The following is a 72,089-nucleotide window of genomic DNA, read 5'->3' on the forward strand; positions in this document are numbered from 1 at the left end:
GGCTTGGGAAGCATGATTCATGGTGCCAAGACATGGGCTGTGGGGTCTATGCTGGTAATGGGCTCAGTGGGCTCTCCCTTTTTTGAGTAATTTTTAAATTTCTTTCATTGATGTCTCATAGTTTTACATGTAGAGATCTTTCACCTCCTTGGCTAAATTTACTTCTAAGGATTTTATTTATTATTTTTATGCCATTGTAAATTGTATACTTGATTTCTTTTTCAGATAATTCACTCTTAGGGTATAGAAATACTACTGAGTTTTTAATGTTTTGTATCTTACAATATTACTGAATTTGTTTATAGTTCTAGTAGTTTTTTAGTGGTGTCTTCAGGGTTTTCTACATATAAGATTATGCCATCTGCAGAGACAATTTAACTTCTTCCTTTCTGCTTTAGATGACTTTTAATTACTTTTTCTTGCCTAATTGCTCTGGCTAGAACTTCTAGTACTATTTAAAATAGTAATAATGAGAGTGGGCATACTTGTCTTGTTTCTTATCTTAGAGACAAAGCTTTCAACTTTTCACTGTTGAGTATATTAGTCCTGGGTTTATGATATATAGCCTTTATTGTGTTCCTTCATTCCTTGCATACCTACATTTATTGAGAGTTTTTGTTATTAAAAATATTGAATTTTGTCAAATGCCCTTTCTGCATCTATTAAAATTATTTTTTGTCCTTCATTCAGTTAATATAGTATATCACATTTATTGATTTATGTATGTTGAACCATCCTTGCATTACAGTGATTAATTCTATTTGATTATGGTGAAGGATCCTTTCAATGTGCTGTTGAATTTGGTTTGCTAGCATCTTATTAATGATTTTTGCATCTCTATTCATCAGGGATATTGACGTGTAATTTTATTTTCTTATAGTTTCTATTAATGTCTTTCATATTAGGGTAATGCTGGCTTGTAAAATGAGTTGGGAAGTTTTTCCTTCTCTTTAATGTTTTGAAGAATTTTAGAAGGTTTGCTGTTAGTTCTTCTTTAAATATTTACTAGAAGTTAGCCATTAAATCATCAGGTCTTGGGCTTTTTTTGGTGAGTTTTTTTTTAATTACTAATATAATCTCCTTACTCATTATTGGTCTTCACAGATTTTCTGTTTCTTCTTGATTCATTCCTGGTAGGTTGTATGTTTCTAGGAATTTGTCCAATTTACATTTATATTTATTGATATGTCAGATTTGTTTGGATATAAATCTCACTTTTTATATTAGGCTTTCAATCATTAAAGTTGCTTTCTTTTGTAATCTTTTATAATAGAGTCCTTCTTATAATTTAGAAAATTTAAGAGCATTCTAGTTTTTCTACTATATTTTCTTATAACATTATATTTAAGATTAAACAATGTTTTTAAGTATCATTTAAAAATCAATGTTTACTGAGATGAAATGTTTTTATAATAAAAATATTTTAGAAATTCTACAATATTGGTTGTGCTTTCTCTTTACCGAGAGTTATTTAGAGAGTTTAAAATTTCTAGATGAAGAAATTTTTAAATTTTGGTTATTGATTTCTAGTTTTATTATATTGTAAGCCCAGAATGTTGTTTAAATAATTTTGACATAGAATTTAATACCTTTCTGAAATACGTACACAAGTTCTATATATTCTTGCAAAGAAGATATATTCTCTATTTTCTCACTGTTAATTTTTATATACAACATAACATTTACATTATTTATTATATTGCTTTTCATTCTTCTGTATACCTACTTATTCTTTAAAATGTACTTGACCTATTTTAAATAGAGAGTGGTATATTAAGTTTTACAATTTTTAGTAACCATTTCTCCATGAAACTCCCATAGCTTCTGCTTTATAAAATTGTCTGTTGTTTTGAGTCAGTTGCCATATGTTATTATAAGCCTTTGCATTACAAAGTGTTATTTGTCTTGTTTAATGCTTGTGGCCTGAATTCTACCTTGTCTGTTATGAAAATCTCAGAACCTGCTTCTTAATAGTTTGCTTTTGAATGGTATATCTTTTCCCATCACTTTGTTTTTAGCTTTAGCATGTTTCTTTATAAGTGTCACTTATATGTAGAATAGTTATATTTTGCTTTGAGAGCCTGTTTAAAAATCTTTGTTTTAAAGGTGAGTTAAGCCCACTTACAATTATTGATACGACTTATAAGTTTGGGTTCAATTGTCATATTATCTTATATTTTTTATATTTCTTTAACCAGGTTATTTTTGTTTTGTTTTCTTGCATTTAGACCATTTTAAACTTTAGTGGTTAACTTTATTCTAAAACTCTTTTCTGATATCTTTAGCCCTGTTTTCCTCAATTTGTTTTCCACTAATTTTTTATCAGCTTTAAATATTATTCTTTTACCTTCACCTATTATTGTGTGATAATTTTATTTTTAATCTATCTCTCTTCTCCACCCACTATAAAATGTGCCATTTCTATTTTTCAGAAAATAAAGCATTTTTCCATCCTTACCCTGAGCTTTGTTTTAGTCTTAGATATATAACTAAATATATTCAGCACTCATAATACATACTTTGAAGTTTCCCCAGTCATCTCTTAGTTGGATGAAGCTTATCCTCTTAAAGATTCTTTAGCAAAGACTTGTAAGTATAATATTCTAACTTCTGGCATGTTTAACACTGTTTTATATACACTGACACATAAAAGACAGCTTGACTAGGTAATATAATCCCTACTTCACAGCTGCCACAAATTATTTGAAAATTTTATTTATTTTCTTGCTTTTAAGTTCCATTTGAGAATTTGATGCCAGTTTCATTTCCTTTCCTTTTTAAATGTCTTGTTCATTTTCCTTGACAGACAAGAGATTTTCTGGCTGTTTATCTTTAAAGTCTAATAGTTTCATTATGCTATGTCTCAGAGTTCATTATGCTGAGGAAATTTTTCCAGGTACACGGTGGGAGATATGTGTGTGTATACATATATTTTATATATATGTGTGTGTGTGTGTGTATATATATATACACACTCACATATTTACATATATACACATAAGTGTGTATATATGTATATAGATGTGTGAGTGTATATATACATCTTAGAACTTATATTGGTAGTTGTGTGTGTATGTTCAGAGCTTTTTTATTTTGAAAAACTTTGAATTATATTTTAAATATTAGTTTTACATCATCTGTTTGTCTTCCTTGCCCGTTATTGATCTGCATGGTTTTTGAAGGATGTTTGGAGAAATTCAAATTAGAGTGCCTATATTTATGGGAATGAGAAATATATAGTGCAATGCACATTAAGATTACTGTAAAGATTCTAAAAAATTTATAAATTTATTTCAGTCAGAAATTACTGACTCATTGTATTCTATTAAATAAACTGAGCATTTGTTTTCATTTGAAATGTAAGAGCTGTGGTAACAAATTATAAAGCATTTGTTGGTCAGATTGTAGTCAACACAGATGACTCAAGTAGCCCAATTAGATGCATCTCTAGCATGGAATTGTTTTCCAGCTTTTCTGATTTGTTGAAAATCCAAGTGTATGTATTATTAATTATTCAGTTTCCCCATCCATTCAGATATAACATTATATTTACATAAATAGAACATGGAAGATGATTTCACAATGACTGTGAATTTAATAACTTATAAACTCACTAAAATAGCATCACTTCTAGGTTATCCCACCGCTTAATATGAACTGAATATTGGACTACCTAAATTGTTGGGAGATCAGTGGAGATAGTATCCATTTTCCTCATGGCTCTTTTTGGTGCCTGGATCAGACTTTCTCTTGGACCAACAGACTCTAACACCTCTTCTGGAATTGATTCCAACCGATGATGAGCTACATCTGGCCTGTGAAATGAAAATAGCAAAACCTTTGATTGAGTCCAAGTTAAGTGGATCTACATCATCTGCTCAGTCAACTTTTGCCAAGATGAATGATGCTGTGTCAGTGTTCCATAATCTCAGAGGTGGATTTCCCCTCTTAAAAACAAAGTGTTTTCCTTTATATAGGCAATGAAAGAAGAAGAAAAAAACCTGCTGTGTGTGAAAATGCATTTTGGCTCCTCTATATATTTGGAAACAAAAACCCTAAAATAACCCTATTTGAACCTTTTTTCTTTTTCTTGGATCCCTGCCATCCTAGCCCTTATCAAGTTGCACAAGGGGGCACTGTAGCTGTGAAAGTTCTGGAGAAGTGAGTTATTTTCTCCCTAGTATCTGAAGAGGCTTAACAGGAACAAGAATGTGATGGGAAAGGAGAGAATCAATAATTTTCAGAGACTATGTGTGTTTTCCAGTTGTTTTAAGTCCCAGCTTAGATTAGAAAATACTCCAAAAGGAACACAAATGGTCACAATAAGCAGAGGGAGAAAAGTGAGAACTTTGACGTCTATTTTACAGATTTGTCCCATTTCCCACATAGAAGAACGATAAACATAGAAAGGGAAATGAGCTGAAAATAGATGTTTTCTAAACGGAAAATCACCCAGCTATGGGGCTATAGTGGAAGCTGATGTTCAAATCCCAATGTCTAAGACCATTCATTCTAAGTCTATTTGATCTCCGTAGAAAGAGATCGAGGTTGGGAATTTTTATGTAAGAATTGCTAAAGCATTGCAGTAAGAGTGTTTGGTAATAATTTAATTGAATGTGTCATGGTGTCATGATAACTAGTATAACTTCTCTGCCCTTAGGTCTTGTCAACCTATGATGCAAATGAGGTCATGTTGACATTAATTTCCAAGTTCTGTTTGCTTGGTGGCCCCATCAGACTAACTGTGGGGCATTCATCTCTGTAGTTCTTCTAAATTATTTATGGGATATTGGGCATATCAACATCAATTCTAGTGCCAAGGCATAATCTAGATTTTACTTAATGGTATTGTATTCTTGTGCAGTTCTTTAAAAGCCTCTAAATGCATCTTTCTTTTCTCTTCCTACTCAATTAACTTTACCCTTATCTAGAATACAAGAGATTCTCAAGTTGTCTTGTAAAGACTGAGCTATCACAGTAACATTTAACTCTAAATAGCTCTTCTGTCTCTTGCATTAATTTAACTGAGCTCACTTGCATTCATTTTTTAATCCCCCTGTGTGCTACAATCAATTTTTTAGCAACACAGAAGTAAAAGAATACCTGAGAAGTCAATGGGCTGAGATGCAAAGGAAACTAGCTAATGTGTTGCAGGATGAAATTAAGCAGAGCTTGGAAAAATTAAAACATTGCCTTAAAATGTATATGTTATATGTACATATATAAACTATATGTACATATGTAAACATATGTACATATATAAACTATATGTACGTATTTAAACATATGTACATATATAAACTATATGTACAATGTAAACTATAAAACATGCTAAATTTATATATATTGTATAAATGTATTTTAAAAGTAATGATTAAGTTGAAGAAATATAAAATTTTCATTGCAAATTTTAAAAGCAGAATTCTCAATACAGAAAATATACTCAGTAATATGGAGGATAAACTTGAAAAGCTTTCTCAGAACTCAGCAGAAATGTTCAAAGAAATTTAAATGTTCCTTTCTGTCTTTTTATTTTTAATTTTACTTTAAGTTCCAGGATACATGTGCAGAACGTGCAGGTTTGTTACATAGGTATACATGTGCCGTGGTGATCTGCTGCACCTATTGACCTGTCCTCTAAGTTCCCTCCCCTCACCCTCCACCACACAACATGCCCCAGTGTGTATTGTTCCCCTCCCTATGTCCATATGTTCTCATTGTTCAACTCCCACTTATGAGTGAGAACATGTGGTGTTTGGTTTTCTGTTCCCATGTTAGTTTGCTGAGGATGATGGCTTCCAGCTTCATCCATGTCCCTGCAAAGGACGTGATCTCATTCCTTTTTATGGTTGCATAGTATTCCATAGTGTATATGTACCACAGTTTCTTTATCCAGTCTATCATTGGTGGGCATTTGGGTTGGTTCCATGACTTTGCTATTATAAATAGTGCTGCAATAAACATACATGTGCATGTATCTTTATAGTATAATGATTTATATTCCTTTGTGTATATACCAAGTAATGGGATTGCTGGGTCAAATGGTATTTCTGGTTCTAGATCCTTGAGGAATAGCCACACTGTCCTCCATAATGGTTCAACTAATTTACATTCCTACCAACAGTATAAAAGTGTTCCCATTTCTCCACAGCCTCACCATCTATTGTTTCTTGACTTTTTCATAATTGCCATTCTGACTGGTGTGCGATGGTGTCTATTGTGGTTTTGATTTGCATTTCTCTAATGATCAGTGATGATGAGCTTTTTTTATATGTTTGTTGGCCACGTAAATGTCTTCTTTTGAGAAATGTCTGTTCATATCCTTTGCCCACTTTTTGATGAGGTTGTTTTTTTCTTGTAAGTTTGTTTAAGTTCCTTGTAAATTCTGGGTATTTGACCTCTGTCAGAAAATTGCAAAATTTTTCTCCCATTCTGTAGGTTGTTTGTTCACTCGGATGATAGTTTGTTTTGCTGTGCAGAAGCTCTTTAGTTTAATTAGATGCCATTTGTCAATTTTGGCTTTTGTTGCAATTGCTTTTGGTGTTTTCATCATGAAGTCTTTGCCCATGCCTATGTCCTGAATGGTATTGCCTAGGTTTTCTTCTAGGGTTTTTATGGTTTTAGATTTTACATTTAAGTCTTTATTCCATTTTCAGTTAATTTTGTACAAGGTGTAACGAAGGGGTCCAGGGGAACTCTTATATACTATTGATGGGAATGTAGATTAGTACAGCCATTAAGTAAAAGAGTATGGAGGTTCCTCAAAAAATTAAAAATAGAGCTACCATATGATCCAGCAATCCCACTTTTGGATATATGTCCAAAGGAAATGAAATCAGTATGTCAAAGTGATTATCTGCACTCCCAAGTTTATTGCAGCACTAGTCACGATAGCCAAGATATCAAATCAACGTAGGTATCTTTCAATAAATGAATGGACAAAAAAAGTGTGGTGTGTATACACAAGGGAATACTATTCAGCCACAAAAAAGCATGAAATCTTGTCATTTGTGACAATGCGGATGAACCTAGAGGACACTGCTAAGTGAAATAAACCAAGCATGGAAGGACAAATACCACATGATATGACTCATGTGGAATCTAAAGAAGCTGATTTCATAAAAGTAGAGAGTACAACAGTGGTTACCAGAGGCTGGAGAAGGTAGTGAGGAAGAATGGGGAGGGGTTGGTTAACATGTTCAAAGTTACAGTTGGACAGGAGAAATAAGTTCTGGTGTTTATTGCACAGTAGGGTGACTATAATTAATAATGTATTGTATATTTCAAAATAGCTAGAAAAGAGAATCTTTAATGTCCTCATTACAAAGAGATGATAAACGAGGTGAGGATGTGCTAATTACCTTGATTTGATTATTATACAAGACATCACATCATAAACATGTATAATTGTGATTTGTCAATTAAAAACAAAATAAAATTTAAAAGAAGAAAATGATGGGACACTTTTTTTAATGTATAGGTTGTAGATTCAATATACAAATAATGTTTCTGAAGAAGGAAAGATGAACTAAATATCGCAATTATGGCATAATACTGAAAATGTTTTCTGAGCTAAAGGAAGACAAGAGTATGCACATTAAAAGTCCCCATCATGAAATTGGTAAAATTAATGAGAAACAACGTTTATCAAAATATTTCTTACCGAAATGTTAACAATGTAAAGAAAATAAAGATATTCCCTAAGCATTCAGCAAAACAGCTTACCTATAAAACAACCAAATCAGGTTAGCCTCAGATCTTAATTGTGGCTCATGTGTGGGAATAAAATCAGTTGATATTTACAAAGTGTTGATAAAGTTACTGAGTAAATCAAATGTACATATGTAGCAGCAAAGATATCAGACATGTAAGAGTTCATCAAATAAAAATCCATGTACTCTTCTAACAAATATTATATGAAGGTACCTGAAGGTACCCTCCAACTTACCCAAATATAAATAGATATTAAATAATAACAGTGGGGGAGTTATGGCAGGGTCGGGGAGAGTACCTGGGAACTGAATGTAAAAACAGTTAAACAAGTTGCATAAGTAATTATTGTCAATATGATATAAAGCTTAATATAAAAGTTAAACATATACTTAAAGAATGTAATATGTACTTTTTAAGAAAAATATATTCTGTTTTTTAATTCTCATATCTATAAGAACTTGGAAGTAAAGAAAATATAAATATAAATGTGTTTTAAAATATTAAAAATAATGTAGATTTAAATCAGAACTTATTTTTTACACATAAGAGAGTAACAAAGTAAAGATGAAAAAAGCCAAAGGAAAGAAACTGAACCAAACTAAAATGTGTAGTAAAACTGCTTAGAAGACAAATAAGGCATGTGCAAAAACTAAAACCAACAGTCACAGAACAATGTGACAAAAATAAAACCAAAGTGCCTGTTATTATAAAACATATAAATAGGCTATCTTCTTTTGTAAGGCACACAATTTATGTCGACTTCAAATGTTAGTATTTTTAAAAACTCTAAGTTTAGACTTATTTCTTTTGTGCTACAATTTCTAATATGTAAAATAAGAATTAAGAAGTATGTAAATCATGGAATTAGTTTCCAGGGCATAGCAAGTGCTCAGTAAAGTTTAGTTAGTATTTTCATCAATGATTATTATAATTATTATATATCTTTTATAAGATAATCACATAAAATGAGAACTAAATTACTTAAATTGTGTACTATTTTATACTTCAAGTACATAAACATACAGAATAGTGGTGAAAATATTTCTATTAGAGAGGCAGAATGGCTTGCTTTTGTGGTTTGTAGCTCTGCTCCCTGAAGCCCTAGGAGTTTTCACAGGGCTCACTCTGAGGCAACTATAGAGTTGAAAGACAAAAGGATATAGGAAAAAATGGCACAGAGCTTGACACCTTGTATAAGCAATAAATGCAAACAACAGCCATAAACAAACGGAAGCCTCCCCATTGACATAAAGTCTGAGAAATTGTAGAAATATGTTAATTGTCCTTTTGAAGATCAATTTTCTCATCTACAAAACAGGGTTAATATTACCTAGGGTGATTTTGTGGATTTTTCTATATGTTCAATGTAAAATACACAGTTCAATACAGGTATCTAATAGCTACTGATTTCCTGTCTAGCTCCCCTTCATCCAAGATTTAATGGCTGACTTTTGATAGTGGCCAGATTACATGCTTTGGATCGTCCTTCCTCAACCTGTTATTCATGTGCATCATTCCTGTATGCTCAAGAAATAATGCATTCATTTTTCCTAAACTAACAGGAACATTTCTGGCAAAATGAAATCACAAAAGCCTATCAATGCCAAGCACAAATGGCTGTTAGATCATCCACAGTTTGTGATAGTCTGCATCATCTATTGGCACCGAGGATTGGGAATTGACTCTTTGCATATTGTTGCCCAGTGCATACAAATTCTCTTTAGTTTTGAAGTGCTGTGTGCCAGTGGAGTTTCTAGGTACTCTGTTTTTCTAAATGCTCAAGCACACTTTGAAAGATTTTCATTGCATCTCATTTAATTGGTGAAAAAAAAAGTTCATATGCAAGTGTTTTTGCTGATCCTCAATATCCCTATACCAAAAAAAAAAAAAAAAAAAGTATGACACCAAGAACTGGGAAGTGAGAAGGCCCCTTTACCCTCTGACACTGGGAACACCTATTAATCTCCATCTAAAATTCTGTGTATTATGCATGTAGCAGGCTGCAATGATAAAAAAGATAAGAAAAGAAGAGAGATGGATATAAGGGAAAGATAAAAGAGGAATTTTACTATTTTTCCTAGTACTTCCCCTTTTTCCCCCCAAAGAAAATCTCACTGCTTCAGAGAAGAGATGCCAGTCCTAGTGTTCATTCACACATATATTTCAGCTTGGAGCAGCACGCTGGGACCAGCCATCCTTCCTACGTGCATGCGCCTATTTAAATACTGTCTTTTATTTTTGCAGTCCTTGTCCGAAACTGTACCGTTATTTTGCTGTTTATGCCTTTCTGAAGGAGAGACCTCAGTTTTACAGAAACCTTGATGTAAACCTCTCCATAAAGAGTTTGAGGGTTATTTGATTAATAAAATACATAAATAATATTAAAATTTAAGTGTGTATAAAATAGGAATATTGAGACTTTAAGAAAGACCCAGCAGTGCAGAAAAAGCAAAACCTAGAGTTAAAAGTGATGCTAACAGGTCTATATTGGTGTTTTAATTTGGACATTTCTTCATGGTATTTCTCTGTGAAGCCAAGATTAAAGATCCTTCATCATTTCTTCAGTAAGTTTCTGCTTTGCTTTTCAATTTGCTAATATGCTACTCTTTAGATTGAGTATTTAGCTACATGACACCAAACATACAGATGAAAACCAAAACATTCAGTCAATCATTCAGCAATTTGTTAATATACATTTGGCATCACTTAGAAAAGAGTAATTAAAAATTGTTAACTAGAATTTCCACCTTTATTTATATATTTGGCAATATTTAGGTATAGTCATCATGATAAGAAAAGCTTGGTCTGACTAGTCGCTTTTTTAAATTTGATATTTTATACTCTCTTAACAAAAGCTTTTTGTCCTGATGTGTTTATTTTTCCTGATTGTTAAATTACAAGCTTCATTTCCCTTTGACTGTTGAGCTTGAATATAAATGTTTTTCCATAAATGTTTTTGTTCTTCTCACTCTCACTTCAGCTTGCCTGGAGAAAAGACACAAATTATTTTCTAAAGACTTTATGACTTTATTTCTTACCTATTTTTATTTATTCTTATATAAAATGGATTAAAGTAATTTAAATTAATATAATACATATGAAATAAGACAGACCAAAATTTTACATTTCAATCAATATCAAAAGACATTAGAGAAAAACGAGAGAAATGAACCAGCTATCTAGGGTGAGTGAGTTACCATAATTTGGCACCAAGTTGCCTAAGAGTAAAAGATAAAAGCAATGACTGAGTTGAGGGTTAGAAGTTGGATGATATTGTCTGAAAAAGAAAAGAATCATACAAGTCCATTAGGGCAGTAGTACTCAACCTCTTGTTTTTCTTCCCTAACACCACCAAGGGCTTCAATACAATCTCCCCAGTAACTGTGCTTTGTTTACTATGGGGTCCATGTCTTCCCAGCCCACTGCAGGAAAAATGTTGCTTCAGAGAAAAGAGTTATCTGGATGCTCATTCTCTATGAAACTCATTGCATACATTTGTGTTGCCCAAGTATTTTTCCTTGCATTCTGATGATTTAACACAATATAGGGATACATTTTCAAGAAGCTAATACCTATCATGTGTCAAATATTTCCTCTGTGCCAGACCAGCTGAGCGTTTCCCATGCCTTGTCTCATTTCATTTCCACAATGTGCATGGAAGGAATTAGTCCCATCTTATAGGTGAAGAAACTAAGGTTTTGAAGAGATTGAGTAAGAGGTCCAAGATCACAAGTTAGAAGCTGGTAAAGGGCAGAGCTGGTGCCCAACACCTAGGTGGCTGGGTGTGCATAAGACCACCGTGTGTAACAATCTCCCAGGCTGTCACTCCAGAGATGCCGATGGTGTAGGTATAAGGTGGGGTCTTTGAGTCTGCATTTCATAGCCTCTCTGGTGATTCTTGCCAGTAGTGGAAGTAGGGCCAATACCTAAGCATATTTGCTCTCAAGCCCTTGCTCTTTCCCACTCTGGAAAGATCACTTTTCACCCAGATGGTCCCATAGTCATTTCAATGTGTTTCCTAAGGCAGATATGAGAAGCTTCCGTGTAGGCATTGTGTCTCTTACTGAGCTAAGATTTCTAAAAAATATTTGATAATAATAGAAGTAGTGCTCATTGTAAAGCTCTCAATACAGTAAACATTCTCAGTGTTTGCCTTTATTATATTCTCAGACAGCCCATCACTTAGGAACTAGTATTATATCTACTTCTCAGATTAGGAAGCTAGGGGAGAGCTAGAAGTTGGCTTCAGAGGCTACTGTCACTGGGAATCATTTGGCTGAAAAACAAATAGACTGTCAGGACTTTCTGGAACTGGTAAGCTTTCTTTTGGGGGTATGCTTAGCGATGCGGTGAAAACTACCAGAATGGACTACTAGACATTTGGACACAGTTGTTACGAAGGTGCTTCAAGGCTGAGTTGGAGAGGAACAAAGGGAAATATTTCAGCAGCCTGTAGAACACTGTCAACATTGAAACTTCTCCCTTGCTGCTTTGCATATTTTGTGAGTAGTTCACAGGTCAGCTACTACTTCAGTCTCCACCATGAAGGTTGTTTAAGAGGTGAAATAAAACACAATTTTCCCCAAGCTTGAAAAAGCCAAGAAAGGGAAATTTTTCTTAAGCAAAATCAAAATAGTCAATCTTAGGTTTTAATTTTCACTGAAACTTAGATAACTAATAAAATACATTACACCATTAAGTGGGTCACCAATGTGTATCCTATGCCAACTTTGCTGAAATTTTTCTCTGCGATTACCCCTTTCTTTTAGTCATATTCATGTCTTCATTCTGTCAACAGTCAACCTCTGGGTCTGTTAGAGCATGCCTCACATGGTTGCATTCCCAAACCAAGAAGGTGTCGGTATAAAACAAGAGCGCTATGAATGGTTCTTGAATTGTATGAAATGCCTGCAATACAACCTACCCCATGATAAAAATTATGCATGATACTGAAATGTGTATTCTCAGCTCTCCAGCTGCTTGCAGTCCACCTTGATCTTAAGCATTTTCATCAGGCAATGTTTTGGGATGTCAGATCCTCAATTTTCAAATGAAGTTTGATTGTGAGAATAAATGACTGGATAAAGGACTGCATTATTGATTCTATAACTGAGTTTGGTGACCTTCTAATTCAGAGGCTTGCAAACCCTTGTTTACTGACCAAAGTCTTTTTTTCAAACAAAATTTTACATGGAAATCCAAAACATTATTCAGCTAAATCTGGTTGGAAAGGTACACGGGAACAATTATTTCACTAGGTGTCTGAGGCACTTTACTGCTCAAGCCAAATTTCCTTATGTTACGGATGAGAATGGTGAGGCCAAAGGAGATTAAGAAAATTACTTCCCAAGGTTGCATTGCTAGTTAGGTACAGAGTTGAAATGGAATCTGCATATGTATTACTTCCCTATTCTGTCAGGACTCAGGCTAGCTAGGAAGACAGTAAAGTCCAAAACAAGCTTTGGTAAAAGCCTAAAGATATGGGCAAGTCACCAGAGGCAAGTACGAGTAAAATCTGGGAGTGTCATGGGTCATCAGCATGAAGAGGTCGAACTGATGAAGCGAATTACCCAGGACAGGAGCCTCATGTGTGATCTGAGATGAGAGCTGGCTGGGCTTGGAGACCTCACTAGCAGCTTAAGTATATGTGTGGGAGCCTCCTGAATAGTAATCACAGAGAACTGCCTTTAATGAAGGATGTAGTCCAGGTTCCAAGGGCAGCGTGCTAGTCTTAGAGTCATGTTAAGTCCAACATCCAACGCTGTTCAGATGGGCACGCCGCCGTGCCTGGCTAATGTTTTGTATTTTAGTAGAGACGGTGTTTCATTGTGTTGCCCAGGCTGGTCTCAAACTCCTGAACTCAGGCAATCTGCCCGCCTCGGCCTCCCAAAGTGCTAGGGTTACAAGTGTGAGCCACCTCGCCTGGCCTTCCTTTTGATCCTTATGTAGGAATCTAGTTTTGCAGTTTCTGCAAAGGGACAGCAGCCTCTGCTCTGTCCTCTTTCTAACATCTTTTCACTTGTATCCTTTTTAGCCTTTGACCTGGTATGCTGCTTCTAACTTGTATTCTATTTTTGCCTTTTTTCTTGTATCTTCCCTGCTTCTCATATGGCAAAAGAGGGTTAGTGTTTAGCCTTCTAAAATGCTCCCAATTTATCAATGCCTTCCTGGGTATTTTTTAGAATAAAGTTGATCTAAAAAATGTATTGGCAATTAAGGAATCTTGGCTTTTATTTAAATAATTAAAGACTAGCGCTTTCAGATGTTCCAATTCCAATCTTTTCTCAGCCTGTGACAGAGGTCTATTGAAGAAACTGTTCCTGATAAACTACTATTTGTTTAATAATAACTGTATTCAGGAGAAATCCAAGACTGCTCCAGAATCCCTGAAGGCTTTCCTTTCTGTAGTTGATTGAGTTGTCCTTCCAAATCAGGGTTAAGGCCACTGGCACAGGAATTTCAGAAAAAGAACATCTGTTTGCAGTATACCTGGCTGGTGGATGTATTCTGGAATTTAATGTCTACTGCTGCCAATCTCTTGACCTTTAAAAGAGAAACATTGATCCTAGGGAAGCTGAGGGGGCTTGTGGTTTAGCTTTAAGACTCCTCCCACCCCCCAAAAGATGAACCATTGATTATGGAATCTTATATACAATATATACGTTAAAGATTATAAAATGCAATCAGAGCTTCTGGAGGGACAGAGATGCCCTTAAGAAATTCTATAGGCATCTAGTCTCTTCATATGCAAAATGTATTTCCCATCTCTGTCCAACATCGATTTCTATTTTTTCATTTTTTCCTTGTTGGCTAAGGTGAGAAAGTCATATTCTCCTGTAACAAGTACCACCCTCCTTGGTGCATATATACAACCATTTGAACTCCTTGGCCTCTGCAAGCAACTGGCTGAATTTTTTTCTTATGTATTCAGACTAGCAGAGTATGGCATGAAGTACACCTATCCAAATTAGCCCACTGAAAATACAAACAGAGGTTCTAAATATTACATTCGATCATTTTCTCTGTAATTTGCTGTTCATACGAATGCTTTGCATATGTTGATTAAATATGCACTTTCCACTGCCCCAGGGAGTCAGAGCCCCTCACAGCAGACCAGTGTAATCTGGTCCCAGGAGACTGTAGCACTCCAGAGGGGCACTGTCACACGGACTACCTGCTTCAGCTTGTCTTAGCAACAATGATCGCCATATGTGAAGCTGCAGGAAAACAGATGCTGTTTTTCCATTTGTGAAATCAAGTTGTTGGAAAGTAGTCAGGTTTCCAATGTATGAAAGCTCATCTAATCAACCTACGGAGACAGTGTGAGCTTTCTCAGAAATATTTGACAACATTCCCTAGTATTGGTGACTAGAAACATATATGAAATCATAGTTCCAAAGTGATAATCCTTTTCCCATACTTGTGTTGATAATATCTGTTTTGATGGCTGGAAATGGAGTCCCTAATTTTCTTAAACAAAGGGAATATGTAACCTAGTTTTCAATTGCAAAAAGAGCTTCACAGCATGGTTTGTAGGTAAAGGGTAGGTTTACTGTAGTATCTTGTTTTATTACATCAGTCGTAAGTATCACAGATTGTTTCACCTTTTATGTACAGGAATAGGAATATGAGGCATTAACAATGATGACAATCCCCTTTTTATCAACTCAAAACTAAAATTTCCATAAGAGCCCAGCCTTAGTGTTCTGTGATCCATCCTACTTCACTCTTGGACTGTATCACAAGCCGTCATATTATGTGAAATTTGTGTAGCAAAATACTTTAGCTGCTTGTAAAACTCCTTTTTATTAATAAAATGTAACCAGCTCTCAGAGTCATTGCCAATAGTAAAGTATAGTTTGAAACCTGATTAGCTAGAATACATACCACACGATGTCAGAAAAAAAAAGAAATGGTGTGTGTCAATCACAAAATGTTAGAGCTCTATAGTAACTTACAAACCAGATCAACAGTGAGTATTAATTTATCTGCAATTACTACTATTTTAACTTTTTAATTTATAGAAATGTAGAAAAAACCTGAATGATTAATATTAAGTTTATATCTAAGGAACCTGGTTTCTAATTCTGTTTTCATCATTACTACCCAATTTTATTATAGCCTGATATTTAATTTTTCAATGAACTATAAGTAATAATGCATCAAAGTTTTCATAATACAAAATACAACAAGCTTTAAGAACTAAAAATCTGTAGAACCCCAAGGTATGAACAACCTCTCTTATTTCTCATTTATGAGTTAGTCCTGAACATCCCGTTACTCTAACACAAGCAATTCAACTCATTGTGCTTACCATGCTGAGATGACTAAGGAACCTAATGAAAGATGACTGTGTAATGGTAAAACTATTGTAGATGTAAAAATTGCTATTTGTTCAGAAGACGAAGACATTGTGCCTACTTAGAGTAATATAATTTAGTTAGTATTTTAGCTGGGTTTTGAAATGTGGAGATTCAACAAGATAGGGGTGTTTCCATAGGAAAGAAACAGGATAAGTAGGACAGGCATGATGGCAAGATAATGTAAGGCATTATTTACAAGGGGTGAGTAATTTTAAGATAATTTGGCCAGAGAAAGTCGAAGTTCAGTGAAGGAGAGTAAAAGAGTAAGACAGGAAAGTTAAAGCCAGATTATGAAGGTCCCAAGTTATGGTCTAAGGAGTACAGATGTGGCTCAGCAATGGAAAGACTTATTTGGCTTTTTGCATCTAAGAATGGCATTTTGCAGCTGAGAATCAGTGTCAGAGCTGTGCTTCATGCAGATTAACCTGGGGCTTCAACGTGCAGTGTATTTTGAGCCCAATATGGACTAGCACTGTGCTTGCATACTACTAAGAGGAATGGACTATGATAAAGAAACTTGCAGTCCATAAGGAAAAACCAGAAAAATGAAACAGTTATAAATAAGTGTCAGGATATAATTAAGCACTAAATTGTGTGATAACAACAATTGTCATTGAACTTTGTAGTCTACAAATCATTTATACAGTATTAAAATCAACCCCTCAATAAATACTGAATGAAAAATCAGCTCTTTGACGTAAATAGAAAATTTAAGGAACTGAGAGACTCAAAGTCACATAGGCATTATGTGTTGATTTGGGACTCAAAATCAGATCCATGACACCTTCTGCTTTGTGTAGACTGATATGAAGGACTTAAAGGGAAAAGACCTATCTTTGAGTTCTCTGTCTTTAGGTTCACTAAGTATTTAATAGTGATTATGCTAAACTATTAGCCCATAAATAATAGTTAAATATTTTTGTGAACAAACCATTCATAAAGTAAATATTTAACAGCCAGGGAATGTAACCACTAATAGATGTGACGACAGTCTCTGTCATCAGGATTTTAGGAACATCAAGTCAGCTGTTTCTCTAGTTCTCTAGGAAATTCTGAGCACCACCCAAAAGCCTTTGAATAAAGTGGCTTTCTGTTTAATTAGCTAAAACTGATTTTAGGTACTAAGATTCCGGACTGATGCATACAGTAATTTGATGTAAATAGTAAACAACAGCAAATGGATGTAATGAAGCCCTACACAGTTTCTGTACTTAGTCAGATATTGGTCTGAAGTTCTGGTAAGGATACACATCAGAGTCCTGGCTCATTACATATTATGTATCCCTGGACATGTTATTTAACCTCGATGAGCATATTTTATATCTATAAAACTGCAGTAGTATCTATCCCATCTACATTTATCAAGCAAGTAAATGCATACAAAATTTCACTGTCAAATATAAAGTGGTTCATGCTATAAAAGTGCAAGGTATGGCCAGGCGTAGTGGTTCACGTCTGTAATCCCAGCACTTTGGGAGGCCAAGGCAGGTGGATCACCTGAGGTCAGGAGTTTGAGACCAGCCTGGCCAACATGGCAAAACCCTTTCTTTACTAAAAATATAAAAATCAGCCGGGCATGGTGGTGCATGCCTGTAGTCCCAGCTACTTGGGAGGCTGAGGCAGGAGAATTGCTTGAACCCAGAGGCAGAGGTTGCAGTGAGCCAAGATTTTGCCACTGCATTCCAGCCTGGGCAACAGAGCAAGACTCTGTCTCAAAAAAAAAAAAGTGCAAGGTATTAGTTGTCCAGAGTATGATTAGTGTTTTGATGTCACATGACACAAATGGGTGAGAAATTAATAAATATATTATTTTGGATGCTATTCTAAGGAAAAAGTTCATCTATTCCTGATTTTTATATTCTGCTTGTCCTCTTTGGTATTCTCAGGACACAATAGCTTAATGGTATTTAAGCTATGGGGTAAAATTTCCCTCTTTATCTCCTAAAGAGGATCCAAAAACTACACAGTCATTCTGCTGTATGATGGAGAAACTGGTGGAGATTCTCCTATGAGCTTGAAACTCAATCATGGAAGAATATTAGAGGCTAGAGTATATTGTAAGGGGAGCAAGCAGCAGAAAAACTACAACTCAGCGACACTAGCCTTTGCCTCTCTGTTTCCAGCGTGTTGGAAGACAGGCCCATGAATTTTAGATATACCCGTGTGACAGCCAAGTTCATGACCACCCCACTCATGTCACGAAGGGAAGACACTTGCTTTCCTCTAGCAAATATTTGCAGTCTGTCTTCCTTCCTCAGGGTTACAACTTTCTGCTCTTCACTTTTGACAGATGCCCAGGATCATTACAATGGGAGCCACGTGTTGGAGGTGTTTCTGGCATACAGGGTCCAAGTTACACCATAGGCAAGTGACACTTGCAGTGGCTTTTGGCTGCACTGAGAAACTTGGAAACTAGGAATTCCAGTTGATTGGCAGCAGTGCTAAATTGTGCAAGCACCTGGTGTATGATATGACAGACGGGTATTTTATTGAGAGAAATAAAAAGACTTCAAACATTTTGGATCTGTAACTGGTGAATGGCAGTCACCTCAAGTCCCATGACACCCCACAAAGCTGCTTGCAGAGGCTAGATACCTGAGAGTTATTTTATGATCTATTCCTAAAGTGCTTATACATTTTAGTTCTGTTTATTTCAACAAATGGTAATTTGTTGAAATCATATCCTCAGGTCCCATCATGAAGTAGGACCTGATGATATGAAGAGAGTGCACAATCTTGTCCTCTTGGGCTTGACCATCTGGCAGATTGTCCTCTGTTGGTGAGAAAACTCCTCTGAGTGGGTCTGGCCTCTTCTACCAGTAGAGTAGAACACTTCCACTATCATACTTGTTTCATGCCATTTTCTCTACTTTTAAGTGTCTGCTTTTGTTTGTTTAATATGGAATGCAGTATATATTATAGCGATGAGTAGGTGCACACATAAGAACCCCTGCCAGGATTTCCCAAATGTTCTTGTTGTACTTTATTATTTTAAAGCAGTTGACAAAGGTTGATGCTTTCTTATCACCTGTATGCTGCTGTGGCGCCACTATAGTTCATATATGCTTTCCAACCATGCTGTTGCCTCTCTTAAGGAGGCTGGCTGGCTTGTTCGCTGCATTCCTAAAATTATTTGGCTTTTCTCTTGCTTTATTTTATGGTTGAGTGGCTTTGGGTAAATGTATTCTATATTTGCTTAGTTTGTTCAAGAGGAAGGGGATGCAATCCATTAGCAAATCCCATCAGATCTACCTTCAAAATATGTCCTGAATCTAACCACTTTTATTTCTTCTCTCCTTATTATACATTCTAAGCCACCATAATGTCTTACCTAGAAAACAGCAACAGTCTCTTACATTGTTCCCATTCCATGCTGGCGCTGTTACAGTCTATTCTCCACATAGCAGTCAGAGTGACGTTTGTAAAGCAGAAACCAATCCTGTCACTTCCCTGCCTTCAGTCCTTCAATGGCATCCCACCACAGAGTCAGACTGAAATGTAAAGGAGTCCATGAATTCTAAGAGGGTTGGTGTTAGGAAATGAGGAAAGACAGTTGACCTGGAGCCAGCTTTGAGTCATCTTCATGTCATCCCACTCAAGCCCTCTGATGCCCCGACTACTACTTAATTTACCAAAGTAAGTTCCTGTTCTGGAATTTTGAACCTACTGCTCCCTCTTCCTGGAACTCTCTTCTCCCAAAATTCGCAAGCTTTGCTTCTTTACTTCATTCTAATCTTCTCAGATATCACATCCTAGAGAGATCTTTCCCCATCCTCTGCCTAAATACCACCTTCCCATTGCCGCCACCCTTTAACCTCATATTCTATGATATTGCTTCATGGAACTTAAACCTGCCGGCCTTACAGAATCCTCTTACTACTGTTACCTCTACGAGAATGGAAGCTGGGTGAAGGCAGGGATATTGTCTTATTCACCATTGCCTAGAAGAGGGACTGACACCAAGAGCACCTCATAAATATTTACAGAACAAATAAATCATCATATTTTATCCTTACTAAAAATTGAGATATTCTTAAATTCAGTTAGCAAAAGAACCTGAGATTCACAAAGGGCTAAGTAATTTGCAGTTCAATATGGAACAGATGGAAAGCACAAATTCAGGGTCTTTGGATGTCAAAGGCCTTGCTCATTCCTCCATGTTTATTTATTTTTTATTCTTTCTTTTTGTGGAGACAGGGTCTTGCCATGTTGGTCTCAAACTCTTGGGCTCAAGCAGTCCTCCTGCCTTGGCCTCCCAAAGTGTTAGGATTCTGTGAGCCATTGGACCTGGTCCATTTCTTTTCATGTACACTCTTTGAGCTAGTTCTTTGGGTTAATAGTTTGGATATTTATTCAACACATTTAATTGAAGAATGGATTTTAAATGGATTTGAGAATAACATCTCTATCAATCAAATTTGATTTTATCATTTAAAATCTAAAGCAAATAAACTTTTACAAATCATCAGCATCTTTCATAGAATCTCTTCAGGAGCATGGGGTCAGGTGCGCTGTCCCAAAGCCCAGCCATCTCCTGAACTGCACATCGCTCAGTCTGTCCTGCCCTCACCAACCACTGCCCCATGCTGCTGCCCTAACCACAGTCTTGAGTCATAATTGGAAGTGGGTATTTTTAAGATAAAAACTGTACCTGGCAAATAAAGAAACATATTTGTTCTAAGTTTAATTAAGTAAGTCTGGGCAGCCTTTTTGCAATATGGAGATTAACTGTCAAATTTATGTTAATATGATCTCAGAGAATGAAGCTGCTATAAAAAGTTTCTTCCCTCACCCCTCTCTTTAGCTCCTCATGTTGCCTTACTGAAGTTTCCTTAAACTGGTAGTATCTTATTAAAATATCACCAGGTCAGTTCCACAAGAGCAAGGCACTGAAAAATATCTAACAAATTCAAAATGTTAGTTTTAAAGGCAATAGGACAAATAAGCTGAAATCCTATCCATTATACAGAGGAAAAATTGTCACAATGGTTGAGTTTTCAGTATTTCATTGGAATCATTCAATGCTAAGCTCTCCTTTATCTGATTAACACAGGATTATAAAGATCTTCTGAGCACTCTCAGTATAATACAAAGAGCCTTTCATTTCTTTGAATATCCACCCCCCCTGCTTTTTGTGTGTGTGAAAAAGATGTGCCACCCAATTTTTTTTTTTAATTTTGTGATTTAAGAAAAAAATGCTAACAGTTTGAATCATGAGTCCTGTTGTGGGGACTGAGTTAATTAAAAACCTGATGTATACATACAGCTGATCCTACTCACCCTAATGAAGAACATTAATTCTGGAGCATGTGTGGCTGCAGTCACATTGCTACAAATTACTGGACTCTTTCCTTTATCTGTTTCCAAGAAAGTCTCCCCCTGTTAGTTAGGAAAAAAGAAAAAATATGACGCCTTAGTTCTAGGCAGCATAAATTACACGCATCAATCAGAGGAAGCTTAAATTAAAATACACATTTGGCAAACAAATATGAATATGTTGATCTCATCTGTGAATCAAAATGATTTAGTGCCTGTGTTGACCCCCTACTGTTCAATATGAAGGTCACTGTGAGCAGCTTCTTTCTTATTGAGAAATGTTTTCTTGTCTTTTAAGGATGCAATTTTATATATGCCCTAATGTTCAACCTAACTAGTGATCCCTATGTAGAGAGACTGATTTATTTTATAAAGAAAATACAGGCTCATTTTTATTTATGTAATCCGAAACAGATAGCTAAATTAAAATGTGGGGGAAAAGTACCAGTGGTTTATGGTTCCTGGACTGAGGATCCTCCAATGTGTTCATGGTATTTTCTAATCTAGCAGGATACTATTTGTGAAATGGAATGCTACACCTTTTCAATATTGAGTGATCATAAATCGGTCTCTTCTCATCACCAGCTGCATGCATCTTTAGGGCAGGAATAACCTTGAGGGTGTCCATTACATGGTAAAACCTGAAGTAGAGATGATCTTGGGTCTTGGGTTGCCACGTCTTGAAAATATCTGTAGGAAAATCAGGTAGATTAAGTAAGAAAGTGATCTCCCTGGATTGAAATATATCTTATGTTATGGCATTTATTTTAAATATTTATGTTGTATTTTCTTGCTAAGATTTTATTCTTATTACAACAAACCAGTATAATGATTCTGTCTGTATTAATAGGAGGGATATGCAATGTATGCCTTTAATAGTTAGATTGCAACTCAGTACTGAGCATCCTCACAGCTAAATGGAAGAAGACAAATACATAAAACTGTATACAAGAGGAACATTTTAGTCTGCAAAAAAAAAAAAATCACTTGAGGAACTTGTTAAATTATAGATTTCCAGGCCTCATTTCTCAAAACTGGAATAAGGCATGGATCTGCGTTTCTCATGAGTTCTCTAGATATTTCTTATTAGATGTTACTCAGAACAAACTTTGAGAAAAATTGATAGAAAGATGAATGGGTGAAAAGACCAAATGGTATACAACTTCTTGGGTTTTCGCAGTTTCACAAAAGATTATATCAAGAGAGAAAATACAGAGGTGGTATGAGCCATTTGCGCATAAACTGTTACTTTAGACAACAGAAAGCAGAATTCTAGTTATTTATTTTTATTACTATTATTATTTATTCATTTATTTATTTTTTAGAGACAGGGCCTCCTTCTGCCACCCAAGCAGGTGTGTAGTGGTGTGGTGCAATCATAGCTCACTGTAGCCTCAAACTCCTTGGCTCAAGTTATCCTCCCACTTCAGCCTCCTGAGTTACTGGGATTACAGGCATGAGCCACTGAGTCTGGCAGAAAACAGAGTCCTAAGGGGATATATTATGACAGTTGTTTTACATTGAGGTTTTATTTTCTTTTTGGTGGGTCAGGGGAAGTATAGTTACAGAGAAGGAAGCTACCCCCAGAATAAGGCACTTTTTTGCTACAAGAGCCCAACATCCCAGATTTTTTAGTGAATTCCAATTTGAAGTATTCAGTCCCATTATCCCAATATCATGTGTACCGATTTTTGATCCAGGAAATATGGTTGCTGTGTTTCCTGGGTGAATACTCAAACTGTGGTTCATTACATTCTAGGGTTCTAATAAATGAGCATAGAAACTTCTGGAAGAAGACATCCACTGAGATAGGCTGAAAAAATGAGCATGGTGTTGTGCTATTTTGTAGGGTGTGGAAGAGCAACAGTTTTGTCTATTTCATTGTTTTTTATTTTTTTGACATGGAGCCTCGCTCTGTAGCCCAGGCTAGAGTGCAGTGGTGCAATCTTGGCTCACTACAACCTCTGCCTCCCGGGTCCTGGTTCAAGCAATTCTCCTGCCTCAGCCTCCCGAGTAGTAGGGATTGTGATTACAGGCACGTGCCACCATGCCCAGCTAATTTTTGTATTTTTAGTAGAGACAGGGTTTCAGCATCTTGGCCATGCTGGTCTAGAACTCCTGACCTTGTGATCTGCCTGCCTTGGCCTCCCAAAGTGCTGGGATTACAGGTGTGAGTCATCATATGAGGCAATTGAAAAACACTACAGTCTTCAGAAAGTAAAATGATGTATCAGAAAAGATGTTTGAGGAATATTATGTCTTAGCAGGGAAAAAAGACAAAGTCAATTTTATAGAGAGATCCATGTTGATTGTTAAGATGGCCAAGATGAATGGATTGGTTGTGCGGCAGTCTGTTCATTTGGCTCTGATAGGCACTGCCAAGAGTAACTTGGGTATAATTTTGCTCTGTGCTAATTAGAATTGGTCAACTGATGCTCTGATGAATTTCCTCCCCTAGATAGAACTTGAGGGAGTATACAACAACAAAGTAATTATCAGGGGCGCCAGTTATCCATAGGGGCATCTACAGTGGATCCAGGGATGTAGAACCTCGTCTCAACTTCTTAGAAATTTTTCTCCCCAACTAATGCAACCCCATTAAAAGTCCTCTTTTAGTGGGCACACAACCAATAGTGCATATGCTGATAGCATTTTCACATACAAATCTGATAGTTAGGCACGCCATTACCCAATTTACACATGCAAATGCAGTAATTGTGTTTACTGGGTGCTGGGGAAACCTGGCACACACCCAAAATGGAGGCCTTTTCAAAGCGTGGCCAACCCACCAAATTCCTCTTCCTCAGCAACTCATGGTGCTGTCTTACCTCTGCCTCTATTATACACAGTTCTGTGGGATTCTGGGAGGAAAGATACATGCTTTGTGAACTTCCCTGAATGACTAAAACTTTGTATCTCTGTTTGATTTGGACATGTTTTAGGTTCTCTTTTTCTCTGATTAATTAATGATAAGACTTTCTCTCCTTTGTAGTAATTCACCATTTTATTTCTGTGCTTTTTAAAAAATAAACTCTAATTAGAAAGTACAAATTCTGTCATTATGACTTATTCTAATCTACAACTTGAAATTAGAATGATTAGGAATTGGTGTAATAAGTGATTTGTGCTTTCAAAAGAATAGAGATTACAGTTTACAGCTATGTGCACATGAGTTTACCCCAAGATGCATTTGATTATTCTAATTTACTGAGCTGCTGCAGAAGCAGCCATTAACTATTTCCTGTTTCTCTGTTAATGTATTTCAAATATTCTGGGGCTACTTGACTACATAGGCAGTATAATGCAAGCAAAGAAATTTAATAAATAGAAATAGGATTGAGTATATTTACTTTGTTGTATTTCTCAGAGAGGAGAAGCCTAGGAGTCTGACATTGATCATGGAAAGATTTCTATATTAATCAATGGTAGCAGAAAAAGCAGTTAAGGAAATTTTATCAAAATCAAAGAAAGAAGGAATACTTTGAGAGGAAAAAGCACAGTTGAGATTTTACCAAAACCAAAGAAAGAAGGAATATTTTGAAAGAAAAAACCTGTAATTCAAAATTATAACTCTTATTTATTTATTCAGAATATTTATTGTGCTTACTGTTTTTGTTTGTTTGTTTGTTTGTTTTAGATGGAGTTTCACGCTTGTTGCCCAGGCTGGAGTGTAATGGCAGGATCTTGGCTTACTGCAACCTCTTCCTCTTGCCTCAGCCTCCCAAGTAGCTGGGATTACAGTTGCCCACCACCATCCCTGGCTAATTTTTTGGTATTTTTAGTAGAGAATGGGTTTCACCATGTTGGTCAGGCTGGTCTCAAACTCCTGACCTCAGGTGATCCACCCACCTCAGCCTCCCAAAGTGCTGGGATTATAGGCATTAGCCACTGTACTGTGTTCTTTTTATCTCCTCATTCTTGTCTCATCTCTGTAAACATTGTTTCATCTGCTGGCCCCTTAACTGATGGGATTCTCCAGAATCATCTACCATCTCTTCATGAGCAGCCTCATCTTCATCCTACCCTCCACATCTTTTTCTCCAGATTAGACTTCACTTCTAAGCTTCGAGTCCATGTTTACAGAGGTCTTGATACTCCTAATAGAATGCTCCACATGGACAGCAATCCAAATTTGGACGTATTATCTTCCACTTTGAATCTTCATCTCCTTCAGAATTCCCAAACACTTCCCCATACCTCATGCTAGAATCATTCTGAAGATCTTCTCTGTACCTTCAATCTGTGTATCCTGTTGGTCACTGAGTTCAGTAATGTGTACTGAAATTCAAAAATGGTTCATCTTGAATCTGTCCACTCAGTTCTCTTACCACTACCTGCCTGATCTCAAGCCATGATTTCTCTTCTGGATACTTGCAATAGTTTTGCAGTTGCCATCAGTCTCTCCCTTAGGCTGCTCTAGTCCCTCACTTTCTCACCAGGGTATCTTCCAAAGTGCAATCTGATTGTATACTGCCATACTTACAGGTCTTCAATGGCCCCCTACCATATGCACACTAGAGTCTAAATTCCACTATTTTCTTTTCCAGGCCAAGTTGCACCTGATTATTTTGTATCACTGAAAAATCTATTAACTTTCATACTATGATATCATTGCTCATGTCATTCCCTTCTATTATGTTCCTTCCTCTTTATTAGTGCTATCCTTCATTCTGTTACTTTTTATCTTCATCCTTCAAAGTCCACCTCAAATATCTCCTCATTTATGAAACTGTCACAGGCTCTTCTCCAGCAACAGAACAAACTGATTTCTTCTCTATAGTGATGCTGCTTTTTAATGTATTAATTACCTACCATTTAATATAACAAATGTTGACAAAAAGTTGTCTGTCGCCACACTGGTATGATATTATGATATAATGGGAAATATACATTTTGACTCTGCCTCTGGATTCTGGCACAAAGCTCCTCAAATTCTTCGAATTTTCTGAGCAAGAAGAGTGCTGGCTGCATCTTTTGTTTTCATATTTGATCTTTGACCTTGGTTTCTCACAGAGAACTTCCAAATCCCTTCATACGTTCTGGATGATAGGAGCATCTTTTGTTCTAATGAGGTGGCTCTTAATGGGCTACCGAGTGAGGACTGGTTACCAGAAAGACCAAGCCATGATCAGAAGTATGAAGTTTGAAAAGCTTCCAGATTGCTGAACATGTGGAGGGTGTCATTCCTGGAGAGGCCAGGAAGCTCCATGCCCCTTCCCTCGTACCTTGCACTATACATCTCTTCCATCTGGATGTTCATCTGTAGCATTTGTAATATCCTTTATAATAAACTGATAAACATAAGTAAAATGTTTCTCTAGTATGGTGGGCCATGCTAGATGCTAGCAAACTGTGTAACTCAAGGAGGAGTTTGTGGGAACCCCAGTTTATAGCTGGTTAGTTAGAAACAAAGGTTATAAGCTGGACCTTGTGACTAGCATCTGTCTTAGTCTGTTTTGTGCTACTATAACAGAATGCCACAAACTGGGCTATTGATAATTAATATAAATTTATTTCTCACAGTTCTGGAGGCTAGAAAGTCCAAGAGGCCCTGGTATGGGCCTCATGGCAGTAGATGGAAGGACAAAGAGAGGGCAAGAGAGAAAGATAAAAGGGAGCTGAACTCATCCTTTTATAAGGAGCCTACTCCTGTGAGGATAGCACTAATTCATTCATGAGGGCAGAACCTCATAATCTAATCATCTCCTCTCATTAGGCCCTACCTCCCAACACTGCCACCTGGGAATCAAGTTGCCAACACATGAAATTTGGGGTCAAACATTCAAACCATAGCAGCATTTGAAATGGGGCAAGATTTGAAACTGAGCCCTTACCTCATGGGATCTGACACTGTCTCCAGTCAGAATTGAGTTAAATTGCAGGACACCTAGCTGTTGTCAGAGAATTGCTTGGTGTGGGGACTCCACACATTTTGGTTACGATGTGTTCTGTGTTGAGCATTGAATATGTAGTAGGAGAGATCAGTTAGTTGGTTTTTCCTATTATACAACTGGATTATATACGTCTTAAATCAGGAACTGTATTTTATTGACCTAGTATCAATGCCCTCCAACCAAAGATCACCAAGAACACGTTCACAGTTAAGCTGGGGTTTTTGCTTATTGCAAGGATGAATGCACAGCATAGGGAAACTTGAGGCATGTTAAGGTGTTAGGAAAGACTAATTATATATAACATTTGTGGCTAGTTTTAAATATTTGAAAGTGCCTAACAGTTAGAATGAATATATGGGGTAGGCCAGGGTATACCAACCTGGTATAAGTGAGGATTAATTTTCATTTCTGATAAGCTAGCATTTGTGACAAGATTGTAGTGACTTCAGTAAGAGCCTTTAGTTTACATGAGGCCTAGTTCCAATTATTGTAAAACTGAAAAATTGGGATGAAATGATGTCAGAGAAGCTTAAGTATCAGAAGGGACCTGTAACAAAGAATCTATCCTTATGCTGTGTCATTCAAGAGCAGAAGCTGTTTAATCATTAATTAATAGTTAATAAATTTTGTTAGCAATAAGTCAAATTTAGAGCAGATCTATCAATTTAAAAAGCATGGAAGAAGATTATAAGAAGTTAAAAATAACATGACAAAAATAAGAGAGAAATTGAGAAAAATTTTAGTTATTAAATAGTTAATAGAGGATGTCAAAGTATAATAGGGAACATTAGTGATTGAGCAAAGATTAAAAAAGAAAGGGTGCCACAGAAACAGAAATTTAATGTTATTCTATTTCCCTGCATAGAAGCTATTTACTTTTGCACTCAGCAGCTTCTTAAAAAGTTTTGGATGAGGACTGTCTACTTATGTATGGAATTCCTAAGAATCCTCAGTTTAAGATCCGTTAGGATGTCCAATAGTCAGGAGTAAGTGATGTATGTCTTTAAGTTGGTAACTTAATGATCAACACCTTGGAGCTTCAGTGCTGTATTAGTTGCTAATAGTACCTGGTCATTTCCTTTTCATGAAGTCTCAAGGGTAGTTTTTCTCCAGTGCCTTCTTCAGAAAATCAAAATTCTAAGTTTCAGATCATGAAGAAACTAAACTGCTCAGGTGGATGTCATAGAAATGACACTCAGAGTTATTCATGTTAAAGCCTGAGGTATCGTATGAGTTCATTGCATTGTTAGTCATATCAGCTTGAAATAGGGTTCAATCAAGATGGAAAGTACTATTGACCCTCGAATAATGTGGGGATTAGTGACACTGACCCCTGCCGCCTCCCATGCAGTCAAAAATCTGCATATAACTTTTGACTCTCTAACAACTTAACTAGTAATAGCCTACTGTTTACCTTACCAATAATATAGTTAATTAACACACACTCCATATGTTATATGTGTTATATACTGTATTCTTACAATAAAGTAAGCTAGAGAAAAGAAAATGTTATTAGGAAAATCATAAAGAAGAGAAAATATATTTACTATTAATTAAGTGGAAATGGATCACCATAAAGGTCTTCATCCTTGTCATTTTCACATTAAGTAGGCTGAGGAGAAGGAGGAAGAGGAAGGGTTGATCTTGCTGTCTCAGGGATGGCAAAAGCAGAACAAGTTGAGGAGGTGGAAGGAAAGGCAGGAGAAACAGGCATACTTGGTGAAAATTTCCAGAAATTCATTGTAATTCCTGTCTTTTTTGCTTTTCCATTTCTCCAAAAATGTTTCTGTATGGTACCAATCTTCCTTTCATAGTTTGCTTTAGTCTCACCACCTGTATCATAGAAGGGTCCATGTTATAAAAAAGTTAGAAGCAATCTTGAATAATCAGAATCCTTCTGCCAGACTGTCTAATGTCAATTTATTTTCTGGCACTGCTTCCTCTATGTTTTCTTCCTCATGATCTGGCACTGGTTCAGAAACACTCATCTCCATCAAGTCATTTTCTGTTAGTTCCTCTGCTCTGGTGTTTATTAGTTCTTGAATTTCTCTTTACCACCACACCCACCCCTTTTGGTCATATCCAAAATCTCTTTCATGATTTTCTTGATTGGCTCTGTCATAAATCCTGTGAAGTCATGCACAACATGTGGACACAGTTTTCTTCAGCAGAAATATATTGTTTCAGGCTTAAAGACTCATGGCTTCTTCTATAACAATTATGGCCTCTTCAATGAAATAATCCTTCCAGACTTTCATAAAGTTCTATCAGGATTCTCTTTCACGGTGTTGGCAATTCTTTTCGTAGAGTACCATTTGTGATGAGCCTTAAAGGTCCTTATCATCCCCTAATCTAGAAGCTGAATTAGAGATGTGTTTAAGGGCAAGTAGACCACTTCGATGCCTTTGATGTTGAACTCATGGAGTTGTGGGTGTCCAGCAGCATTGTCCAATATGAAAATAACTTTAAAGGCAGTTTCTTACTGACAGGGTACTTCTAGACTTCAGGCACAAGTCATCAATGAAACAAATTAAAAGATGAAACCGATTCAAAGAGAGGGTTATCATTATTGAGACCTTCTTGTTGTACAAAAAGAGACTGGCAGCCGGTAATTATCTTTTCCCTTGAAGACTTGGGGGTTAATAGTTTTATAAATAAAGGAATTTATAAATAAAGGCCCAACTGCATTTGCACAAATCAGTAGAGTTAGCCTGTCCCTTCCTGCCTTAAATCCTCATGCTCACTTCTCTTTCTTACTAAGAAATATTCATGGTATTTTTTTTTCTAGAATAGAGCACTTTCATCTGCATTAAAACCTTGTTCAGTAAGATCTCCTTTCTCTTTGATGGTTTTTTTATTGACATCTGGAAACTTGTCTGCTGCTTCTTGGTCAGTAGAAGCTACTTCTCTTGTTATATTGACTTTAAAAAGCCAAACCTCTTTCTTAAATCGATCTAACCATCCTTTGCTGGCATTAAATCCCCCAGCTTTAGATGCTTTACCTTCCTTTTGCTTTAAGTTGTCATATAATGACTTCATTTTTCCTCAAATCATATTAGTCTATAGATAAACATATGCCTTTCTTATAGTAATTTTGCACCTAAATAAAAGCTGCATTTTCAAAATGAGATAAAATGCTATTTTTAAAAAAGTTCAAGAGTTTCACTGCATTTTTTGCTGGTGTATTCCCAGTGATGGCTTTATGAATTCCTTCCTTAAAAAAAATTGTAGTCCTTAGGCTGGATTTATTTATCTTGAAACAACAGTCAACCACAGCTGCAGACCTCAATCTATGAGACGTATCAAGTAATTCAATTTTTATTGTTATATTCTCTGCTTCATGAGAGCACTTCCAGTTGATATCACTAGTGGTACTTCATATGGGTTGCATGGTGTCGTTCAAGGTTAGAGTATTGCACTAAACACAGTACAAAATATGCAAGGAACTACAAGAGACCACATTTTACTATCATATGCCATTTGCTGGAGAGGTGAACTGCTCACTTGGAGATGATTGGCATCACATGATGTTTTATACAGATACTCACAACACTTGAGCTCATGGCAATAGGAGCAACAAGAAACAGAAAACAAATAAGAGGGAGTCAGCTTTATAAAAATGTGAAATTATTGCTGTAAAAAGTAATTCTATGACATGATTGTCTGTGTAGAAAATTCCAAAGAATCAACAACAAAAAGAACTCCTGAAACTAATAAGAAATTATAGCAAGGTTACAGGATAGAAGGTTAATATACAGTATATTTCCTCTAAGAGCAGAGAAAGTTTAGATGTAGAAAAACAGCCTGATATAAATACAAAAGATAGTGGCATTACAACTGATTTCGGTATAGCTTGGGCTTGTGACAATTTTATCAACACTTACTACTTAAAAGCCAGAATATACTAATCCCCAAAGTAAAAAATAAACACAAAACAAAAAAGAACAACAATAAAAAAACAGAGGAGAATATGTCCCCTCTGCGATCATTAAAAAGTCAGGAAACAGCAGGTGCTGGAGAGGATGTGGAGAAATAGGAAGAGTTTTACACCGTTGGTAGGACTGTAAACTAGTTCAACCATTGTGGAAGTCAGTGTGGTGATTCCTCAGGGATCTAGAACTAGAAATACCATTTGACCCAGTAATCCCATTACTGGGTATATACCCAAAGGATTATAAAACATGCTGCTATAAAGACACATGCACACGTATGTTTATTGCGGCACTATTCACAATAGCAAAGACTTGGAACCAACCCAAATGTCCAAAAATGATAGACTGGATTAAGAAAATGTGGCACATATACACCATGGAATACTGTGCAGGAATAAAAAATGATGAGTTCATGTCCTTTGTAGGGACATGGACGAAGTTGGAAACCATCATTCTCAGCAAACTTTCGCAATGACAAAAAACCAAACACCACATGTTCTCACTCATAGGTGGGAATTGAACAGTGAGAACGCATGGACACAGGAAGGGGAACATCACACTTTGGGGACTGTTGTGGGGTGGGGGAAGGGGGAAGGGATCGCATTAGGAGCATTAGGAGATATACCTAATCTTAAATGACAAGTTAATGGGTGCAGCACACCAACATGGCACATGTATACATATGTAACAAACCTGCAGGTTGTGCACATGTACCCTAAAACTTAAAGTATAATAAAAAATAAAAATGAAAAAATAAAATAAACAAAACAAAACAAAAAAGAATATGTCCCCTCTGTTAAATGAAGTAAACTCTTCATGAGAATTTTTTTTTTGCTTTTTGTTCTAATTTCAACTTAATCCTTTTTGTGTTAAAAACTCTCTAAAGTGGCCACTGAAATTTCAAACTGTCCCTAGTATTCCTTAGAGAAATATGTATAGCAATTATATTATTATGAGAAAACATGGAGGGAACAGGTGTTTGCCCTGGAAGAAACAGGAGTCTAGATTAAGAAGACCCCATCATAACCATCAGGACCAAGGATAAAGCTGTAATTGCTAAGGAAGCTGTAGTTATATATAATAGTTATGATAGAAATATATTCAATTATTTTGGAAGTTTGACATTTTTCCTGTTTTGTCTGTGTTGAGACATAACTTTGGTGTGTGCTTGTTTTTGTCTTGATCTATTATGGTTATAGAGTGGCTTTAATTGAAATTGGTGTTCTGTAAAATTGTTATGTTTAACTGGAGAACACCAAGGCCTAGCTATGAATGCCAGGCCAGCTCCTAGCAACACTGGAACCTAACTGATGGTACCCAGCATAAGCTAGACTAGGAGGTGGGTGGCTGCACACTCAAAACTGGCTTCCAACGGGACACAGACATCAAAACAAAGAAGAGGGTATGGTATGCAAACGAAGTTGAGGGGCAAGAAACCTAACTTAGGTGACATCTAGATCCCTTCTCAAATCTTTTGTCTTAGTCTGTTTGTGCTGTCTCTTACAAAGTGCCAGCAGCTGGGTAGCTTATTAACAACAGAAATTTATTTCTTACAATTCTGGAGACTGGGAAGAGCAAGATGTTGGCAGATTCAGTATCTGATGAGGGCCCGGTTCATAGATGGAGCCTTCTCTCTGTGTCCTCAGATGGTGGAAGGGCAAAGAGGTCTCTTTGTGGCCTCTTTTTTATTTTTGTATTTGTATTTTTATTTTTACTTGTTTGAGACGGAGTCTTGCTCTGTCGCCCAGGCTGGAGTGCAGTGGCGCGATCTCGGCTCACTGCAAGCTCCGCCTCCCGGGTTCACGCCTTTCTCCTGCCTCAGCCTCCTGAGTAGCTGGGACTACAGGTGCCCGCCACCACGCCCGGCTAATTTTTTGTATTTTTAGTAGAGATGGGGTTTCACCGTGTTAGCCAGGATCGTCTCGATCTCCTGACCTCGTGATCCGCCCGCTTCGGCCTCCCCAAGTGCTGGGATTACAGGCGTGAGCCACCGCACCTGGCCTGGGGCCTCTTTTATAAGGGCGTGAATCCCTTTGATGAGGACTCTACCCTTGTGACCTGATCACCTCCCAGAAGTCCTACGTCCTAATACTCCTCACCTTGGAGGTTAAGATTTCAACATATAAGCCGGGCACGGTGGCTCACGCCTGTAATCCCAGCACTTTGGGAGGCCGAAGTGGGTGCATCACTTGAGGTCAGGAGTTCAAGATCAGCCTGGCCAACATGGTGAAACCCTGTCTCTACTAAAACTACAAAAATTAGCTGGGCATGGTGGTGCATGCCTGTAATCCCAGCTACTCGGGAGGCTGAGGCAGGAGAATCACTTGAACCCGGGAGGTGGAGTTTGCAGTCAGCCGAGATAAGGCCATTGCACTCCAGTCTGGGCTACAGCGTGAGAGTCCATCTAAAAAATATATGTATATTTTAACATATACATTTTTGGGGAACACAAACATTCAGACTATAGCATCCTGAGAGAGACTTTTTCTTTCCCTGAAAATCTAGTCAAATTTCTTTTTGTGGATTATAACAATTGTGAAATTGACTATGCCTCCTTTTACAGTTTGACCTTCAGATAGCTCAGCCAGGTATGTCCCCCTAGTCTGTACTTCCTTTTCTAATTTATATTTTCCCTCCTTATTTTATCATTTATTTTACCATTTTATGGTATGTTTTTCTTCAAATCTTATGTGGAAGAAGGTACCCATAAAAAAACCGATCAACTAATTATAATTTTGTAAAAATCGCCTCCTCTTCATGTATGTAAGACATTAAATAGTGTAAAAGTAATAGATAATATAGGCACAGTGAGCAAAGATGTCACCATTTAAACATAAAATTGATTGGCAATGACTGGAAAACTCAACTCACTAAACTCTAAATTCAACCTTATAATTAATTGCAATTGTGAAATTATCTGGAAAATATTATTTAGAAAGAAGTTTGAAGAATGTTAGCTGCATTCACACATGTGAAATGCTTATTGCTGAGTGTGTAAAGTACTGTGCTTGGCATTTGAGACAGCAGGGTGTATTGGTCCCTTTTCATACTGCTATAAGGAACTGCCCAAGACTGGGTAATTTATAAAGAAAACAGGTTTAATTGAATCACAGTTCAGCATGGCTGGGGAGGTCTCAGGAAATTTACTATCTTGGCAAAAGATGAAGGGGAAGCAAGGCACTTCCTTCACAGGCGGCAGGAAGGAGAAGTGCTGAGCAAAGAAGAACGCCTTATAAAACCATCAGATCTCACAAGAACTCACTATCATGAAAACAGCATGGGGAAACTGTCCCCATGATTCAATTACCTCCACCTGATGTCTCCCTTGACATGTGGGGATTATGGGGATTACAATTCAAGATGAGATTTGGGTGGGGACACAAAGCCTAACCATATCACAGGGTTTCAAAAACTGAAGATTGAAACCCCTCCCTCAAAAGGTTTGCAGTCCACCTGGAAAACACCCACCATATTACTTTGGAGAATAATTGTGATTTGAAACCGACTTTGTTTTTGGTGGACTGTGTTTCAAATCAGTGTTAACTTTGCTCCTCCTGAGCAAGGCACAGGTCTTTCTCGGCAGTTAATGTAATACCTTGTACGTAGTGTGTGGTCATCAAACAGCTGTGGGTTGGATGTGGGGCAGACATCTCCTGCACTGACAGCTGAAGCTACAAAATGCTGAAGTTAGGTTCTTCTTTCTGTTTAAACATACTTGCTAAGAATTATTCACATCTTGTGAGACAACTTCAGGGCTTTCAACCCTATCTTCCTCTGAGAAATCCTAACTGAGAAGTAATTAAATAAATAGAATATTGCCAGCCACACAAATTCTGTGAAGACAGAGAAAGATTATTTTGTTCATTGAGCTCTAGCCTAGAGGGGCAACAATACGCTCACACCTTCTTACCAGCAGCAATAAGTTGGCAGCCTCAACCTATTATAATTCTCTTGGGTGGGTGCTGTCATACATTCAGTACTTGGATGTAAGTTTCTTCTGTGGAAATGTAACTGGAGAACTAAGCTGCTATATCGGACTCAAAATGTAGAGTTTTCCTTCAGAGACTTTAACTAGTTCATTTTCATTTTGATGAATACCTCAGGGAAAACTGAAGATAATAGAAAATAAGAAAATGAATTGTATTTTAAAAAATAACTACAATGGGACTCATACTGGTGGTGTAATTGCTTGGGGCTGATAGAATGAGACTGGCAGCATTATTTTTCTATCTTGAGACTGAGACATGATGTGCCATTGGGGCAATGAGAGACAGTAAATGAGGCTCACTAGAATTGAACAGGTTTGATAGACAACTATGGAGGTTCTACTAAGTGGCCAAAGAAAGTGTCCAAGGGATATAGCAAGCTCAGTCATAACTCAGGCAACAAGGAACATTGCAGTTTGTAGAAGTGGCAGCAAGGTCCCAACAAGGAAGTGTGGTCCATGAATGAGAATCAATAAGAGGCAGTCACCATCCAGATTCAACTGTGGAGCAGCAGTTCGAGTTACTCAATGAGTGCTCAAAGACAAATCCTGAACTGTTGAAGCAAAGGTGAGACTTAGAAGCAGGAACCAAAGCTGCAAGCCTTACCATTGGGTACATGTGGGTGGAGAAAGTTGGGACTGAAAAGGTGGTAAGAGGACCGCTGGTCAGCCCTGGGACCCTGGAGTACCTTGATTTGGTGGCTGCTCACTACTCTACCATGGGAGAGCTAAGGTTATGTGAATACAGTTCTTTGCACATCATGATTGCCTCTGGCAACTGGGCAGAGCTACACATTCTAATGGCAAGGCTAAGGCTTAGAAAATGAGATAGGGACTGAAATAATGTAATTCCTGTAGCTAGAATGCTACTCATCTATTTTAAAGGACCTCATATCCCGTGAATTCTACCTACTCCCTGCCACCCACACACAGCACCACAAGTCTTGTAAACAAAATGAGAAAACAGAATTACATTGTTATTCTTTAATATCTTCAGAGTTTGAAAATAATCTTTTGACAAATATCTCCTTGGAAACATATATTCTGAAGGAGTAGAGGTTGGTTTTTATATTTCTATGGCATTGATTTCTTCTTACAACATAAAAAGACCAAATAGCCGATAGAGATGATGGAGATTAGTTGCACTATGGAATCAACTGGTGTTAAGAATCAAGACCTCAGGTTTGAAATCCAGCTTCTCTGCTCATTTTGTGATGTTGAGTAGGTTACCCAATATTCAAATAAATAGTGACCAAATCACTAAGGTTAACAGAGTCAGGAGAAACATGAAATATAAGATTTAAGCATTGCATGTAGCTATAAGATGTTGGGTACAGTATGATGTATCCATAAACTGCAAAGTCCTGTTTAATGTACTAAATCTATGAAATTCAGATACAGTAACAAAGTATGCTATACTTGGTTTCTCTCTCTCTCTCTCTCTCTTTCTCTCTTTCTCTATGTCTCTCCTTTGTCTCTCTCTCTCCCTTCCTTCCTTCCTCTCTCTCTTTCTCTTTCTTTTCCTTCCTTCTTTCTTTCTTTCCGTCCTTCCTTCCCTTCCTTCCTTCCTTCCTTCCTTCCTTCCTTCTTTCTTTCTTTCTTTCTTTCTTTCTTTCTTTCTTTATTTCTTTCTTTCTTTCTTTCTTTCTTTCTTTCTTTCTTTCTTTCTTTCTTTCTCTCTTTCTTTCTCTCTTTCTTTCTTTTTCTCTTGACAAAGTCTTGCTCTGTCATCCAGGCTGAAGTGTAGTGGCATGATCATACTTCATTGCAGCCTTGACTTCCTGAGCTCAAGTGATCCTCCAACCTCAGCTTCCCAAGGAGCTGAGAATACAGGCACGTGCCACCACTCCTGGCTCAGTTTTAACTTTTTTTGGTGGAGACCGCGTCTTGCTATGTTGCTCAGGCTTGTCTTGAACTCCTGCCTCAAGCAATCCTCCTGCTTCTTCATCCCAAAGTGCTGGGATTACAGGTGTCAGCCACTGCCTCGCCCAGCTTATTTCTTAATGACTTAATTTATCATTAGCAATGAGCTAAAATATCAATCTTAGAGATGCTCTCTCCTTCATCACCAATTCACCATGATGCTGACTGGAAGAAACTCATATTTTGGTTTGAGGTAGATCCAGATTTGAAAATCTATCCTGCCTTTTCCTAACTATAAAAATCTGGACAAGAAATTGGATTTCTCTACACCTTAATTTTTTTTCCTGTTAAAGACAGAGTAAAATAGCTATCTCATAGGGTTGCTATAAAGATAAAAAATGATATCTGTATAATACCTAGCACACATAGTAGATGCTTAATAAATGTAATTATTATCAGGGAGAGAAAATAGGACAGAGTAGCAGAAGAAAATGAGATTAAGCCCTAGGTTAAATCCTGTCTTTTGCATTTAGGAGTTTGAAAAGGTTAAGCCACTGAACTTAAGAGTACTCATCCTAAAAATGGAAAGGCCAGGTGCAGTGCCTCACGGCTGTAATCCCAGTGCTCTAGGAGACAGAAGCAGAAAGGTTGCTTGAGGCCAGGAGTTTGGGGCTGCAGTGAGCTATGATCTCACTCATCACTGCACTCCAGCCTGTGTGACAGAGTGAGACCCTGTTTCAACAAAGAAAAAAAAAATAAAGATGATAATAGCCACCTTACAGCCTTTTTTATTTGTTCAAGCAATGCACCTGACATAATTTGTATCACTTAGTAGCCCTCGATAAATGATTATTAGCATTAACTTATTATTATATTAAGCTTCCCAATGGGAACCCCGGTAAAACATATTTAGTGACTTCCTATATTAAAAAATGTTTGCCTTATTTTACCTGCCTTATTTGACTTTATTTCTCAATTTGATTTCCTCACTTTATCCTGATTCCTACAGTTTAAATAAATGTCAAATGAACTATCAGTGAAAAAATTATATTAAAAAATAATGTTGAATCCAAATTGGAAATGTCTATTCAGTAAATTGGGTTAGGTAGGTAAGATTCTGGCTTCTCCTTGTTTGCCAAAAAAACAAACAAACAACAACAACAACAAAAAACAAGGTTGTATTTTGGCTTCAGAAAGCGAGATCCTGCAGTTAAGATAGGATAGAGATAGCCTTTAAAAGCTGAATGAAATAAATAGTCTTGTAAAGGAAAAAAAAAGGAATTTTTCATGAGTCCCTGGAAGCCAGCAAAAAAGCATCAGAGCTGTTGTTTTCAGTAATAACCATGATTACTTGGTTAAAATACCCTGTACGAGACACTTTCTGTGCTTTCAGTGCCTCTACAAGGAAAATTAAAACAGAACACACAGCATTGGGGCCAATATGTTTCCAAGGAAGTCAATTATTAATATAGTATTTAGTTTTTAATGAACTAAGCCTATGTATGTGGAGCGCCGCAAAGAGATCTCCATACCAGCAGAGAACAGGTGTTGGTATAAGCTTTACCCGTATGTTTACCAACTGATTAGCACCCATTAAAATGATAATAATCTAATAAAAATTACTTTACATCCAGTGAAAGTAGAAACTCCCCTGTGTGTTGGAAAATGATTTTATGCCCATTGCCGTGGCAAAAATAGGACTGAAGTAACAAGAATCCACACCGAAGGCACCCTGAATATTCTGAGTTTCTAGAGTGCAGACTTTTCCCTGTAAGCCTCCCTTTCTCCAAAAGGCTGTCCCAGGCAGTCAGGACAGTTTAGTTATTTTTGTAGCTTCCAGGGAAGGACAAACAGTCATCCACTCACCAACATCCTCTTTAGCATGAGGAAAAGAAATCAGATGCTTAGTAAACAATGCCGCTTTGTCTGCTGTGGGAGACTAGAAGCCTGGGTGAAGCCGTGGGTGTCCTTGGGAGCCATCCTGGACCTCAGTGGAGGAAACTGAGGAAATGCCAAGCCTTCCTTGAGCTGGCAGGTTCCTAGCAAATTCCTCATTCCAGGCTGCTCATAGCAAACACTGGGATGAATGTGAAGTCAGATGATTCCCATCTTCACAATTTTTACCACTTCTTATGACAGGCTCTACTCACTGTTTCAACTGAGCCTGGAAAACTTTCCTTTTGCTTTCCACCAAAAGCTGAGCCCAGAAAATTGTAAGAATGTGGTTACAATGTAGTGTAAAAATTGAAAACTAAAAGATCTTTGCATTGCAACCAGAACCAAATTCATCTAAGCTAACAGATTAAAGGTCCACTGTAGGAAATTTAGGCAAGTGGCCAAGTACAGGTTACAGCTCCCAGGTATTCACCCGCCTCATCTACCTGTGAGGTTTCCAGGTCCCTGTTTACTACACAATGGAGTGTATGCCTTAATTCTGACTGATTGCTTCCCAAAAGCCATGATGGAAACATAGCAGAAAGAATGAATTTTGGAGTTAGTAGTGAAGGTTTCCATTGTTTTATTTTAATAGTGATGGGCTCCATATTGATATTTGGGCTATAGAAATGAGGCACAGGGAGAAAAACCAGAGGATTTCTGGAAGTGAAGATTTGGTAGAAACGGTGAATGAGAGAGAGCAGCTCATTACTAATGCCAAATTCCTCCCTTTATGTATATGCCTTGCAATATTGAGGCTGCACAATATTTAATCGCTTTATACTTCTGATTAGCATAAGGGCAAAATGAGTTAAAGGCTGTTTTGGTAAATGAAAAGTTTCCTATTTAAAATAAAATGTCTACCCCTGGTTGGGGTAGAATAGGGTTCTTTGCAAAAGAAGGGTTTGTCAGGTATCAGATAAAGACAAAGAAGGGCAAGGTGAGCAGAATTCTTCTGTTGAACTATCTGGCTTCTCTGAGCTGCTACAAGAAACAGACATGAAGGAAGAAATCACAAGATTACCTGGGTCTCCAGGCAACCAAGTCATAACCTCCAGGCTAAACATTTTCTCAGAAAGGACTCAGCATAAATTTGCTCCATACTGTGCATGGACGTGTGCTGTACCAAAGTCACCATGCTGACAGAAAAGCATTGCTGTCATTTCTATGAAGAAAACTTTGAAACTTCATGGTTTTTCTTTGCCATGATTGGTGGCTTTTAACATTCAGTGAAAACCTCTTGTTCTAGCCAGTGGACTTGAAAATTGGTGCTTGGATTGGGAACCAAGAAGATATAAATCCCAAGACTGTAAATTGGCCACTTTTGGAAAACACACTTTATAAAGTATGACTAATGACTCTATTGTATTCACATTTCTTTATCTTTACCCGGAGGAGAGTGAGCTGCCACCAATTAACAGTTCTCAGAATGAAATGGAAGCTCCACCTGGCTTCAGAAAAGCAGCTGAGCAGGATTGGGGCAAATCTGGGGTGAATGGTTACAATAGCAGGAAATGCAATGTAAAATTAAATCCTATCTTTTCAGCATGCAACCAGTTCAAGTCTAAACTTTTATCTCCCATTTGTGACATTTTGGGAAAATTTATACAAATAAGGCTCCAAGAGGTCTATTTTTATTTGTTATCTGTCCAGTACCTTTAGGTGAAAATACAACCACAATAAAATCCCAACGTGAGCAATAAACCCTCAAATCTCATTAAAAATAGAATTTGCTTTTACCAAGGGATACGGCAGAGTGATGACTTCATTACTTTGTGAGAGGCCAGAGGATGGGTAAGGAAAGGGGTCACCTCAAGGGATTGTATCTGTCATCTAGGAGATCTTGAGTCCAGGGAGAGCCAGTGAGTCTGTGATCTTCCTCACCAGACCAGGTCTGCAAGTACAACACGGTAGGGCATACTTGACCGTCTGCTGCTGGCCCTTTATGCAAAACTAACCCACCCATAGGCTGTACTATGATTGGCTCGCAAAGGCACATACAAATTTGAACCCTGGGAACCAAGTAATTCCTCGAGGTCCCACCCCCCACTTCCCACTCCCCACTCCCCACCTCTGCCCCTGCCACAATGGCTTCTCACGTGTTATTACTTTCCATGGTCCATATTGCAAATTCGGTGGCCTGACTTACTAATGGCTGCCGGATTTCTTGACCTTCACAGTGTGGACACCACTTCTGACTTCTTAGAGCTTAACACTCCTGCCCAGCTTTTGCTCTTGTTGATATCTGTATTGGCGGTCTTTATAAGACAAGAAATTTTCCTTGATCCCTTTGCAGGCCTCACGACAGGGAAGCCTTGCTTACTCAGCCCACAGCTCTCAAACCATTGCAGGAGGAAGAGCACGCAGGTGAACAGGTGCAGGAGCCAGAGCAAGACATTTAGGCACCGACAGGAACAAAACTCTGCAGCCCTGTGGCAGTGTCTAAGGAGGTACCCGTGACTCCTGAAGCTCCAGACAGCATGTGTTACAGTGCTCTGTTAGCTTTGCTGTCCACTCACGGCTGAAGTGTTAAACAGCTCAGTGGGCCCTCTGCCTTTTCACGAGGGTAGAGGGTCAGTGTGACAGCCTTTAGCATCCACACCCATGGCATCCAAACTTCTGTTTGTCATCCAGGAAGAATCAGGTCACATAAACAAACTGAAGGGTGGTGAATATGGAGGATTTTATTGCCAATGAAAGTGGTTCTCATCAGGGCCATGGGTGGTTTTAGAAAAGGCAACATTTGAGCGGGAAAACGGGAATGTGTGTTCTCACTTTGGGCTGTGGCTCCAGGCTTGAGGGTGGGGCTTTGCCAGGGACCCGTCTTTCTCTGTCTAGAATTTCTGTGCCTCCTGCCCCTATCATTTGTAGTTTTAATTAAGTTCACCCAGCCGGGCGTGGTGGCTCATGCCTGTAATCCCAGCACTTTGGGAGGCCCAGGTGGGTGGATCACGAGGTCAGGAGATTGAGACCATCCTGGCTAACACGGTGAAACCCCGTCTCTACTAAAAATACAAAAAATTAGCTGGGCGTGGTGGCAGGTGCCTGTAGTCCCATCTACTCAGGAGGCTGAGGCAGGAGAATGGCGTGAAGCCGGGAGGCAGAGCTTGCAGTGAGCCAAGATTGCACCACTGCACTCCAGCCTGGACGACAGAGCGAGACTCTGTCTCAAAAATAAAATAAAATAAAATTTTAAAAAGTTCACCCTAGTTCAGCCTCAGGCCTCAGCCATTTCTGAAGTAGCAGAGTTGCACAGATATGACATAGATTTGCCTCCTGATGTAACCACAAGGTTTTGGGCAAGTTCTGGAGACCAGTTGGATAACATAGTGGCTATCATTAATGTTGAGTATCATACCTCCCATAATTTTGCTTCTAGAGGTGATGGAAGAGGGGCGCTTGACTCTCCAGGAAACCAAGTGTAATTGTAAAAAGCAAGAATTAAAGACACAGCCTCTTCTTTGACCGTGACAGTCAACTAGAACTGTCACTGGGATTAGCAGAGTATCATGACAGAGAGTTTTTTTGTTAGATGGGTCAAGCTGTTGTCACAATCCAAGTGAAACTTAGAAGTCAGCTGTCTCCTCAACTTGACTTGGGATAGGACTTTGTGACTCTATGCAATCTCCATAAAGAATTCACCACCCCACAAATCAATAGCAAACAATGTGAAATTATCTGAAGATTTTATCAGGGAGATCAGACATCCAACAGTAAATTATTTTAAAATGCTCATTGGGCATGTTTGTTTGCCAAAACTTTGTCTTCCTTGCTTGCCCTCACCAAAGTTTTCCTCTCTGTTCTTCCATGACAAGGAGGCTGGGCTCCCATCCTCCTCTATTTATGTTGCCATTACCAAGATCAATCCCACTTAGGAGGCAATGGTGAGTTATAAACAATAGCTGCAACAAAACAATTTGTGTTACATAAGAATAAAATTCTTAAGCAAGAGAGATGAGTATTTGCATATTCATGATACCACTTACTTCTCTCTCTAACCCTGAAATGCATGCATTATTCTCCACGACTGATAGAGAAGTAAATTCCAGAAAGCTTTAAAGTCAGTTCGTATAAAGAGGTGAGATACAACCCCAAATCACATGGCTCCAAGTCAGGGTTATTTCTGTGGAGTCAGGTACTCTTGGATGCTTAACATCTAAGGGGGAGGGGGGAAAGGGATTGTTAGCCCTTCATGATCATTTTAATCACAAAGAAGATAATACATTTTGACCAAAGTGAGTTTAGAGGCCTTGATTTGGTCCAGTTATCAGATTTCCTGAAAGGGTGTGTTCTGCAAAAAGAAATACCAAGACAAAGGAATTGAGAAACTCCTATCTAAGAAAGAAAATGAGACCGTCACACACGGTATTTTTCTACAATTTTCTTATCTTATTCAACTCATTTTGTTAACAGAGGATCTCTTTGACTGTGAAACAGAAGAAGAAAATCTTTCCTTAACAATAACTTACACGTGCCATGAAAGAGATGAAGCAGAAGATTAAGCAGGAAACCCAGCTACTTTACTGCCCTAAGGCATTACTCATTTTCCTGACACATTATGTTTTTAATTAAAATTACATGTCAGTTAATTAAAATGCTCACTCGGGCAATTTTTTCCCTTTTCTTGCATAGATTCCTTGTTACTCTTTTAGCTTTTTGGTAAAATTCAGTTTCATTTTAACTCTGTTGCCTTTATCAACTAAAACTTTAGCAGAGTCTGTATACTAAACTAATTTTTTGAAAAACCTAATTTGAGAAACTTATCCTTAAGCAACCAGGGAAAACAGAGGTAGCTAGGGGCAGAATCATTTCTTCTCTAGTTATTTAAGCAAAAATTATGCAATATAGACATGTTTATCCATCTACAGTCCATCATTCTGGAAAGGGTCATTGCTAGGGCAGCTATGGTTATATAACCTCACCTTTCCCTGACCACAGCTGGTTGATTAGCTGCTAGTAGGCATCCATCTAGTCCAACTTAGCAATTGATGGGCCAGTACCCCAAGAGAAAAAATCACTCTTGAAAATTCTGATATAGAGACACAGAGACTTTGGTTCCTGATAAGGTCTATACTGGATGAGTGAGGACAAATAAGGTGGAATTGGAGCCATGTGAGTTCATTTGCAAACAGAGGAAGTTTGTTGAAAGAAAGACCAGACAAGAAGAAACAGATGGTAGCAGCCCCATGACCTAGGAGAAAAACAGAGAAGACCTTCAGGGTCTTCCCATTCCCACTTCCTATGAAGCCCAGCTGAGTCCTTACTGTATCCCTAAGATGGCCTATTTTGTTTGTTTCTTTCATAAATTTATCTTTTCCAGAGTTAGCTAAAATGAATTTTTGACCCTTGTAAACAATGAGCTCTGATTAAAATACCTGTGCTTCAAAAATCCATGTCCCTATGCAGCCTGAAAGAGGCAATATTAAAAAGACAAGTCATAAAATGAATAGTAAGAAACTAACAATTGCAATTCAAGGATATATAGGCTAAAGCTACATCAGTGAAGTGAATTCCAAGAGGTGAAGAGTATTTTTTCCAACCGCATTAGAACTCCTCTATGAAGAGTTTGGGGAAAATCTTTATTTATTTATTTATTTTTTCATTTCAGGATTACATGTACATGTCCATTTCCAGTGATGTTTTAGTACCCCAAAAATGTGTTAATGCATATAAAAAAATGGTACCCTGAGCAGCTGCCTGGCTGACTCATATTTGTTCATTTTTCTCTGTTACCTGGATAAGGTCTGCCACATGTTTCCTTCCAGATCAGACTTCTAAAATACCAGTATTAGCCTAGATGGATGTGGTGCCCACCCAGGTTGGACTTTGTGCCATGGCTGGACAGCTCCTTGCCTGGGACCTGCAATCCATTAATCCTCTGAACTCTTGAACCTCCTTCGCTTCTTAAGTACCATGATCTATCATTATCCCATCCCAAATCTTTATGGCAAACCCATGGATCGGGGTGAAATCTATAGTACCTCATTCTTGCTTGCATTTGGACAGCATGTGACTGGTGGGAAACTTACAGTGACTCTGGCTGGTCTCCCTTTAAATTTATGATCATGAACCTCAAGTGCACCCAGAATGATGCCAGGCAGTCATGCCATTTCCCCTAGTCCATCCATTTTCTCATTGTAGCCCTAGAACTCCTTGATGAATCTGAATAAATTAGAGCTTTCTCTTCCTCTGCTCTTATTCCCTCTTTAATCAGTTCCAATCAGACGTTGGCCTCCACTCACTCCATCAAAACTTCTCTTACTAAGTCTCCAGTGGCTTTATGTTTCTAAAGCCAGTGGTCAGCATTTAGTACTCATATACTTCATTCATTGGCAGCAGTTAGCAGACTTGAGCATGTCTTTCTCTGTACATTTCCATCATTTAACTTCCAAGATATCGTTCTCTTTGTTTTGCTATCTCACCCAGTTCTTCTTCTTAGGCTCCTTTGTTGCTTATCTCTCTGACTTCTTAATGTTATGCTTCCCCAGGACTTGGCTCTTGTTCTTTTTCTCATATCTATCTACAGTCTCACCACTGGTGATATCATTGAACCTAATGGCTTTAAACATAATTTCTATGCAAATGACTCACAAATTTGTATCCTAAACTCAGACATCTTCTCTGAAATCCAGATCTCTATATTCACTTTCCTACTTATCTTTATTTGAATATCCATTAGGAACCTAATACTAAAATCTAAAACCCAACTCCTGGTATTTCTCCTATTAATTGGCTTTATCCATAGCCTTCTCTTATTGGGGGGCTACTCTATCTTTTCAGTTTTTCAGCCCAAAACCTGAGAGATAGCCAAGATTCCTCTTTATCTCACTTTCATGGTCAGAATCATTATTTTGTAAGATTCTGTGAAATTTACATTGAAAATATTTATCCAGAATCACCACTAATTGTTGTCTCTATTGCCACCACACTTTTCCAATGATCAGGATTACTTCAAGAACCTATAACTGGTTTCCCTGATTTCCTGTTTGTACTTCTACTATCCATTTAGAGTAGAGCAGCAAGAGTGCTTCTTTTAAAATGTAGGTCAAATTGTATCTGTCATCTACTAAAAGCCCTGCAATGCCTTCCTACTCTACTCAGAGTAGAAGCCAAAGTTTTTATAATGGCTGACTTGTTACACAGCTCATTCAGTTCTAGACACAGTGACCTCATTGCTGACCCTCCAAAACTCCAAGAACATTCCTCTTTTCCCACAGCTTTTCCCTTAGGTATCCGCATGGCTGATTCCCTTATCTCATTTAATTCATTGTTCAGAAGTCACATTTTTAACAAGGTCCACTCTAACCATCTATTTAAATTGTACTCTCCCATATCCTGATACCTTTTAACCTGCTCTCTCTGGTTTTCCATAGAGCTTATTATTTTCTAACATACTGCATAATTTACATCTTGTTATTTGTTCTGCTTTTATTCTATTGATTTTCTCCCTCATATGCAAATGTAATCTACATACAAAATTCAGAGGTTTTGTATGTTTTTTACATAAATATTTCCAAGCATCTAGAATAGTATGGCTGGCAAATCAGTATTTGTTGAATGGATGAATGAATATTTCTAGGTGGAGGAGGCAGATCACAGATTAGGGAGGAAGAGGTGACTTGAACTTGCTTGGAAGAGTAGGAGAGTTTTAAAAAACCCTGAATAAAGGTACTTTTAAATCTTCTTCCAAACATTAAGCTGTGACATGTATAAGGTAAGACTGCATGAAGCTAGAAAAAACAACAAACATCAGAAAAAACAACTACTTGAGACCTGTAAGCTAAAACACTATCTGAACATACACATGATTGTCTGACCAATTAGCCAAAAGACCTCCTTGAACACCAGGTGCACTCAGTAAAGACCCCACAAAAGTCATGCCTTAGCAGTAGAGTCAAATTAGTCCCAGAGTATAGGCTACTCTAGGCCTGCCTAAACAAAGCTTGAAAACCCTCCTTAAAAGACTAAGCTAATTTATAAGTAAATTCATTCCCTGTCAGAAAAAATAGCACTTTTTAAAGGAACATAACAGAATCCAGAAAACAAAAAGACAACATTTGAGGCCTTTTGTGGTTATATATGAGTTTTATAATTGTTTTTTCTATTTCTGTGAAAAACTGTCATTGGAATTCTGATTGGGATTGTGTTGAATCTGTAGAAAGCTTTGGGTGCACAGTATGAACATTTTAACAGTATTTTCCCAATTCACGAACACAGGGTATCTTTCCATTCATTGGGTCTTGCTCAATTTCTTTCATTAATGTTTTATAGTTTTTGGTGTACAGACTTTTACTTCTTGGTTAAATTTATTCCTAAGTATTTTATTATTTTTGATGGCTATTGTAAATAAGATTGTTCCTTGATTTCTTAAATTGATGATTATTGATGTAAAGAAATATATTTTTCTTTATTGATTTTTATATTTTGCCACTTTCCTGAACTTGAATTTTGTGGCGTTTTTAGGGTTTTCTACATATAGAATCATATTATCAGCAAACAGAGATACTTTTACTTCTTCCTTTATGATTTGGATACCTTTCATTTCTTTTTCTTGTCTGATTGCTTTTGCTGGAGGCATCATTCTTCCTGATTTCCAAATTATACTAGAAAGCTATAGTAATCAAAAACTGTGGTGCAGGCGTAAAAACAGAACCATAAAAAATAGAACAGGGGCCAGGTGTGGTGGCTCATGCCTGTTATCCCAGCACTTTGGGAGGCCAAGGTGGGTGGATCACAAGGTCAGGAGTTCAAGACCAGCCTGGCCCAGATGGGAAAACCCCATCTCTACTAAAAATACAAAAATTAGCCAGGCGCAGTGGCATACACCTGTAGTCCCAGCTACTCAGGAGGCTGAGGCAGGAGAATCACTTGAACCCAGGAGGCAGAGGTTGCAGTGAGCCAAGATTGTACCACTGCACTCTAGCCTGGCTGAGAGAGCAAGACTCCATCAAAAAAAAAAAAAAAAAAAAAAAAAAGGAACAGAATAGAGAGCACAAAATAAACCTAAGCATATACGGTAACGAATTTTTGACAAGGCCATCCAGATGGGGAAGGATACTCTATTCAGTTAATAATTTTAGAGAAACTGATATTCACATGCAAAAGAATAAAATTGGACCCTTATCTTATACCATACACAAAAATCAACTCAAAATGACTTAAAGACCTATATGTACCATAAAACCTAAGGTATAATAATAATAATAATAATAATAATAATAATAATAATAAAAAAAATTTAAAAAATTAAAAAAAAAGACCTATATGTAAGACCTCAAACCATAAAAACCCTAGAAGAAAACATAAGGGAAAAGCTCTTTGATCTTTGGCCTTGGCAATGATTTCTTTAGATATTACACCAAAAGCAATAAAAACAAAAATAAACAAGTAGGACTACATCAAACTAAAAAGCTTCTGCACAGCAAAGTTAACAATTAACAAAATGAAAAGGCAGCCTATGGACTGGGAGGAAATATTTGCAAACCATGTATCTGATAAGGGGTTAATATGTAAAACACATAAGAAACTCAAACAACTTATAATTAGAAAACAAATAATCCAATTAAAAAATGGACAAAGGACCTGAAGAGACATTTTTCTAAAGAAGACAGACAAATGGCCAACAAGTACACTGAAAGGTGCCTAACATTGCTAATCATTTGGAAAATGCCAATCAAAACCACAATGAGATATTATCTCACACTTGTTAGGATGGCTATCATCAAAAAGAGATAACAAGTGTTGGTGATGGTGTGGAGGAAAGGGGATTTTTGTATACTGTTGGTCAGAATGTAAATTGGTACAATCATTATAAAAACAGTAAAGAGATTCCTCAAAAAATTAAAAATAGAGGTATCATATGACCCAGCAACCTCTCTGCTGGGTATATACCCAAAGGAAATGAAATCAACACCTTGCATAGATACCTGCAATCCAATGTTTATTGTAGCACAATACTCAACACAATTATTTACAATACACAAGATATGGAAACCTAAGTGTCTATTGATGGATGAATAAAGAAATTATATACATATATATGTGTGTGTATAATGTATATAAGCATATATATAAAATAAAATATTATTCAAACTTAAGGTAAGGTGATACTGTCATTGGCGACAACATAGATGAACATGGAGGACATCAAGCTAAGTGAAATAAGGTAGAAATTGAAGGAAAAATATTGTATAATCTCACTTAGATGTGGAATTTTTTGAAAAGTCAAATACCTAGAGACAGAAAGTAGAATGGTGGTTACAGGAGAGAGGAGGGAGAGGATATATGGAAAAGCAGGTCAAAGAGCGCAAACTTGAAGTTACACAGGATGAGTAAGTCTAGTCCAACAGCGTAAGGACTATAGTTAATAATATTTTACTATATACTGAAAATTTGCTAAAAGAGTAGATTTTAGGAACTCGTACCACAGAAAAAAAAAGAAAGAAAGAAAGAAGAGTAACTACGGAAGGGGATGGATAGGATAATTTGCTTGACTGCAGTAGTAATTTTGCTATGTATATATGTATACATATTGCTATGTATGTATATCCAAAACATCATATTGCACACCTTAAATATATACAATAAAAAGGAAAATGACAAAATCTGAACACTGAATTCTGTAACATTTATGGTATTCAGTATCTATAAAAACTACTATACTTGAAAAGCAGAAGGAAATGTGACCCATAACTAGGAGAAAAATCAGCTAGTTCAAGGTAAAATATGGAAAAGAGAAAAATTGGATTTAGTATCTTCTACCTGCGCAATCAGTGGAATGCCCATATCTCGAAGCCTTCCCGACTCAACACACACCCACCACCCACCAGCATCACAGTGCTCAGAGCGCCACACAGCAGTGCCCTTTTATCTTTCTCTTCTGTACCCAAGTGAACTCACGTGATCTGTCTGTTCGTGATTCTTTTTTACTTAGGTTTTCTCTCCTTTGTGTATCGGATTTTCAACTAGCTAATCTGATAATCTCATGTATTGTAATGAAGAAAGGCCAGAGCTACAAAGGCTCCCCCGCCATTATCAGCCTGTAGTGCTTTTCTTTACCTCCTGTGGTATTGTCATCTTACTCTAAATTGTAGGAAGTTCACTTGACTGGGGGACAAGAAAACTGGGTGGAAGAGATAACTTTGAATGTTGGAAAGTCATGGACCTATTTTGGAACTATTTTAGGTCCAAATACGTCAGGGACCTATTTATGGCACCTATTTTGAGTTTCATGTCAGGCGTAATTATTGTTACCAGAACACAAGATCAGGGAGGAACGAACTGAGATGCTTATGAGACGCAGTTTGGCAAGATTTCTTTAATTTTCTCCTACTTTAGATTGGATTTTGGTGCTTGAGACTGACATGAAGTAAAGCTAGCAAAAGTATATCAGGTGGCCCCAGACAGAGGTGGGGATGAAGTAAGTTCAAGGAGTTAGTGGCCTGGCAGGAAAGAATGAATATTGCTGAATATAAAGAGGTAGAAAACTCTTCAGTGAGCAATGGTTACTCTCAGTGTATTTTAAAACCTCCTGGATATTTGTACAGAGAGAGTACAGAGAGCCTCAGTTTCTGTGGCTCAACCTTTTGACTTATCTTTGGAATGATCATTTCATTTGGAAATATTGATTGTTGTAGCTAAACATTTTAGTAAATGTTTAGTTTAACCTAAAATATGTTAATATATTTCTTTCACGGAATCAGATAACTACCTAATTTTGCAGAAAAATTACAAGCGTTTCTTCTTTAAAAAAAATGATTTAAACTCAGCAGGCATCTCACCTCAGAAATAGCAAGGCATTATTTAATTTTAAAAGTGTTTTAGTGTGACATTTTAGGCATTTGAGAAAGTGCATAAAAGATAAGGTTACCTGACAGTAAGGCTGTTTCACAACATCATTACACTGATAACTACTGGAGTCATTTCATTTGCATGAAGCCATTTGATTATGGCATTGGGAATCAAGTGATATTGTGTTTGGAACCATTTGTGTGTGCTATTTATTTTAGCATAACACATATTTATTGATATTTTATTCACAATATAAGTCACATGTTAATAACAGTTTAACAGGCTTTAGAGCCTTTCCTTCTCACATGTCCAATAACAAGTTCATGAGTAATTCCACAAGGTACACTTATCCAGGAAGGGGTCCTAATCATATATATAAACAAGCATTTCCTCCACAGTTGAGCAGATACTTGTATGATATTGTCTCCTTTGTAGGGTGGCTGGATTTAGCAAATTAAAATACTGTACAATGTTAAATTTTATTTGAGATAAATGATGAACAATTTTTAGTACAAGTGTATCTCATGCAATATTTGAGACATACTTGTACTAAAAATTGTTTATTGCTAATCTGAACGTTAAACTTAACTAGACATCCTTTATTTTATCTGGCAACTCTTCTCCTAGAAACATGGTCTTATCAACTTTTAAAAATCAACCACAGATATTTCAAGCTAGTACAAGCCCCATATAGAAATTTTACTTCAGTAACATGACATTTAGAGATGGCTAGAGCTATCAATCCCCCACCCCCAACAAATCCACTGCCATTTGGGTCTTAAATGCTGCCAGAGAGAGCTGAGTGGCATCTCTTTCACATAAATTACATCTACAGAGTTACATTGTATGGAGGAGTTTATTGAGAGTAAAAGGATTTAGATTCTGATTTAGAACTTCATTAGCCCCATGATAAGTTTAATTATATATAAAAAAAAAGAGATTGGCTTTGGTGGCGCAGCCCATCAGGTTGGGTTATATAAAAAAACTAGGCCCCTGATGGGGAACTCACCATCAGTACTGATGATCTGGCCTATCAACAAAGTCAGGCTGGGAGGCAGAGATAGATGCAGGTCCTGGGTTGTATTGACATAATTCTCCCTGGACAATGAATTCTCAGAATCTTTCATGGAGACAACAAGGGGAACATTCAAAAGAGCTCATTGCTGGGTCTTCAGCTCCATGCTCAGCAATACCAGCACTCTGCTACTAGCAGCCAAATGAAGATACGAATGGCAATTCAAAACCTATAGGTAAACTGACATGAGGCTCTCTAGACTTCCTGCCCTTTGTTCCCATGCCCAGTGTTGTGCCTCCATGCTTATCTCCATCTCCACTTTCATTGAGAGTATCTGGAAGAGGGTTGTAGATGAAGAAGACAACTGGATCACATCTGCATCACATCTGCAATGTGTGGCAAACTAGTGATTTAGAGGCTGATGTTGATTCAGCGCTACTGCCAGTGAATGAACAGCCCTATGTGTCCAGGAGCTGTCGACAGCATCTACTTCTGCGTGTGACTTGTGGGTGATTTGTATACCTCTTGCCAACAGAGTTCATAAACTAAAGATTAATGAGAGGAAGAGGCAACCCATCAGGGACAAAGCATTAGTAAAGCAGAAAAGTGTTTTGCTTTTTGGAGCTGTAATAACCAGGAGGATTCATCATTGTTTCAGCTGACTTTGGTGTCTAGCCAAGCCAGAGGCACTGACTGCAAGCACATTTGGCTCTGTCTTTTCCTCTGCCACACCGAGTGTCCCAGCAACCCTGTCATCACTGCACACATTGTTGCCAGACTGAAAAACAGTAGTAGTTCTCCTCCTTCCTTCTTCTTCTTTGCTATTTTTAGAGAAATTTGAACAACCTATTCCCCTCATTTATTATTCTTGATGAATAGTAAATTGTTCTAATAGCAATGACTGTTCTATTCATTTATTATTTGAGGATGATTAGAAGTGAATAGCTATTATGAAGCCTCACCAGTTCCAAAAATTAGGCCTTAGAATCTTGTGTTTTCTTTTGGCTCTGAGCAATTATCTCTATTATTTCCTCTAATTCTGTCACACACACCTCTTTCTTCTTTCTATGTCATGTTCTGTTTTAACTCCAGAATCACGACACCCAGTACTCTCAAAAGTTACCCAGAGAAGTGATGGATGAGCTTCTGAAATGTAATTTCCCCCAGACATATAGGGTTTTAAAATTACGTTTAGGTTCAATAAGGCCCCATAGCTCACAGTCATAGCATTGAAGTATACAGAATATTGAGTAATACATGGCTTGCAGATGGCAACAGTGGTAATGCCAGGATAAATCACATTGCTATTTACAGAATAGTCTGTGAAGTTCTAACCTGAGGGTAAAATACCACGCAGGGTGAAAAAAATCATCATTATTATTGTTCTTTTATAATAAGACTTGTTATAAAACCCTCTAGTCTGGGCTTTTGAGGCCCTATCCTATGTCTTTAGCCTTATCTTCCTTACAACTTCCCAAACATCCTTCACTCAAGTTGAAGTGGACCAATTGCTTTTTCCCAACAATGACGACATCTTTCCCATTATCTAAATCTTCTATTTTTCTCAGCCTGTGATACCTTTTCAGCTTCTCCATGCCACCTACCCATCTCCACTGGTGAAAATCCAATTCTCCCATGAAGGCTTACTTTAAATCCCTTCTTTAATCCTCTCATTTTAATTTTTTATTATTTCTATGATACTGCATCCATCCCCTAAAGGGCACTATTTACAATTGTTCACTGTTCTGTATAAGGATAGATGCACGTTTGATGGGCTTTATACTTAAATAATTGAGTGGTCGTCTTTGAGAAAAAAGAATATTAAATTACAAATACCAAATGAGGTACAAAAGAGAGTATTTGGGGAGTGATATAAGTGTGATGGAGTAAGGAACTCCCAAAGTCCATTCCTCCATAAAAGCAACCAGTAAAGTGGCAAAAATTGGCAGAATTGACTTTTTCAAAATTTTGGAAACTAAAGGCTTGCAGCAATTCAGGGAGTGATTATTTTATTTTTTTAAAAAAGCTGATTATTGGTAAGAACAATGAGCTTTGTGGCATGTTAACTTTTCCTGGTCTCATCCACAGCTCCTCAGCTCAGTGAAACATTGGAAATTAACAGCCCACAGTCACAGGACTAGTACTGGAGATGGTAAAATGGACCTCATTTGCAAAGAATTGTTGTGAAGCATGCCTAGTGCTAAAGCTGCAATGGGTGGTGGGTAGGGGATTGAGGTTGGTGCATTGTTGAAGATATTTACAGGAAAATATTTTAGTTGCTGCTGTCAAAGGCAACATACAACTGTTGGAACAAACAATAGACTAACCAAAAAACTTCAAAGCTGTGGAATGAGATGCTTTTGCAAATAAAATGTTTGAAAGGCTCTGAAATATTACTGGGAATCTAGAAGGCCACACACATATCCAGGGCTGTGTGCATGCTTAAGAGAGCCCTGAGAAGGTTTTAAGCTCTTACCCATGACTAACCTTGGGCCTTTGTGCAAGAAGAAAGTAAAAGCTAAGGCAACGCTGCAAATTGCCTGGAGAAGTGTCAAAGGCGTACCCCAACAAACACACAAGAGACCCTCTAAAAAGACTAAATTTTTGTTGCTTCCAAGCACTTGAAACCTCTGTGCAATACTTAGCTGGCCCCTAGGCAAACTGAACAGAGGCTTCAGTGGCCACACATGACAAAGAATACGACTTTACAAAATTATTCAGAAAAATCATGAAACAAACAACACTTATGACAAAGAACAACAACAAACCCTGAGGGGTGAGGGACAGGAGAATCTGACTTCTGGACTTACCACATCACTAACTATATTCAGAATATCTAGTTTTTAATCAATAAATTATGAGGCACATAAAGAAAAAGAAAGTATGACCTATGGGTAGTGGGGAGAAAAAGTAATCAATGGAAAATTTACCCAAGGAGTACAAATGTTGAATTTATTAGATAAAAACTAATTTAAATCACCTATTTTTATTATCTTTAGTTAAGGAACCCATGTCTAAATAACTAAAGGAAACCATGGAGAATAATGTCTTGCCAAATAAGAGAATATCAATAAAGATATCCTTTATATGCCCACATATAAATAAACCAAATAGAAATTGTGGAATTGAATGTACAATAACCACAATGAGAAATTTACTGGAGTTGAACAGCAGACTTGAACTGACAGAAGAAATCAGAAAGCATAGATATAGGTAAACTGAGATTTATCTATAACATTTTGAAAACAGCATTTTAGAATAAGAAAAGCTAATAAATTTTAAATAACATATAAGTAATATTTTTTGAAACTGTCAAACAGTGTAAACTTCACAACATCCAGAAAAAGAGGTCTGTTTTATTAACACATCTTATATTTGTATCATATTATAACATTTATTTATATTATTTATATATAAAACTATATGATATTTAGATTACATTTATAATATGTATTATATCATTTGAATATAAAATTATACAGTATATTATTATATGTATTAACTGTCTAGTATCTCTATGACATCACTTTCCCTATATTTTTAGTTGCATACTCTTTGACTGCCATATCATATGATAGCAATTTTATAATATTATTTTCTGTGGAGAGAACAGAAATAATGTAGTTTTTCTAGTATGGTTAATCAAAATGTGTTTTATTATTGATATTTGGAGTAAATTAAACATGCAGTTTCACATACAACTAGTGCTTGGAGTATTGCTTCAAATATTTTGCCCTAAAAGCACAGAACTGATAAATTCCACTTCAAATGATTCCCATCAAAAATGAAAAGAATGTATGACATGTTTACAATTCTAGTCACCGAATTTTGAGTTTATTTCTATCAGGAGAAAACAATTCCATTTTGCCTAGGGAACGGCAAGAACCAAATACTCCATATACAATGTTACATGTCTGATATTTGGAAGTTTGCCACTGAATTGTTTCTTAATTGTTTCTTGCTCCATGTATCTCAAATCTTACTCATCTGCATGACCCACATTTGTCTTATGTGGGGACACATTTACATCATCATGAGCCTGCACCTGCTGGTGCTGCACCTTCACATCATACACAGGCTGCTTTGGTACCGTGGGCTCTGCAGGAATGTTCTGGGAAGTTGTTCCTACACTGCGACAGGTAGAAATGAGTTTAGCTGTAAACCTAAGGCACCCTCTCCCCACTAAATCCCCATAAATATATCCCACTAACTCCAATTGAATGCATTATTAGTTCAGCTTCCCTAGCTGAATCCCCAAAGTTTCGGTGGCCCTCCAGTGCCACACAATGGAAGAAGTATCAGAGTGGAATTTGCAGTGAACAAGACAGTGGTCTTACTAGGTTGTGAATAGTGTGGCTTTCTTTTGCAAAGTTTACAAAAATGTATCATATGACCTCAGGACAGATGGCTGGGGGACACCTCAGAACCTAGAAAGAAACTTGTGACAGAGTGAACCCTGACATCTATGTTATACTAGCTTCTCACTACACTCCCTCCAGCATGTTTTGTTGTTTGTATTGTAGACTTCCCACGTATACAAGTAATAAATCTTGCATGCCCGTTATCTGGCTGATATGCTATCTTGGTCGATGTCCCCTCTTTTCCAAAAGTGTATAGACTTTCTTTTGAGAATTGCTCGCTTCATTAAGAAGTAGAGTAGTCCCAGAAAAAGGACCATTTTGTCATAGGTACAAGAGTAGCTTCACTCCCCTGCTGACACTTCCCCACATTCTATAAAGAACCATTTGTACTCTGCTTGTACAAATCCTGGCTCAGTCATTTACTACTCGTACGAGGTTGACCAAGTTACTTGAACCTACCTGAGTCTTATTTCCTCAGCTGTAATAAACACTGTTAAATCCATGCAGAAGCACGGCTGTGTAGAGTACATGGCATAAATTTATAAGGCACCAAGCACAATGCCCTATTCCTAGTGGGTGCTCAGTAAGTGGCAGCTATTATTGCTTTTACCCTTGTGGTTACCTTCTATTTCTCATAGCCTCCCGACTGGTTTACTCAAAAACTTAGATTGTTGAGTTCTGTGAAGGTGGAATCTGTCAAATGATTCATCTTTGTAATCCCTGTATTTAGCGGTGTCCCTTACCTAGAGTAGATGCTTGGCAAATATTATGGGATTGAATTGGCAGAGTTTGGACAAAACTCTCATCTGCACAACTGTAAGTTTTAGGAAAGAACATTACCTTGCTTTTCCAACGCCAATTGCTGCATTAGAAACAAAACAAAAAAACAAAAACTTCCCTCTCAGTGGGTCACCCCTAGGGTGAATAACTATGTAATAGATATCACCCGTTCCTGGTTACTAATGCCAGCTCTGTCATTTGCTAGCTGTGTAACCTTGTACAAATGATTTTCCATCTCTGTACCTCAATCTTTTTATCTCTGAAGTGGGGAAAATAAGGATTTCTACCTAATGGTGTTGTTGCAAGGATAAAGCTGGTTAATGCACTCCTTTTTAAGTGTATATGGGATTTTAGGGGCAAAGCTGAACAGAGAAAATGATCAATAAATTTAATTATTCATCCCCACAAAAATATCCCAGCACTGTGCTAGAATGTGGGTTTTCAGGGCCCAGGAAAACGCTGTCAAACACGATTCTCTGGTGGGCCCTTTTGCAATAGTCCTTCTCATTTTGCTTTCTCGTTTCTCTTACTTCTCACTGTCCTGTTTACTATTTTTCTCCTCACATAGAACACATGAGGCTTCTAGCTGGTTCTTATGTTTTAGCACCAGCTCATGAGGCTATTTACTTGCTTTTGAAATTCTTCACTCTTGACACCTGAACAAACTTTAGATTTGGTAGGATAAGCTGGATAGGAACCCATCCAAGAAATTTAATGAGAGGATTTAACAAAAGCTAACAGACCTCTTGAAACTAATGCTCACCATATGTAAATGTGTGTCTTTCCTCTAGTGACTGAAAATAGAAACATGATTAAGAGAAAAACTTGAGTATCTGTGCAGAAGACGTCTGCAATGTGGTTTTAATTTCAATAAGCATTTTAATATTTTGCTACCATCTTAACGAACTGATAGTTTTTAAGAAAGTGGGGCATCACATTAATTTACAATGTGAATATTTTCACATTCTGTAACATCAGGTGTCATTTCCAAGCAGTGTGAATCTTTCTTGTTTCTTGGACTTTTTCCCCGTGGACTTGAGCAGGTCATTGCTCTACAAAATTTCTAAAGCTCCTTCCACTCAATTTATCTTTTGTTTGTTTGTTTGAGATCTCTATGAACTACTAGTTCTTTTCCATTTTTGTATGTTTCTATTAAATTTCAGTGAAAAGGGCTAAAACCAAATTTGTTCTTCTCACCTCTCATTCCTGGAATTTTATTTGATGTATCCATTTTTTGTACTCATGTCTGCATATGTTTAGGTACTGAAATTACATTGTGCCAAAGGGTATAGTCACAGCCAATTCTATTGAGAAGTCAATTGAAGGGTGGCAATCGTCTGACAGGTGCAGTGATTTGTGAGTTGTGTATTTCAGTTACTATTTTGGCATCAGGGCAACCTAACGCATGCACAGATATGAGGTTCCAATATAGCTGTGCCCCCACTTATTAACTTACCATGGGTAAATCTCTTAACATTTCTAAGCTCTGGCATCATTTATTAGGAAGATAAATGAGCGTAATTAAGCTTCAAGGCCATAAGTGCTAAAACTTTTTGGAATTAGTGTGCTATTAAAATGACGGAGTGCCTGGCTCTGCCCAGGTATGTCATGGTCTTTCACCTGTAGCTCTGCTTCTTGGAGTGACCTCTCCTGGCCCTTCTAACCATACACATTGTTTCCAGGAGGCTAAATGTAACCCCTCAGGCAGTGGTATGGATGGGTGGCCAGTTTGTTTTAAAAAGCTATCTTTGGCTAGATTATTTAGCATCAAACTAGACAGGTGATAGACATTACCTTTTAGTGAATGTCTGCTGATCTGTTCACTTGAATAACCAGACTAGTTGCTGATCAACAGTTATTTCAAGAATAGCAGTTGCCTCTTTTTACAACTAAACTGAGGTTTGTGTGACTTTTTGTTTTTCTCTTGAAAGTAAAACAAGCTTAGGATTTAATTGTTTAAAACAGCTAAAATGTAATTAGATCGTATTGTTTAACTCTTTGTAAGTGATAAGAACCAAATAATCAAGCTTCTTAACTTTCTTAAGAGAGAAAAGATCTCGAACAGAATAAATGTAAACAGACTCAAGAGAAATATATTTGACTTATATTTTGCTTTCTAAATTTACTACTAAATACCTGTGTAGTTTAGCAGCTTTGGAGTGTGAAAATGTTGTCTACTATAGAGTTAATATGAATTTGTGAATTATCATCATTTGCTGTTTTTTATTATCTGAGCTCCTACAATGCATCAGGGAACTTTGCTAAGTGCAATGTTGTACGTAATTTTCCTGGCCAGTGCTCTCACATTCTAAACTGCACAGGCGTTATTTCTCATTTCACATCTTTCTCATTATGAAACCTTTATTTTGGTGTGCACAAACCACTTGATTTCCAATGAAGTGACAAATATTTTTATAATCCTATTTTTTTCCAAAATATAAGTGGTTCAAATATTTGAAGAAAATGTCAAATAAGATGTTACAACATCTTTTTGTGGTGGGTTAAAAAGATGCAGAACTTCAACAAAGCAGAAGGCCACCCAAAAGAAGCATCATTATTCTTAGTTAAATAGGACATTCTAATTATAACCTTGATAGGAAGGTTGTCTTACTATTATTTTATTTTTTTATTGTCTTATGAAAAGGTGACATTAATATTATTTGTAGTCAGAAATACTCCCCTAGGGTTTAACACTTCTTGGATTTAACCAAAGATCCAGCACAAAATGTAAGAACTTAAACCATAAAAATATATTGAATTAATGAACTTTAAAAAATACCAAGAAAAGTATTCTGATAAGCCATTTGCACACTAGTGGTTTCACTGTTTCTTAAAGTCATGCTCTGCTTTCTCTTGCAAATCCTTCATTACCTTTTCAAATAATTTTCTTGTCAATTCTCTTATATGCATAACCAAACACAGCATGTGTTTTAAAAATCTTCCCATATGATTGGCAATATATTTAAGAAGAGAAATGCATATTTTACATTATATAAAATATTTAACATATAAGTATTGAAAAATAAGTTATTTTTAAAAGCCAGCATATTGTATCATTCAACATATCAAATAAGGGTTTTTTACAAAAATAGCATTCAGACTAAAATGTAAATTATATGAGGGCAGGAGTTATCATCTGTTAACTGCTATAAATCCCCGGATTGAGACAGAGGCTGAGTAGATGCTCAATAAATGTTTATTGAATAAATGAATAAATTCAGACAATGTCATAACATTTTAATCTTAATTTTATATGTATACTAGATTTATTTTTCATATTTTAGATTTATATATTTGAATGAAATATGGAAACTGGTTGACCTAATATATTTAATTATGTTAGTCAAATTTCCTCATATACTTTACCTTCCTCTGCTGCACTCCTAAAATTATTTTTTAGATGGAGTCTCACTCAGTTACTATTTTGGCATCAGGGCAACCTAAGGCATTCACAGACATGAGGTTCCAATATAGCCATGCCCCCATTTATTGACTTACCATGGGTAAATCTCTTACATTTCTAAGCTCTGGCATCATTATTAGGAAGAGTTGCCCAGGCTGGAGTGCAGTGGCATGATTTCGGCTCACTGCAAGCTCCGCCTTCTGTGTTCATGCCATTCTCCTGCCTCAGCCTCCTGAGTAGCTAGGACTACAGGTGCCTGTCGCCATGCCCGGCTAATTTTTTTTTTTTTTGTATTTCTCATAGAGATGGGGTTTCACCATGTTAGCCAGGATGGTCTCAATCTCCTGACCTCATGATCTGCCCTCCTTGGCCTCCCAAAGTGCTGGGATTACAGACGTGAGCCACCACTCTGGCCCTAAAATTTTTTTTAAGTTTACACAGAAAAAATAAAGAAGGAAAGAAATTTAAATTCAGATTTAGAATTAACTTTAACAACCTCAGAACTAGCTTTGAGAGTTTTATATTTTGTCACAAAAGAATTTACTCAACAACAACAACCCAAGACCTTTTTTTTTCTTTTTTTAACTTTTATTTTAGGTTCAGGGGTACATGTGCAGGTTTGTTATATAGGTAAACTCATATCATGGGGGTTTGTTGACAGATTATTTCTTCACCCAGCTACTAGGACTGGTGCCCAATAGCTATTTTTTCTGATCCTTTCCCTCCTCCCATCCTCCACCCTCAAGTAAGCCTCAATGTCTGTTGTTCGCCTTTTTGTGGCTATGAGTTCTTATCATTTAGCTCTCATTTATAAGTGAGAACATGCGCAACCCAACACTTTCGACATCGAAACTTCGTGTTTTGGAATTGTATATTTTAGCCTCTCATTATTCCTTTTGTGAGATTTTATAGACAAGTCTGTAAAAGTCTGATTTTATGTTACTTTGCCCCCATTGTACATATTGTGAACTTAGCAATTTAGATATATTGGAATTTAGATCTCAACATATTTGCCTTCCTTTATTCTAATTATATATAACAAAACAAGAAAAGCAGAAGGAAGGAAGGAAGTCTCAAGTGAAAATTTAGAATGGAAAAAAATCCATATGAAAAGGTTCAAAATAAAAGAAGAGGGCACAAAGTGATTTTTAAAGATAGTGTTATTCCTGTCTTCGTTTTCTTTCCTTTTAAATGTTAAGTTTGAGACTTAAAGACTTTTGCTATATAAGAAAAATCAGCAAGACACCATCTTTAACTGTGACTTACCATCTCACTGGCTTCCTTCAGCTTTGGATTTTTAAGCACATTTGTTACTAGTTGTCCCTCAGTTCATCAAGCTCAAGACTAAAATCACCTTTGCAATCTTTGCCACTATCTAGGAAAGTGAGAGGGAGAAAGATAGAATAGGAGAGACAGAGAGAGACCTTCCTTATTATGCCTATTATGCCTTATTATTCTGAGCCCAGGAGTTCAAGGCTGCAGTGAGCTATGGTTGTACCACAGGATTCCAGCCTGGATGACTGAGCAAGACCCTGTATCTATTTAAAAAAAAAAAAAAAAAGCAATGTTTACATATAAAATTAAGATAAGGGGAACTCTATCATGGGAATTATATATATAGTTTTAAATAAATACTCATAATACCCAAGTGCTGTACATGTCCCAGGTTCTACTTTTCACCCCATCTATAATATCAATTATTTCTTAATTCTTTGGGAAATTCATTTCTTTATTTTTGTAAAACTTTTGCCTTTCCTCTTCTGTCCTCAAAATAAAACAAATGGATAGGAAAAGAAAAAATAAAGGGGAAAAAAAGAAAGATATCAGCAAGATGTTAACAGATGCCTCTTACTCCAGGGCCTTGGCATACACTATTCTCTCCACCAAAAATGGGTTTTCCACATCAATTTTGGTTAATAAAATTTTTATCATTATTTAGTGTTATATCAGTTGAAATGACTTTCTCAAGGGAAGGGCCCACCAAAACATCTATTTGCTTAATGTTGATCTCCCTGGCCTCAGCTCATAGTCTCCTGGAGAGTAGGGACCATGAATGCTTTGAATTTAGCATAGCTTGGAGTCCAGCAGCCAAAATATATTTACAAATGAATGAAAAGTAGTTTAGATTAATATGAACTCATTGGTCCCATCCATTGACCTGCCTCTCTCTATGAGTAACCCCTAACCTGAGGCTCACTCAGCAGGTCATTAAGTTGGAACCAAAATTTTCTTTATAATCTTTTGTCGACATCACTCCCTGTATAGAGTGCAGCCAATATGATACAGTCCCAAGGACAGATATCTACCCTGCAGTCAGAAACCAAAGAAGTTTTGCAGAACTTGATGAATCTGCAAACGTTACTCTCAGAAAGTCATATACTCAGTAACAAATGCAAGATGATGACTATTTAGAAAGTGTCCCTATTCTAAGAAATAATAAAATAAGGATTGCTCCTTGTTCCATCAATTATTTCCTTTCCATTCTGAATATTCAACATCTTTCCCTTTGCTAGCATTTTTCTAAACACTAAATAAATACGCTCAAACCCCATCCTCTTATAAAGCCTTTCACACAACTCCAAACTGTCTAACTTTCTTATTTTTACAGCCAAGCTTCTGGGAAAAAATAGCCTAAATCAATGCCTTGACTCCTTCACTCACCATTCTACTCATTACAATAGGACTCCTGGCCTCACCACTCAATAAAAAAACAACTGAGGACCCCCAGATGTTATATACAATAGAGACATTTTTTAGTCTTTCTTTTTATTTGGCCACTGTGTGGCATTTGGCTTTATCAAAAACCCTGTGTTGAAAATTCTTTCCAGACTTTCTTATGTGCCATGATTCCTCCCTGGATTTTCTTCTTTCTCTGGCCTCCCTTTTTCCATCAGTCTCCTTTGCTGACTCCTCTTCTCTCATTCGCCCCCTAACTGTTGGGGTGCCACAAAATTCTACACATTACCTCTGCCCCTCCCACTCCACACACACCCTGGAGAAATCGCATCCTTATGCAGACAGGTGGACACAGCAATGTCTTCCATATCTGCTTCCCTAGCCAAAATCTCTTCTAATGAGATACCTACTCGTTCTCTTCATGTGGAAATCTCATAGTTATCCATAACTGAGATGTCCAAAGCTAGAAATCTACAAATCAGCGTCAACTTCTCCCTTTGCCTCACCTGCTACATAAAAATCCAACTCTATATTCTATTGAGCCTGCCTCTTAAATATCACAATTCTTTCCTACTTCTTCTTTGCCATGAGCAGAATCTTATTTCAAGCTATTTCTTATCTGTATAAATATAATTAGTGCATTTTAGCTGGTATCCCAGCTTCCCAACCCTAAATCATCTGCTGTACAGCAAAGGCGATGATCCTTTCAGCATGGTCTGGGGCAGAGGTAGAAATATCTTTAGAATAAAGAAGAGTACATTTACCCAGAAAAAGTATACCTTAAAGCAATCTACACTCTTCCCTCTAATTCTAGCATTATAAAGCAATGTTTGAATTCATAATTTGATCTCCTGAGTGTATGTAACTACTCAGGAAACCTAAGTTTAGGGTATCATTTGTCACTTAAGTTGGTATCTCATTGCAAACTATAAGTTCTAGCATATAATTCATTCTCTTATGAATTTGGTCAGCAAGAATCTATTTCTTATAACATGACAAATTGATAATGTTAAGCTTTTAAATGTACAAAGCTCAGAACCAGATCTGTGTTGGTTGTGACCTATGCTAACTATGGCAACCTATCATTGGCCATTTCCAGTGTGCAAATATCTAATGACTCCTGTCTGCATATCTTGTCTGCTGGTTTTGGACACATCATGACTGTGGCATTAATTTAATTATGTCATTTTTAAGATATCCAAAAATATCTACCCTGTGACCTTCTTATATCTGAAACTCTCAAATATTTCAAGGTAGTCTAGAGCTTGTTAGCATGCTTCTTGGAATCATCTGGAAACACATCCTGTTCAAGCCCTGTATCCTGTTCAAGCCCTGTAGCACAAAGTTCGGGAATGTATTTGGCACAGGCTTGAAGGCTAAATGTGATGAATAACATATTGTTCTTTCTTAACTCTATGTTCTGTAACCTATATTCATGTAATCTCCAACCACTGAGAAAATCTAATATTGACAAATTGTATCAAAAACAGGTGATGTGGTCCCTGACTTAGACAAATCTATGTGCAAACCACACCAGCTTTAAGTTTAGAGTGAACTTGTTAGGATGCCAAAAGATTTGTTGAACAACCAAGCTTTCTCTTTTCCATTATTTGAGTGACTCCAGAAGCCATCTCACTTCCTATAGATTCTGTCTTCAAAATGTGATTTAAATTTACCAGCCTCTACCTACTCCCAGTCTGTGGCCTCACATGGAACCCTCATAAATAGGAAGTACCAGGAAACAACATGAACTTTGGAATCAAAGAGAGCTGGATTCAATGCCTGCTTCATCTTTTCCTGACTCACTCTGTGACTTCAGCGAACCACATAACCTTTTCAAAACTCAGTTTCCTCAGCTGTGGAATAAAAATTAGCATTCTCACTTCAAGGGATGTTATTTGAATAAAATAGGTAAAAATAAGTACCACATATATACGGTGCTTTAGAGGTACTATTGGCTGGTACAGTGGCTCATGCCTGTAACCCCAGCACTTTGGGAGACTGAGGCAAGATGATCGCTTGAGGCCAGGAGCTCAGGACTAGTCTGGGCAACATAGCAAGACCTCATCTCTATTAAAAAAAAAAAATTTAAACTTAGCTTGGCATGGTGGCACACACCTGCAGTCCCAACTACTCAGGAGGCTGAGGTAGGAGGATCACTTGAGCCTAGGAATTCAAGGCTGCAGTGAGCTACGATCATGCCGCTGCACTCCAGCCTGAGTAGTAAACCAAAACTCCATCTCTTACACACACACACACACACACACACACACACAATAGAGGTACTCTTATTTTAGTCTTTACAACAATATAGATAGACAGACAGATAGATAGATAGGTAGATAGATAGATAGATAGATAGATAGATAGATAGATAGATAGATAATCATTTTATAGATGAAGAAACTATGGCATTGGGAGGTTAAGTAACTTGCATAAGATCACCCAGCTAGTAAATGGAGGAGTTGGGATTTGAATCAAGGCACATTGGCCTTAGAGCCTGTATTTTCAATTATTAGGCTTTACTACATATGCTGAGCACCTCGCAGAGTTTCAGGTACATATGAGATGCTAAATAAGTACACCTTGTTAGGACAACTGAAATACCCTCTAATGGGTTTTCTTAACTCAGATGTTGCTATCTTTCCATTTGTCCTGCCAGTATTTCCTAGAGCCATCTCTCTGAAATGCAAATCTGAATTTGCCTCTGATTTAAAAAAAAAAGAAAAAATTACCATTTTTTCCCATTGCCTAAGACAAAGTCTGAACTTTTAACTATGGCATTATAAGTCATAAAAATCTTAAGATACAAATGATTCATTGTATTCTCACTGACCTAAGGATTAAATTATGGTTTGTTTTACATTACTTCCTCAGGAAAGTATGAAGACACTCTCTTTCTGTCTTTGGGGGAAGTTGGGGTAGAAAAATAGAGGTCACTGTGGTTCATCAGGAAGAAATAAGTGAATTCCTTCATCCTTCATACTTCAAGAAGAGTAAACAGCTTTTTAATGTTGTCATATCTTTTTACTGCCTGGAGGCTTTCTGAAAAACAAGAATCAAGTTCTTTGTAGAAGGAATTCACTGAATAAATCCTTTGTGTTTTGTAGATTGATAAAAAAGTGACCAAATCCCTGGGTGGCTGCCTGGGGTTAGCATATTTTAATTGGCAGGACTTTGGAGAATATGTGAGTACGTATGTCTAAAAGCTCCTAGCATTGAGTCATGGAGGCTAAGTCGCCATGAGTAGTCTGGAGGGATGGCCTCCTAAGAAGGACTCTGGAGCAAGGACCATCAGCACTAGTTTTATCAGGTCACACCTTCAGATGCAATAAAGAGCCAACGTAACCATAGCAGCATCAAACTTCCCCACTTGAATGTATGTGCTTCATTTTAGGCCTGTGTCAAGCCTGGAGTCCTTTGTTGATCCGGGACCCCAGAGTGTGATAATAGACTTCTTGTCAGTATGGCATCTGGTGTTTTCACTTAGTTTTTCTGAATTTGCAAAATTTAAAATGGGCCACAATTTATACCATACACAATGCAAGAGTCCAAGCTCTTATTCTGTATGCATGACAGCATTTAGGATGATAGCTTCATTTCTGTGGGATCAGTCTTTTAAATGTCTCCTGAACACATCTATATCACTCCATTTTCATCTGCCAGGCTAGTCTTAGACACCATCATCTCTCACATGGGTCCTTGCAACAACCTTTCTCACAGAGTCTCCTGCTTTTTAATTTTGCATTCCTCCAATCTATTCTCAATACAGGAGCACTCATTTTGAAACAAAATTCCAACCACACCACCCCTTCACTTTAAATTCTTTAATGTTGTCTCATTGGTCTTTGTATAAAGACAGAAATTGACAGTTCTCAGCCTTATCTAGCCCTTGCCTGCCCCTGAGCTCAGCTAATACCCCACCGTGCTCTGGGCTCCAACCACACTGGCCTTTCAGTTTCTCTGGGCATCTTCTAGGCTCTTGCCGTATAGGAGCCAGGCACATGCCTGTTCTTTCTGTTTGGAGCATTCCTGCGTGGGAGAAAATTCAATCCTATTCATCCTTCAGATCTCAGATCAAAGGTCAGGGATGTTTTCTGAGAATCTTCTTGGCCACGTCCACACTCTCAGGCAGGGTTAAACTGCAGCATGACTTGCTCCCGTTGCCTTTTACATCATAGCACTTCTTACAGTTTTCAAATATAGATCAGCTTTTATGTTTTTCCTCCAATGACTGTCTTGCTGCTAAATATTACACTTTAAGAGGGCAGGGCTTGTTTTGTCTTTTTTAGTCAGGAATTTGCTTTGTAGATATATTTGTGAAATTAGGCCAGATTTTACATAACTATAAGAATGTAAAACTGGTATTAGGGATAGAAGAGGGATGTAAAATAGGAGTAAGGAAAAAGGTAATTTTGTGATGACACATTGGGAAATATGAAGCCAAATAAAAGCAAATGAAGCTCGTGACAGAGCAGTTCTTTGGTGGGGTTCACCACATGTGCAGCTAAGACATGGCTGCTGATACTTACTGAGATAGGATCAAGGAGGTGGAAGACAAGGGCAATAACCTGTGGTTTTAAGAAGTTAAATTCAGGAGATAGGAAGTAGATCCCCAAGGCATGAAGTGGGTCCCCAAGGCAGGAGACAACTCTCAGGTCATAAAATCAGACCAGATGCAATGGTATTATAAAATAACTGCACATATAATTGATAATAAATAAACAATAAACTGAACAATTAAAACCACAGATGAAGATACAAATAATTCTCATTCCATAGTATGTATAAATGAAAATTAATATTACTCAGCACAGAATTACTAATTGTGCTAACATAAAATAATACATATAGTATTGACATTTTACTTAGTATAACATTTTTATTGTTTTGTTTCCAGAAACAATTATTTATGAGAACTTTCATATATATCTCCTGACTTCAGTTCCATTCACCCTTCCTTTTTAAATCAGGTCTTAAATCTTACAACTGGAATTGTCCTCTTATTTTCAGGAATAAAGCGCCAGCAGTGTGGAATATAGCAGCCCCAGTCCATGACCTGCCAATATCCCTCCCAGCCTTACTGCTGTAGGTGTACTGGCCCACAGCCAACTGTCAGCTTCTGTGCTTCTTTGCCTGAGGGCCTTCTCTGAGCTCATGCTGCCCTGCCAGGGAAGGCAGGAAGTACCAGACAATTACCTCCTCCTTCTCAACCCCTAGCAGCTCTCAACCAATGACTGATAAGAGCCACTGTATAAATACACCACTGTCCTCGCTCTGTGGTGGGGATAACTCTGAGGCTTATGTTCTACACTGGCTCCCCAAGTTGCCCAGTGGGAATAAGTCCCAATTATTCACAGTGGAAATTTGCTGGTAACTTACCCATTATTGGATGCTTTTGCTTTCCCTGTTTCATTTTCCCTAGTGCTGCTTCCTAGTATCACCTCTAAAACAAGCTACTTACATTCACTTGTTTGTCTGAGGATCTCCTCCTGGGGGAATCCAAACTAAGACCTCCAAGAAATAACGTGGAAACATAGAAACATAGAAACTTCTATGTTTCTGTGTTATTCATCCATATTATAGTGGTGGTTCTGCATGCCTTTCTCCTTAATTTAAATTACTCATGGAAGGAGACTTTTTGCATTTCTAACACTCACATCCAACATTTAGAGTAATGTATACAATATTGTTCTATGAAATTTTGAAATAATAATAGTACTAATATAAGTTGCATAATAATTTGTGGACACCATTTTAAGAGCTTTTCAGATATTAACTCATTTATTCCTTGTAATAATCCTACGAAGAAATGCACTGACCCAAACACACCCACTTTAAGTAAAAGTGAGTCAAACTTTACCCAACTTCATCTGAGCCTTTCTAATGATCAGTGGTAGAAACAAGAAAGAAGCAGCAGTCACTGATACAGCGTCAGGATCTAAGAGTCCCTGAACTATGAGATGGAGTCTCTTTTTTCTGCATTGAGATGCATTTCGGTTTTGAATTAACACAGTGACAATCATTATGTGTGAAGTAAGTACGCCCACGGAAACTGCTGATTTTCAGGTGTCCCTGTTTTCATATCTCCTTAGTCACATAGCTGGAGGGTCCATGTTAGTTTTCATTTTCCAATTTTTACTGGAGGTGTGACTCATAAATCTATAATTTACAGGTAAATTTTTAACAAGCAATCTACACAGAACAGGTATATCCTCCTAAAAGCCTTGCTAGATACTTAGAAGAGAATAGACCCTAACAATCCTTCTTATTGTCTTCCAACTATTAAAAAAATTATCTGTATGTTTTATGGTCAGGGAAGAATTGTCTGAAGCATCCTTGAAGGAGAGATAAGCTGAGTTACAGACTTGCTGTTAATTCCTTTCTTCCCAGGTAATTACAGGTATCATCACCCCATTTTACAAATGAGTAAACTGAGATTCAAAGAAGTGAAATGACTTGCTCAAGATCACACAGCTTGTGAGTGGTGACTTTGGAAATGAAACTAGACCTGTGGCCTTTAAAATGCACACTTTCAACCACTCTAGGAGATAGGTAATAGGTAATGGTGTTGCCAGGAACAACTGTACTGTCTGTGGTTTTTTGTTTTCTTGTTTTTGTTTTGTTTTGTTTGATTTTGTTTTTTGAGACGGAGTCTCGCTCTGTCACTCAGGCTGGAGTGCAGTGGCGTGATCTCGGCTCACTGCAAGCTCCGCCTCCCGGGTTCATGCCATTCTCCTGCCTCAGCCTCCCGAGTAGCTGGGACTACAGGCGCCCGCCACCACACCTGGCTAATTTTCTTGTATTTTTAGTAGAGACAGGGTTTCACCGTGTTAACCAGGATGGTCTCGAGCCTGTGGTTTTACCATAAGTCATTTATTCTGTTTTTTTTTCAGGTTCTGCCTCATTTCTATTATCTGACAAAACCAGGAAGAAGAAAAAATTTTACTCAATGTTAAAGTGTAGCGGTGATTTCAACTTTCAGATTAGAGAAAAATAAGTGAAGAGCCACAGTGTTGTGCAAACAAACCCTTAGATAGGGCAATCTATTGTAGATGCCATTTTGCAGAGTACAGTAAAGAAAGGCAAACCTAATCGCAATCATCACAAAAATCTGCCATTTCTATAGTTCAAGAAGACTGTACTTAGAGTCAGGAATATGAGTAAATGCAGACAGAGACTGAGAATTTTCTTAAGCCAATAATAAAAATCTCGTTACATGGAAGTGACTATTGTATCACAAATGGTACAGAATACATTGGCATGGCCAAAAAAAAACGGGGGGTGGAGAAATTCCTCTAGTAGAAAGGTTTCCTTTAGCCATACCTTGGGAAGGGGTTTTATAATCACTTAGTGGAAAGATGATTAACTTGAGAATCTCATTTATAGAAGTTTCTATTTGATATACTGGTATCATCTTAAAGCCAGTTGTAGTAAATTATATGTATTCCTTACTTTAAAGTGGGAATATAATATTTTGTTTCTTTGAATTTCAGTGTCAACACATTTATTCATGTATTGGTTTTGATAAATATCTGTTCTCCAAATAACAAGTGTAATAAACATTCTGGTAACCAAAATTGTTAACCCATGTAAGCAGTATATTTACAGTATAATTTTAAGCAAACCTCATTCTTGGCTGGTCCACTATAGTATTATTTGTAATGCCATTTTAATAGGTGGCACTCAGTGGATTTTTCTTGAAGGGAAGAATTGCTTTACCAATATCTTTTTAGATTTACCCTACTAAGCATCCTGCCCCAGAAAAAATATATGATTTTATGAAGGATGATCCTGATGGGAAATTAAAACAGTCACAGATGTCTCAATTATATTTATATTCTTTCCTCACAAACAAACCCTGCTGAAAACCAGAATTTTTATCCCTTCACTAAGAATCTAAGAAGTAAAAATTTACATTTGCCATTTCACCTCCATGTCACCTTCCTGGGCTTTAATGTAATGCAACAAAATGATGGCTCCTATTTAATTAAACAGAAATCTGGATTAACTCCAGCTGTGAGCCATGCAATCAGTCCTTGTGTGAGCAAAAAGGGGTGTAATCCTTGGCCCATAGATCATTCCTGCATCGAAATCTGCTCTCACTCAAAGCAATCCACAGGCCACCAAAAATGATTTTTTTCCCAAACAAATTACTTAGAATGTGCAGCTGCCCCCTGTTCCCACCTTATGAAAATAACCTGAAAGGCTAAAAGAGCTTGATTTGTCCTTTTCCCGTAAGTACTTTTTAATCAAAAGAGGCCCTGCCCTGCCCTGCCCTGCCTGTTGATACATCTAGAATTTCTTTGTTTGCTGTTAAGAAGCACTATAGATGTGGTTTGCTGTTTAATGCAGGGTTTTTTTTTTCATATGCATCTCTCCAGATGGGTGTAATTTGATTCTTTGATACATATTGAACAGATTTTTTAGAAACAGTTTTTTTAGAGGCAGATTTTTGTTGCAATATGACTTCATCTTTCTTCCAAAAGGAAATATCTTGATCTTTCTGAATTGTGAATGGGTTTACTCATAAAACCCAAACTTTTAATACAAAAGGCTGGAAGAGGCTTTCTGTTACAGATTCAGGCCAATTATAGTTCATGATAAGGGTAGGGAAGAGTCTGTTTTGCTGGGGCTGATGAGGGTGGACAAAGACTCCTCAATGTGGGGGAGATTGCCAACAAGGAGGTAAAAATAAAGTCCCCAGATCTACTCTGAGTAAGAAGTGAGTAAATATGAACAAACAGGGTGGCTCAATTATGTCTAGCTTAGAAGAGGATGAGCAAAACCCACATATGTCCTCACTGTTTCTACTGAGAATGGATGAAAGGGTATCATCTTCTTGCTAGAAAGAGGGAGGGAATGGGCAAAACAGGATCCAAAGATATCTTGGATTTATACAATTATTCCTGATAGCATCTTTTAGAAAAATTAATCAAAGTATCAGGCTTTCTCCAGCATGCTTCTGGTACATAGAGTCATGCAAACCAAGTCAAAATTTCCATTACTCCACAGAAGATTTTGCAGCTCTTAGTGTTTTGAAGCTTTAGGCACTGAGCATGC

General features: G+C 37.3%; 1 long non-coding RNA gene across 1 annotated transcript; it reads left to right on the forward strand.

Annotated features, from left to right (window-relative positions):
• The first annotated feature begins 32,554 nt into the window (after window positions 1–32,554).
• LOC129060797 (uncharacterized) lies at window positions 32,555–43,516 on the forward strand. The gene is made up of 3 exons (XR_008527694.1): window positions 32,555–32,620; window positions 41,298–41,451; window positions 43,415–43,516. It is a non-coding gene; the product is annotated as an uncharacterized LOC129060797 (long non-coding RNA).
• Window positions 43,517–72,089: the final 28,573 nt, after the last annotated feature.

Source organism: Pongo abelii, chromosome 7 (assembly GCF_028885655.2).
Source record: "Pongo abelii isolate AG06213 chromosome 7, NHGRI_mPonAbe1-v2.0_pri, whole genome shotgun sequence".
Taxonomy (NCBI): Eukaryota; Metazoa; Chordata; class Mammalia; order Primates; family Hominidae; genus Pongo; species Pongo abelii.